The sequence below is a fragment of the Vulpes vulpes genome, chromosome 9 (genome assembly GCF_048418805.1).
Source record: "Vulpes vulpes isolate BD-2025 chromosome 9, VulVul3, whole genome shotgun sequence".
Taxonomy (NCBI): Eukaryota; Metazoa; Chordata; class Mammalia; order Carnivora; family Canidae; genus Vulpes; species Vulpes vulpes.
The window spans coordinates 12,538,207-12,610,295 of NC_132788.1; the positions used below are offsets into that span (position 1 = coordinate 12,538,207).

Below are 72,089 nucleotides of genomic sequence, written 5' to 3' on the forward strand. Positions count from 1 at the left end.
GAAAGTAGTGTAGAGAAAGGAAATAGGGTATTTTGTAACAAATAGGGAAGAGCATTATTCCTTCTGAAAAGTTAAATTCCTATAATTTTTTAAAGATTTTATTTATTCACGACACACACACACACACACACACACAGAGAGAGAGAGAGAGAGAGAGAGAGAGAAAGAGAGAGAGAGGCAAAGACACAGGCAGAGGGAGAAGGAGGTTCCATGCAGGGAGCCCGATGTGGGACTTGATCCCAGGTCTCCAGGATCAAGCTCTAGGCCAAAGGCAGGCACTAAACCATTGAGCCACCCAGGGATCCCCCCTGTAATTTTTTTTTTTTTTACAGTGGTAAACTCCCTACAATTCTTACTTTTTTTTTTTTTCAATTCTTACTTTTATATTGCAATATTGCTAGTCTTTACTTATATATATTTTTTCTTCTTTGTTTGCTTATTTTTGCTTTGCTAAATAACAGAACACCACGATCTGGGAGTCTCACTGTTTTTGAATTAAAATGTTTATTTATGAGAACTTAAAAAAAAACCAAATGGGTCAGTTTCAGTAAATTCTCCAGGGGCTGCAGCAATAGTTAATTGGTTCCGTCCTGGGGCAATGATAGCCAGCATTTCCCAAGACTAGGACTTGGAACTTCTCCAGAGGTGGTAGATAGGCCTAACACCAACAGAAGGTTCCAAGTCACATGAATCTGGGGAATTATGAATTGAGTGAATTTACATATGTTTATTTACCTCAGGATTAATTAGAAGCTTTAATATACTAGTGAATGATGTGATTCACCAAGAAGAGGGTATTTTGTTCAGGGATTTTCAAACACAAAGAGCTGTGGACTTTTTTATTTCCTCCTTAGGATTGGCAGTAATATAGCCCTCTGACTTTTCCAGTTATATCTTAAAACAGTCCATGTTTCAAATGTCATCCCATCGGAGAGATTTTGCCAACCACCCTATCTAAGTGAACATCAGGCTTACATCAATTTCTACCCTCTCACCTTGTTTTTGTTCTCCTTCTCTGTGTGTTTCTCACTCCCTCTTAGAACGTAAGGTCCCTGCTACCATAGAGCCTTGCTTCTCTTCAGTGCTTGCCACACACAGTACATACTCAAAATATGTGTTCACTGAATTGATCCTGTGTTGCCATCTTCAGTGAGTGACTTTGGTTCCCACGGCCACAAGATGGCTGCTCGACTTTCAGGTGTCATAACAATGTTCTAGATAGAATGACGAGCAAATGATGAGTCATGTGCCTCCTGGTGCTGTCCTTCCTATCTGGAAGACCAGAGTGGTTTCTGAGTGGTTTCACCCTCTAGGCTTCTGCGTGTATCTCATTGCTTTGACTATGAGCTTCCGAGGATTCTACAAAGATGAGTATTTTAAACAGGCAAATAGCCATTGTGAACAAAATAAGATTTCTGTATTTAAGGAAGGAATAAGGCTATGTTGGGTATTATGTATGCCATTAGCATTCATCCCCCCCCCCCCCCCAGGAGGCTGTGATTGTCACATCTCAGCTTCACTTGTGTTACTTCTTTGGCTCCCATAGACATTTGAGTTTGCAGTCTTGAACTAGACATTTCTTTTTTTAATGTAAAGATTTAATTAATTAATTAATTAATTAATTAATGAGAGACACAGAGAAAGGCAGAGACATTAGGCAGAGAGAGAAACAGGCTCCCTGCAGAGAGCCTGATGTAGGACTCAATCCCAGAACCATGTGATCACAACCTGAGCCAAAGACAGATACTCAACCACTGAGCCACCCAGGCATCCCTTTTTTATTTATTTATTTATTTATTTATTTATTTATTTATTTCACAGATTTTATTTATTTATTCATGAGAAACAGAGAGAGAGAGGTGGAGACATATGCAGAAAGAGAAGCAGGCCCCTGCGGGGAGCCCAGTGAAGGACTTGAGCCCAGCACCTCCTAGGATCATGACCTGAGCCAAAGGCTGACATTCAACCACTGAGCCACCCAGGTGCTCTTAGGCATCCCATTTTATAAATAATAAAGATTTTTTTAATTTATTTCAGAGAGAGAGAGTTTATGCAAGTGGGGGGAGGGGCATAGGGTGAGAGAGGGAATCCCAAGCAGACTCTATGCTGAGCATGGAGCCTGACCCAGGACTTGATCCCTGGACCCTGAGATCATGACCTGAGCAGATATCAAGAGTCGAACCTTTAACCAACCAAATGCTCCTGAATTAGACATTTCTTAAAGTCACTTTTAATCTTTAAATTTTATGATTTACTGATCTATGCATCTCCAGCAAAAGCCTTTGATTTATCTGTATATAGAAAGTTCTTGCATATTTGGTTTAAATAATTAACTTAATAATTATTTAAGGGAAAAAGCTTCCTTTTTTCCCTCATAAATAAAAGCAAACCAAACCCAAAAAACAAAAAAAAAAAATAAAAAAAAAACCCACTTCCAGGTAATAGTCAGCTTTGTTCTGAAGTCATTCATCGTTGTGTTCACTGAAGTAAAACAAATGGTCTGTAACAAGTGACCGTCACTCCCCTGGGAAGGTCTGTCATGCAACCATCACGAGTCCTAATCACAGTCTTAGGAACAATGATGACGCTGTCACTAGAAGGTCAGGAGAGGAAGCTGAGAGGCTCTCAAGTCTCAACCAGTGCAAGCCTGACAGAGGACACAGAAGTTAAAAAAAGAAAAAGGAAAGAAAAAAATCAGATCCATGTAAAAGGAAATGAAGACACACAAAGAAAACTTTGTGAAATGTGTTGAAACTTGGAACATTTGGTTTTATAAAATATCGTGTCACCTTCTAACAATTTTCCATTTTGCCATTTGATAAGTGACAAGTTTCACATTGCACAGGTGGCCGATTCCACTACAAATAGCTTCTTGAGCCTTATCAGTATCATTTATCAGAGGCAGCAGAAAATGTGGCCTTGCACTAGAGACATTCATTCCAGTCCTATCTACACTGCTGAAGGCTAGTGGATCTCAGGATGGGCCAAGATGATAGGCTGATATTTACTGAGTGCGTATTAAATGGTAGGTAGTGTAGTAGACATGTTGACATTCGTTACACTATTTATTTCTTCTAAGAGCCCTGCTAGCCTATTACAAAAGAGAAAATTGAAGCATACAGTACAAACTTAGGCAAATAACCTGAACTTGCTGATTTTCCATTTTCTCTAATCTTATTAGCATTGGACTGGTTGATACCCTTTTTCATTTGTTAAGTGACTATGTCTAATAAGGTCCTTAAAATGGAGTTCCTCATTTGCAAACCAGAGATAATGAATCTGCTTTATTGTTTCAAGAAATAAGGGAGGGTGGGAAGGAGGGAGAGAGGGTACAAGGTAAGAAAGAAAAAAGAAAGAAAGAAAACCAGGAGTATATATAAGCTCAGACTTAGACTATCTTTGGGTTTCTTTTTCTTTCTTTCTTTCTTTCTTTTTTTCCTTTCAAGATTTATTTGTTTTGTAGAGGGAGGGAGTGGAGTGGAGGAGTAGAGGGAGAGAGTCCTAAGCAGACTCTCTGCTAAGCATGGAGCACAACACGGGGCTGGTTCTCACCAGCTGAGATCATGACCAGAGCTGAAATCAAAAGTTCTACCTCAACCAACTGAGCCATGCAGGCGCCCCTACCTTCAGATTTCTGAAGAGCAGCACTGGAAATAATAAAACAATGACAACAACAACAACAAAACTATAAGTAAATAAATAAATAATACAATCACTTAAAAATCCTGAAGGAGAATTTTTTTTCCCTTGAGTTCTATACCTAGACAAACTATTAAGAAGGCATGAGGATAGAATATTTTTAGACATGGAAGGTCTCCAAAAATCCACCCAATCCCATGTGACCCCTGCTCTATCATCTGTCTGTCCTCCAAATATAGCAATGTGTACCCTTCTTCCCTTCATAATTATTGCAGCTGTGTTTCACATGCAACATTCCTTTGTACAATATAATTAAAAATGAATTACAAGAAAAAATGAAATAGATCCCAGATTATTATTAGATTCAACAGAAATAAAATTATATTCTCATAAATATGTTGTGGAAAACTAACATAAGGAAAAGAAGAATTATAAAAGCTGTACATGTTTATCATTAAAAGGGAGTGTTTAGATGATGAAATTGAATGTTTCTTACATTCAAAAATTTAATTGTTCCACATATGTAACTTGACAAGCGTTCTTAGTAACACAGCTATTCTTTATTTTATTTTATTTTTATTCTATTTTATTTTATTTTTTTAGTGATTCTCTATTTTAAACAGATACATAGTTTAACACACCAAGCTTTTATCAATATCTAAGTTTTTAATGTCATAAATGTGCTTACTTTTTGCTGGTTAATTGATCCATTCTATGCTGGATTGGTCACAATTGTACCCCAAGGTATACTGTATATCTGAAATATTTCCATCTTTTGTTTCAATAACATTTGTAGGAGTAAAACTAACCTCTCAAAATATGTGACAGAAGGGTTCCAAATTAATTTCAGCCTAACCGGGATATTCAATTGTATCTTTTATTTAAAATGGAAGAAATGATAATATATTTTGAACATTTATCTTTAATTTTTTACCAATAATCTAGTTCTAACAATCTAGCCTGTAAAGTTTTTTTTTTTTCTTTTTAAGATTTTATTTATTTATTCATAGAGACACAGCTAGAGAGAGAGAGAGGCAGAGACACAGGCAGAGGGAGAAGCAGGCTCCATGCAGGAAGCCCGATGCGGGACTCGATCCTGGGTCTACAGGATCATACCCCGGGCTGCAGGCGGTGCTAAACCGCTGCGCCACCGGGGCTGCCCTAGCTTGTAAAGTTTTAATTAAGTTTAAATTATCTTTCAGTAGAAGAAAGGGATTTCAGATTCATACATATCCTATTGCATGAACTTCATATATATATGTGAGTGTGTGTGTGTGTATATATATATATATATATATATAATAAAAATAGTTCATCATACTTATGAGGTATTCAGTGATGACTTTCCCCAATGCAGTATGAAGATTATCACCTACTTCACTGATAATTGTGTTAAATTACAAATTATGTCATAATGGTCTGCAAAACTTCTTGAAGCTGATCTGCCACTATAAAGTATGTTGCATTCCTTCTTTACATGAGAGTATTAAAGAATTAAAAATATCAATGATATCAAACAAATAAGCAAACCTGACTAATCTATATTTTTTTAGAATTTGGAATATCAACTATTTATTTTATTTTGCAGTAAAACCAAGAGTTCATTCAGTCTACACAAAACTTTCCTCCTTTAAACCAAAGAACCCCGGCATGTGTAGAATCTGCTCAGTCAGTTTTCATCTTATCCCATAATTAGTGCAAAGAAACTAAAATTTAATACATTAGTCTTTACATAATTCATACCGTATAACCTACTTGACTTTCAACTTTTTTTTTTTTTTCAGGACAGCAACTTAGGAGCAGTCATAGAGCACAATTTCCAGATTGGACAGAGACAGAGAACTCAAGGAAGAAGCTGCAAAGAAAACACACACACACACACACACACACACACAATACAGCTGAATTGCTGGCTCCTTGACATGCTTGACCATGTGACAAAGAGCATTCAAGAGTCTTTTTAATACACTTGGAGAACTTGAAAGCATTGATGATAAAGACAGAAAATCATGAAAGCAAATAAAAAAAATACATTTAGTAGCTGAGAAAAACAAAGTCAATCATGCTTAAGATGATCATAATAAAAGTATGATAAATTGCATTGAAGAATGTAGAGAAAGGGACACAAGATGTGAGGGGATGTAAAGATGCTTCCTATTTTCTAGTAGGAAGTTAATAGATGATGCCTACAAATTATAAATCAAGAGGCAGCAGGAAAAGTTTCTTACTTAGAACTGTGGACGTGGGGATCTGAATAAACTGCTAAAAGTCACTTGTCAGTAGTCACTTGTGGTTTGGTGGAGAATGGAGTTGTAACAGGGGACTTCTGATTTCAGGAAGAAGTTTGTAAGACATTTCGACTTGTAAAACTCTGCATGTGTATAAAATAATTTAGTAAAAGATGCTACTCTGATTTAGTATTATGATTCTTCATTTTATCAAAATTTTGATCTAAATATCTGCTTCACACAGTTTTTTTCTCTAAATATATGTATATGTTAATCTCCATAAGCTGTTAAAACTTAGTTATCATAACTAAATTCAATATAATTTTGAGCCATTCGTAAAACTTTTAAATTTTTACCTGAAAAATCAACTGATTCTCATTCTGTGGGTCTTTGTATTTAAAGTTCAAGAATTTTGACATTTTAAAGGTTCAATAGGGGTTATTGCTTTTTGTGCTTATGACTTTAAGTGGCTCAGAAGACTTTAAATTTTCTTTTTAGAAAGTCACCTCACCTCTGAGCAGAGAAACCCCTGCCCCTTAGAGGGAAAGCTTTTGTACAAATTTCAACCAAGAAGAAATGAGGTTAGAGTGGAAAGTATTTGGCAATGATAAATTTTAGCCCTTGCCAGAATCAGTTATTGTGCTTTAAGTTTGTAAAATTTCATGTTGTTATGCTTAACATAAAATATAATGATGTTCTTTGGATACATACATTAAATTTTATACTAAAGCAGGTAAAAGCACAGATAAACTTGCCTTCATCAGCTTGCTCACAAATTCTGACTATATCTTTGTTGAGATTTCGTTTCCTATTTTTTTTTTTTTACTACAAAGATCATAAAAGCACAAGGCAAACAGCTTAAACCTGAAATGAATTCCATTCTGTTTAGTGACCTGAAACATTTCCCTGGGAAATTTTTACTTTGGCCACATGATCCTTGCTTGCTCTTTAGTCTTCCATAACCTGAAAACTTTCAAGGATTCCCATCCTTCTAAATGAAAAATTATTCTGAAATTCCCACTGGAAATTCTACTTGGGGGTGCCTAGGGAAAAAAAAAATACACACACACACACACATACATGAGAAATTGCCTTGAGTTATTCTGGAGCAAATGACACTTTGTATTTAAAATGGAGAAGAGATTGCTTTCTTGCACAATACCTATGCTCCATGTAAATCATACCCTCTGACTGAAGATTCACTGCAGGGTTCACATTGACCTGGAAACAATTCAATCTACAGGGATCAAGGCCAAGGGGAAAGAGAGATATCGCATAAAAGCCAATTCATTATACTAGCCATCCGTTCTCCAAATGAGTGTACAGTTGCAATCAGGTTAATATAAACATCAGGGTCACAGAGGCCACATGAAATTGCAAGGGACTGAGTGACCTGCTTTGTTTGGGTCACATCATGGCAGATAGATTTTCATCTTAAGCTGCTTTGGCCATATATTGTGTCAATGTGGGCTTCTTTTCAACAGGCTACCTCCCCACAGAGCCTCTGAATCCTCTATTTCTAGAGAGTTCTTGAAGGCGCTGGGTTTAGGTCCACCCATGCCATTCCCACACTCGTGTTGTGAGCAGCCCTTGGGAGTACATAAAAGTGATTTTAAGGATCCATCAGATCCAGTTTGATTTCCAGTCTCTGAATGACTCCAGCCCACATAGTTTGATTTCATTCAACCATACCCTGTACCCCCCACCCCCACTGGAGGCTTAATTACCAGAACAACTTCTGCCTAAAAGATGGAGTTTCTGAACCACCTTGAAGTGTGTGAAGGTAACTCTGCACCACCCTCCCTTTTCCTTGGGAGTCACTTCAGTGTAAGTGAATTTCAGCCCAGACTCAAGATGATCCTCAGCTGTCCTTGATCTCAGAGTCTACATTTCTGTGACTTATCCAATACATCAGGCATGCTAGGTCCAGGAACTTGTCTGGATTTTAACCCTTGGAGACATTAAAAGAAACCTCAAATACAAAATATTTCAAACTGCAGTCATGATCTTTTCCCCTCTCCAAATAAATCTTTCTGTTCACTTATGTAATTGGTGACATTGACTTTCGCCTCAATCAACTGAACCAGAAACTATGGTCCTTCCCTTGAGTCCTATTTCTTCTGTTCCTTATTCTTCACATCCACTTAATCACCAAGTCTTGATAATTCTTACCCTATTAATTTCTTCTATTAATTTATACTCCTATATACTTCTATTTATTTATATCTCCCTCCTATACTGTGGTAAAATCTTCTTTCCTGCTATGTTCATCTTGCCTCCAACCTTTTCTGACTCTTCATTCTGTCAATATAAATCACAAGATTGATTACAATCTTGCCATGGCTCCCTACTGCCTCAGGATAAAATTCCTTTTCCTCAAGAAGGCCTGAAAGGCTCTTCTGATCTGACCTGTCTTTGTCTCACCTCATGACTTCTGTTCTACACACATGTTCCATTCATGTTAATGCCTTGTAGATGATTGTGTCTTTTAAGAAAACTCCTTGTATTTTCTAAGCAAACCAACCAGTCTCAGACCTCTGTGCTTTGCAGGTGTTCATCCTTGAGCCCCTTCCCAATCTGGCTGGTGGGTATCTAGTCTTCCTTCAAAGGCTATTAGGCTTCACCTTCTTGTGGGTCTTCCCAACACACAGAGTGAGGCTCAAGACAATCTAATCTTACTGTCCCGCTAGGTCATTTTCTTATGTCTTATTTAGTCTCAGGTCACTGTATTCAGGCTTTTCCTGTTGCTAATTTTCTGAAAGTACTTTTGCTAAAACCCCAAATGACTTTCAATCTGCTAAATCCAATGGGCCTTTTTTGCAGTTTAGCTTACTTAGCACAACTGCTGTGTTGGATTTTATGGATTATGTTCTTGTTTTGGAGCTCTTCCTATACTACTGAATTCATTTCTCCTTCCTTTCCTTCCTTCCTTCCTTCCTTCCTTCCTTCCTTCCTTCCTTCCTTCCTTCCTTCCTTCCCTCCTTCCTTCCTTCCTTCCTTCCCTTCTCCTTTGAATAATCCCCTGTCTAATCTTCCTCTGTCTATTCTCTTACTTATTGACATTCTTGGGCTATATTCTTATCCCACCAGCTTACTTACCACCTCAATCTTATCACATTTATGAATCTTACACATCTAACAGCCCACTAAATTTCTCCATCCAAAAGTCAGACAAGAACCTGCCATCCTACACACTGAGCTATCTTTCCTTCTAATATCTGCTTTACACCCCTACTCCTTTAGGAAATCAAAGTCTGTCCAATCATTCAAAATAGTTTTCCTTGATTTCTCATTTTTCCTAAGTCACTAAGCAATCACAAGGTCCTGTACAATTGTCCCCCCCAAATATGTGTTGACTCTATTGTACCTTCTCTGCCCTGTGGTACTTCTTGTTAGACTACTGTGCACACTTGCAGCCGACTATGTGTCTTCCTTTGGACCTGTAAAATCCCTCCTCTCCAGAACTTCCAGAAACATCTATCCTCAGCATATCACTTCCACATCACTCCCTTAACTACATTTCCTCAACAGTTCCCTCTCACCTACAAGAGGGTAAAGTCCACACTCACTAACATCTCAATATAATTTAGCCCCATCTTCCTTTTCTATGTCATCTCTTCCACCATCCATCCCATATTTAATCAGCATCCATGGAGTGCCACTTTTAATTAGCATGCCCAATATGGAGCTTTATGTCTATGCTTTAGTTGACATTAACACCTCTCTCTGAAGACTCAGGAAGTCTTATTTCTAATCTTATTGCATTCACCTACAGATTGGATCATTTTGCTCTCTTCCTTGCTTTTTCCCATGAACGACTCATTACTTCTACTTGTGTTCTAGGCCTTCCCCTTCTTTTCTCCTCAGCAATCTGGCCTCTGAAATTATCCCCTGCTTTTATGCACTGACACAATCTCCAGCTCCACTGCATATTTCCCTTCAGCCTCCACACGTGACTTCCTCTTCCAATGTTTTTGAAAGTCTTTCTCTGATTCTACCTGCATCTCTTTTCTTTCTTTCTTTCTTTTTAAAGATTTTATTTATTTATTCATGAGAGACACAGACAGAGAGACAGAGAGACAGAGACCTAGGCAGAGGGAGAAGCAGGCTCAGTGCAGGAAGCCTGAGGTGGGACTCGACCCTGGGACTCCAGGATCACACCTTAAGCCAAAGGCAGAAGCTCAACCACTGAGCCACCCAGGCATCCCTCTTTTCTTTCTTTTATCATTACACATATTGGAAGAGTGTGCCTTCAATTCTCTTACCTTCTGCTTACTCCTCAGCCCACCGTAATGTCATTTCAAATCATAACCCATAGTTGAAACTGTTTTCTCAACATCCCCAATTATCTACCGACTTTAAACTCAAAGAGTGAATTTTTGTCCTTATCCTAGTCAGTCCCCCCAAATTAATTGAGATAATGCATGCTTCTCTTCTCTGATATTCTTTTTACTGTGATTAAACTACAGACATCATTGTACTTCTCCTTCTGTATCTACCAGCCTGCCTTCTCCTCCTCCTTCATTTATTTGACTTCTGCTTGTCCCAGACACAAGAACCCCACTAAGTGACTATCCCTTTTCCTACTCTCCTTTTTTTCTTACACTGGACCTTCAGCCATCACTTCACTCCAAATGAAACCCAAATGTGTTTCTCAACCTCTACTTATTTTTTTTCTTTTGGATTTCAAATCTTTATTTCTAATTACCTATTGAGTATCTCTCAGAATCAGAACAAGGACAGAATCAGGACAAAAGGATCTAATTAAGTCTTACCTTGTTCTCTTTTTGTTTTCCTGTGTCCTCCATATCAACTCTTTTAGGCCTTATATTCATCTTTCCCCACCTTCCACATTCAGAGGAAATCCTAGTGTTGTCAGTCCTATGTCCACACTGCCTCTTACACCCTTTTTCTCCTTTTCATCCCTGTTCCCGTGATACTGGTTCACTGCCTCTTTTTTAAGCTTTTACAATTTTATTTATTTATCTGTTTGAGATAGAGACAGAGTCAGAGAAAGAAGGTGCACACGTGTGCACATGCACATGAGCACAAGTGGTGGGAGGGGCAGAGAGAGAGAGGGAAAAGCAGAAACCCCCTAAGCAGGGAGTTGGATGTGGGGCTTGAACTCAGGACTCTGAGATCATGACCTGAGCTGAAGGAGCCACTTTACTGTCTGAGCCCCTGAACATTATATTCTTTTAAGCTTTTTAAAATAGATGCCTCATTGGTATCCTTTCTCTCTAACCTATTCCATCTGTTGCCATCATTACCGTTTCCAAAAGCCACAGTCTGTTCACATTTTCTTGCTTACAGATCTGTTTTCTTTTCCTATTGTTAATAAGATCAGATTAAAACATAAAAATTTTAAAGAGATCACTTTGTCATCATCTGGATCAATCTCTTTTACGAGCCTTGATTTTTTCTAATTATATCTCAAAATTATTAGAACACTAATTGTTTCAGAACTTGATCTTTACATATCGATGCTATTTCTCTGTCTAGGAATAGTAATTAGGCAGTTGCTGTATGCCAGATTCTATGATGTGTACGGAGGATACATAATAATTAAGAAAAAATCTTCCCTTAGTATTTATAGAGATCAGTTTAGAGCAGAAAAGATAAAATAAATACATAACCAAGTAAGTAAGTAAAAAAAAAAAGCATACTACATGCTATTCTAGAGGAAGTGTGAGATTTTAAATGTACATAGTAAGGTGCCTTACCTCATGGTTGTGGTGGTAGTGATGATGGCATGTTGGGAAAGTTGGTTACAGAGGCAGGCGCTATTTAAACTGAGTCAATTAAAAAATAAATAAACTGCGTCAATTAAAAATGGGGGAAAATGGGTGAGTGGGCTGATTCTGGGCAAGAAAAAATGGCCACACATAATATAACAACTAATGATGTTCAGTATAGTGATTGCACAAGATACGAAGGGGAGAATGCTCACTCTGCTGAAGTTTGTTAGGTAAGAAAACACTAGATAATGAAGTACCTTGGACCTTATACATCAAACAATTGGAAGTCCGTTTTAAGCACAGGTGTGTGTGCTTAAATATGATAGAATCATATTTGTATTGAGGAGAAACATTCTGGCCACAGCGTGAATGATAAAATAGAAAGAAAAGACCAGAGGAAGTGGGAGTGCTCAGGAACTGTTGCAGAAATATTTGGGGACATGGGATGCCTGGGTGGCTCAGCAGTTAAACGTTTGCCTTTGGCTCAGGATGTGGTCCCAGAGTCACGGGATCGAGTCCCACATCGCACTTCCTTGCAGGGAGCCTGCTTCTCTCTCTGCCTGTGTCTCCACCTCTCTCTGTCTCTCTCTCTCTCTCTCCCCCTGTGAGTGTGTGTCTCATGAATAAATAAATAAAATCTTAAAAAAAAAGAAATATTTGGGAGCAGCCACTTTGGCCTTACTAGATTCTTGGTTACATGAACAGAGAAAGGTGGATTGGTTATGAGGAATAAAAATCAGGATTTAGTGATTGCTTTATTGTTAGTGATATAAGATTAAGTAGAATAAATGATGGTCAGAGGTAGGGGATACATAAGTCTGGAACTCAGAACTGATCAGCTCTTGAGACATAGATTTGTAATTCATTAGTATATAGGATTAGTGAAAGCTATGGAAATCAATGACATTGACTTTTAAGAATGGTTGAAAGAAGAGGGCAATGGTGGTTCTAGGAAGGTCAGAAAAGCTGTTTCAATAAAAGAAGGAGTCCAACATAGTCAAATGCAGCCAAGAGGAGAAATAGGATCGTTTGGGGTTGGGGAAGGGAGCATTCAGTGTCAAGGATATCATTAGTGAACTTGGTACAAGCACTTTCTGTAGAGAATTGAGATAGAGGCTACTTTGCTTTGTCCATTAACATGCCTTCATGTTCATCTCTTGACTGGGAGGGTAGGCAACAGTCTTGGCTGTGCACTTGGTGGTGGTTGTGGGAAGGGGCAAAGACTACAGGCCACCAAACAATACTTCTCTTTTTGACCATAAGTACAAGTCAATTTTGACGTTTCCATTTTTTTGAACTCCCAAGTAGCCTATGAAAGATAGTGGCAGCAAAGCCTCTTCTAAAGCGTGATTATCTTAGGCTCTCTGCCATAGCTGATTGTCCCACACTCTTCTAAGGATATAACTACCTGCTATCTCCTTTGTTGAAATTCCATTCATTCTCAAGAAACATATCAAATTTCACTTTCCCCTAAAGACATCCTTGCCTCACAAGAGAATTATTGTTCTTCGTCTGTGTTCTTAGAGGATTCCGTATACAAATTCATTAAGTGTTTAAAACATTCTCCTTCATAATACAGTTATATACGGAGGCCTGCTTTCTTTCCCCTCTTGGGACACTGTCTTATTTATCTTTGCACCCCAGATTTCACTTAGTAAATTGAGGTATTTAATCCTTGTTTATTAAGTCAAATTGAAATGTTTACATACCATGGCTTGTCTAATCACAATAAATTATTTTAAAGGTCCAGACTTAGGAGAACTACATTTTTGTGGAGGAAAAAAAAATAAACACGAGACAGTTGAAATTACTTTTTTTTGATCCTATCTCGTACTATGATGGCTACTACCTTCAAGTGTAATTCTAAATAGAGGTAGAGCGCTACTCTGTGTCTGAGAAAGGTTTACCTAATATTTTCCTGCCTGCAGAAGGAAGAAAGTCAGAAAACAGTATCTTGTGACTATAGCATAGGAATGGTATCCCTGAAAAGTATGCAGTAAACTTGAATCTGCCTCTAAACAGGATTTGCTTTGGACAAACAGCTTACATTATATGACAGATAAAAGACTTGCTTCTGGAAGTGATGGTCTAATTTACCATCTTCACCTTCAAGAACGTTTTGGAGCTGAATCCTGTTCCTATAAAGAAATTCTAAGCTAGTGCTTAAATGAAATTTGTGTTTCCTGCCAATCTTCTGCCTTTAAAAAATATATAATTTTATTTACATGGTCTCAGACCTAGAAAAGTAATGTTTAGTACTTTAAGCTGATTATTGCGAATGAAATGTGGGATTTGTGTCATGGTTTCTCGGTAGTAGGGCAACGTTTGAAATCAAGTGTCAAATGGATTCTCAATGTGCATGAATATCGACTAAAAATTTATGTGACTTCACAATGTTGTCAATAGCCGTAAAGAAATTGTGAATTGCTAGATATTTTTCCTTTCGATCCACAATATTGCCTTTCTGTGGAGCAAACTGATACTTGGCAGACTTGATGAAAATAAGTAATATTGAAAAGTGCTTCAAATTCTTGAAATGCGCCCACACTTTAATTGCTATTTGACCCCATTCCTCTTCTCACCAGACAGAGCATAGAGCAAATGATATGATGGATGTCAAATGCAGATTCATAATTCACCACAGTTAGGAACACTTATAATCGTGCATTTTCAAACTCAGTGAAAATGCCCAAGCAGATCAACATCTCATTCAATAGAGTCAGTGCTGATATAATGGACTGTTTTCTTCAGTATATTCAGTGAAGCAGAGTAAGGGCTAGACTCCAATTATTTCTTATGGTGATGGAGGTGGGGTTTGTTCATAAATGCAAATGGGGACATGAATCAAATGTGTGTCCTCTCCTATTGACAGAGAGAGAGAGAGAGAGAGAATGAGAGAGACTGTGTATTTGAAGGACAAAGGGAGATGATTCTAGAGAAGAAGCTATATTTACATATTAGAAATGATGAAAGTTTCTTCAAATGTTACAACAGGAAGAGAGTGTCATTGAAAAACCAAATACTTGCTTGTGTTAAGGTCCTGATAACATATTTTACCTGAGTTCTCTGTCACTAATGTTTTAATTAGAATATGAAGCAAAAATTCAATAAAGGGGAATCATTTCTTCAAACTAACAATGAAACTTTGCTTATATCTGTTTACAGTGGAAACTGGCCATAGATATGTTAGGCATTTTTAAAGACAGTTCATTGAAAGTTTTCCATGAATAAATGATTCCTCCCCTCACCCCTGTCTAAATTCACTGCCAAAATATTTGGGACTGGACACCTGGGGCACTTGTTTCCTTCTTGGGGCCAGGCATCCTTCTCATTTCACATACTGTTGACCCAATCAATTCCATCTGTTATAGTCAGAATCCACATACAGTCAAATTCAAAGAGAACAAATTTGGCATTGGTGTCCAGGGCTTCACTTCCTGCTTCATTGACCCCCACTGGGCAGGTCCCTGCTAAAGCTCCAACTTTCAAGGAGCTGAGAGATCCTGGAGGCTCATCTTGAATTTTATCTTACTGGTACTTTTCCAAAGTCAGTGCATTTTATTCAGGCTCTGCCTGGGGCATGAATGACTCTGCTTCCCATTGTAGGATTTCTAAGCATGGACTCCCATTCCATGGGCATTGGAGGCAAAGAAGGAGGGCCACCACGAATCAATCTCTCTCTCCTAAGCTTTTCTTGGAAAGACCGTCCCTTCCATTCTATTTGTTCCCATTATTCAAACATCTCTGTGTTCTATGTGGCAAAACAACCCTTTAGATCCATTGTGGTTACCTAATCCCAGGGTCTTTTCTCCTGTTTCTTTTCTTTCTTTCTTTCTTTCTTTCTTTCTTTCTTTCTTTCTTTCTTTCTCTTTCTTTCTTTTTTTTTTTTTAAATGTGTGCACACAATTTTTATGGTCTTCACCTCTGTTACTATTGGGCACACAATTCTGCTGAAGCCACAGTTATTTTGCAAGTCAGCGACGACTTCTCCAGCACCGGGTTGGAGTTCCATGGGCAACTTTGCTCTAAATTCCCTCTTAAATGGAAAAAAAGAAAAACATGGACGGAAGGCAGAGGAGCATAAATCTTGCGAGTTGCTTTTCCGAGACCGGCCAGAACCAGCCCTTAAAGGAAGACACTGTGCGCTGCTGGCGGCTGTAGTCTTCTCATTTCGATTTCAACAAGTAGCCCCAGCCAGAGAAGCCTTAGAAGGTAAAAGGGGATCAACCAGGATGTTAATCCAGTTGTGACTTGGGTTTGGGGTGCATTTTCTTCAAAAGCCCCCCCCCCCTCCCCCAGGCTATGGGGCCCTGGGCTATGTGTTGTTGGGTGATTGAGTGCTTTTGTCCTGACGGGAGCTTTTCATTTTGTACCTTTTCACCATTGTTTTTGGCCGCAGATCAAGCCTCACATCTCCTGGTCGTGGAATTCCTTTCCGCAGGCCCCACTGCAGGCTCAGGCCTCCGCGTAACCCGAGCCGCCCCCACCTCCCAGCAGACAGCACATTAAAGGGAGGTCTGCGGGCCAGCTGCAGAGACAGGTGTTGCGCTCCCTCACTTTACACCCGCCCCCATTTATTTGTCCTAAGAATTCCTCTCCGGGGGCTGTGGAGCCCCGCCGATGGGGTCGGGCTGACTTTCTGGTTGCGGGGTGCGGGATGCCCGCGCTGCACCTGCTCGGTGGCTTAGCTCGCTGAGCCGGGCTTGCAGAGGCAGCGCGATCCGTCCCCCCGGTAAGGAGCCAGGGGGCCGCGGGGCGCTCCCGGTCCACCCCACGACGTGTTTACCGACTCGGATTCCAGCCCTGCTCTTTGCCGAGGGCTGACTCATGCTGCTTTCTGAGAAACTGGAGAAGTGGAGAAAATGCGGTGATTATTGTCCTTTTCTCGCCCGTGTTGCAGGGCCGTGAAAACCAGGCCCGGTGGAGTCCTATCAAATTTAAGGCCTGTAAGGGCAAATCCAGATCAATTTTTAGGGCGGGATTATCTAAATGAGAAGGGTCGGATATCGCAGGCCTTGCTGCAGGCTCTGCTGTTGCTTCGACCGTACCTTTGGAGGGGGTCGGGATTTTCCCCCCGAGAGTGAGCTTATAGGCTGAGGGAGGTGCCAACCTGTGGCCTGTCTGGCCTGGATCACCATGATCCACCATGAGGTCTCCTGTCGTGGCAACTGAGGAAGCTGGAGGTGTTTATTTCTCCTCCTAATCTGAAGTTTAGCTGTGAAAATCCCTCTTTGAGGGGCATCAGTTGTTTTTTTTTTTCCACAAGCCACACCCATGTTCAAACCCTCCTGGGTCTGCTCACCTGGGCTTGGGTAATCTGGTTCTTTCTTCTCTCCTTTGCAGGATTTGAGGTGATGAGGAATGTTTTCCATAATTAGACCAAAGGCTGTTGAACACAAATCAGTATTGGCCATCGTTAACGGAAGACAGCTACGTTTGTCACTTAGGTAACGTGTAATAAGTAGATCCTACCCATGGGTGAAACCATAAGATAATGAGAGGACTGTGACTTAAGATACTTTCTTCCTGGCACTCAGAATTGTCTCTTTCAAGATGTTTGGATGGGACACGGGCCACATGGGAGAGAGTATCCTGTTACTGTCTTCCCAGACTCCTGGAAGCTGGTCTTTAAAGAAAATGGTGCGTTCTTCATTTAAACCCTGGCAGCATGCTTGGACCCTGCCTTGCTTTCTTCTTGCAGGAAATCAGATAACCCAGGATGGTAGCAAGACTTCGGAAGTGGCCTTCCACCACCCTGTCACTTGTGGCCTTTTGAAAACACTGTGTTTCTCCCATGCTTGGAAAACCCATGCGGCCGCAGAAGGCCCAGCATTCCAACCATACACACTGCCAGACACACTCAGTGCACATGGAGTTCTTGTAGGCCTTGATGGCTACACTGTGACATTTCTTCTGTCCCTGCTGCTTCCTGCTGCCCTCCTTTCTCCCTTTTCACTGTGTTAATTCCTCTTTTCCTTGTAGCCCTACATCAAACCCCCCAACCTTTCCTAAGCAGTGCTAGACACTTCCTTCTCACTTGGTCTCTTTCCCACACATCATTTTGTCATCATGTGCCATGTGATTTTTTTGCTCTGATCTTTGTTTGCTTTGGATCATTTGTTTTATGCGTCTCACTAGATCATGCATTCTTTGAGGATCAGGATGGTGTCCTATTTATTCACCTTTGTGAAGGTAAGTCATTCTTCACACCCCCCACCCCCGCCTATCTTCCATGCTGCCACCTGGCAGTCCCAGATGCACGTAGGCGCTCAGTTAGTCTTGGTTACGTTGACGAGTGAAGACATGAGTGGATAAAGCCATACTTATGATTGATCTTAAAAGTTTTGGGAGGACCAAGGCAGTCTCTAAATCTGTGAAGGGGACAGTGAATGCGGGGCATGGAGAAGAGGAGGCTCCTAACTCCAGCTGCCCGTCTTCTGGGATTTTGCACTAACTGACTAAAATGGACTAGTGTCACCCTTTACCCATCGTCTTCCTTTCCATCTATTTACTGCTACTGTGTTCAGGAAAGGCTCCCGATAAGTGCGACAATGTAGGATGTTCATAGCATGTCATCTTACCTCCCCTAAAAATTGCTGACTATGGTCCATTTTATCCAGTAGTTCACATTTACAAGTAAAAGATTTACCTTTGCTTCTAAATAAAATGTGGATTAATATATTGGTGCACCAGAGACACATATCAAGGAGCATGGTGCTTTTCTTCTTGGGCAGAAAGTAGTTATTTTTGATCCCATGGTTTTCTTGTGCTGGTCTGTTTTATCTTTCTTCTTCCTCTGCTCATCTCACAGAGCTATAGGCAAACTATTCCAGCAACTTTCAGGAATATTCAGAACAGTCATATAGAAAGGGGTGCTGTGAAATCCTAGTTTTACAGGGGAAGAAAGAGAAGCTCAGAGGTCAGTAACTTACCCGAAGGGCACAAAGCAGGCCAAGTGACAAAGCTGGATTTCAAGTCCATTCAGCCTGGGTCCAGAGTCCCTGTTGTCAACTGCCGTGATAAGCTATCTCTTATTCAGAAGTGGACTCCACACTCTATGGAGGACAAATTATTTATAAGGAGGGAAACCGAGCAGATAATTTACTGGATCCCTTGGTAATGCTCCATAAAAGGATAAAAAGGAGAGAAAATTAATAATTTCACTTGTAGTTCCAGACCCTGGTAAACTTGTTCATGTTTATATGCTCTGTAGCTCAAACTGAATAACTGAGTACTTTCTGAAGTAAGTAACCAGTTCTATAACTTGGAAAAAAATCTCTGACTCCACTTAACTCATGCAGAGGGCCATGGCATGAGGCCTAAATGCCCAGGAGTTTAAGTCAAGATACACTTACATAGTAAAACTATTCTTTTGTTGTTTTACTCTTTTCCTTCCTGCTTGGAGAACTTTTAAAGTTTAAAGCTATCTACAAATTGTCATTTTGTCCCTAGAAAGCCGAGGTCATAGAGATACACGTCAGCTGTCAGAAGAGCCGCAAAGGAAGGTGATATTCTTTTATAATGGTTTCTGAGAAGAGAGGCCATCAGAGTGAAATCCAGTAATCCTGCATTTCTGATTTCATGTCTACTGAGAATGCTCAAACTTGAGTGCAGACCTTGGTAGAGTACTGATTGCTGAAAGGTAGCTCTGTCTCCTGGGGGATCTGGAATGAGATCTAGTAGAAAGTTTCATTCAAGTTGAATGGAAACATAAAAGAGAGTGTTCTATGGGACTCAGAGGTCTGGCAATGATGGATTTACTCCATGTGTGAAAGACTGGAATAAGTGTTCTTCCCACGGTTGATTTATTAATTGGTTTATTAAGAAAGTCCTCCAAGTTAATATTTCACTACCTGCTTGAATAGAGTTATAAATTCCTAAGTAGCGAGTCCACAAATCAAATACAAATGGACACTCTAGTGCCCATCAAATGATGTTTTAACATGTATCTATATGTTCAGCTATAATCTAATAATTCCCTAAGAGAGAGTATTGTGCCTACTTTGAGTAGAATGCTGCATTTCAATTTTATTTTTAAATTTAGATATTTCTAAAGATGACCTGAATTAATTTATGGGGAAATTATTACACTCCTTCTTGGAATATGCCTAAGTCTATGGCATGAAATGCACCCATTTCTGAAAGGATTCCTTTAGTAATACTCTCTCATTTTATGAGATTCCATTGCACCATAGCATGACTGAATAAATTACCCTCTGGACACAGCCTAATTTCCCATAGTCCTAATTCTGAAAGATTTTTCAGATTTTTTTCAGTAGGAGAAATCTTGTAAGATTATCAAATTCATGATTTTACTGATGAACAAATTGTACCTGAACTATCTTAAAAGTGCTTCTTTTCATTAAAAAAAAAAAAAAAACTATAGCAAATGAAAGGCATCTATTATATAACTCCCTGGAGTGGATCCCTCTCCTGTTAACTCAAATTTTCAGGAAGCTTGAATTCCTCCAATTCCATTTTAATGCCCTTTTTTTTTCTCTCTCTCTCTCATTCTGTTTCAGTGGCAATGAAGAACAGCTGGCCACCATCCTCTGTGATAATAACCTTCATATAGTGGAAACTTGAATGGTTTTGGACATGGTACTCACAAAAACATCTCCTTGCACATGATGTAGCTTATTTGGTATTTCCCCCTGTAAATAGCTAGATTCCTTATAGCCAACCCTTCCAGCGACCATCAAATTTTGGCTCTGTTCAGCATAATGCAAGCATTTTCTGCCCTGTCTATTCAGGAATGTCTTCCGAGGAGGTTTCACAATCAAATTTATTGTGTTTAATTTATGACATACAATGTAAGAAGAATGGAATGCTTTTCTGCTAGGATTTGCATCGATAATGAAAGGTTACCATAGTACCGGTCTGCTTTTACCAAATTTGCCAAATTCTGAAGGGAATGCCAATTAGAAGGCGGTCATGGTTCTCGCTGCGACAGATTGAGACCAATACCTGGTGGCGAGGACCCGTGGCTGTTGGCTGGACCCTACTTCTAATTGGGAAAGAAGGCAAACTGCTAGATCCAATAGTGTTTATGAAGTGATATCAATCATTCCAAGGAATATAGCCCCACCCCAAGAAAGCTGAGGAAGTGATTCAGTCTTTCTGAGGTCATCTTTTCTGTTAGTATCAGGGTAGCCAAAAGTCTGAAACCGGCTCACATTTTGCTCTCTTTAGGAAAAAACAACATTGATTTTAGAGGCTTTTGTTATGGAGGCCAGGGGGATTTTCCCACTGCCGCAAAGAGGAAGCTGGGCTTGGATGGGGAAGCCAGACATTTCTTGGCCTGAGTTTCTCACTTGAATGGGATTCCAGTTTGCCCCCTCCTCACCTCGCCAACCCCCAAGCAGCTCGAGGCCCCACCTCCTCCCTTGGACCATATGGGGAAGCTGGCTCAGTGGCTGTTATTCTACGGACTCCAAGTTCACGCAGCTGTTCATTCCCTGCTTAATGCACCGGTAATTACAGCAATGTGCTCTTCTCTTTTTCCAATCATGTAACTTTTTTTCTAATGGAAAATGATTTGTTTTTAACAACTTCCATGCATTTTGTTCTTTAATAAGAAAGGGTGTCTTGTGGTACTGAGGGGTTGAATTCTCTATAAAAAGCAAAAGTCTCTATATCAGTTTCCAGCTCCATAGGAGGGCTCCGTGGGACTAGCCAAAATTGGGGGGGGGGGGACTTAAGTGGGTGTAACTAACTTGATATGAATAGGTCAGTTGGGAAACAAAGCAAGCTCATCGCCTTCTGCACATGGAGGTGGTGAAAGAACATTTTTAAAAAATGCGAAACTGGGAAAAATCAAAAGTACAAATTGAGCTCTTCTTTCATGATCCAAATTCATGCTCTCACAGGATTTTTAAGACAAATATCTGAAGAGCTTTTCACTTATCTTAGCTCTATCTTTTGGAGCATGTAAAATTTCTGCTTTGATGGTTGGGTTTGGGTGGAGGACTCAAAAGATAGCAAAGGATGCATCTTTTCCCTTCAGCTATGCCAAGCTCTGGGGCACAGATCAAACACGTGTGTGTTCACATTATCATTTCATTTGTGGATAAAATATACCACCCTTGGAATCTCCACCCTTGCAGCTCCCTAAATGGCAATGGGAATCATTGCAAGAGGATCATTTTTAAAGCAAAACTTTTCCAACTCATTAGAATACTTCACATTGGAGCTTTTATTAATATATATATATATATATATATATATATATATATATAGCAACAGTTGTAGTGAAGAAAACCAAATCAAATCCCTGTGTGTAAATGAAAATCCTAGTTCTATACAACACATAAAGCTAATTTGATCAGAAGGATGATAGCAAAATGAATGTTCCCTTTATATGAAAATTCAAAATTCAAAGAAGTTGGAAGCATGATAGACTATGCTTGCAAGTCGAATATCCCTCATTTGACATTTTAAGGATTCAGAGAATTTAAGATTTAGCTGAAGTTATAAAATAGTTACTCAGAGCCCCAAATCCTTCGGTGCTAAAATGTATCTATATCTTCGAGGGGCATTAATTTTATTACTTTCCTATTCCCTTTATGCTAATAACAGTGAGTAACAACCTGATTGATTGTCAGAAACAACCTCTCTTCGGCTCTGCCCCTCTTATCTAGCTCCCCTTCCAGAAATCTTTTGGTTTTTCTTAGAAATTCCTTCAGAAATTTTATGACTCCAATGTGAGGAAATTTAAAATATTCATACTAGAACTTGGAAGTAAATGACTTCTAAATTTATAATAACATTGGCAAAACAATTGCTTTCCTTCGGAACCACTAGAGTCACAGCAGCAGTCAAGAAGTACTTTTGTTCTTCTGAAGTCTTTAGTTAGAAGCTCCACGTGTGGCCAACTACAGCGAGGGGGTCTGTGCTTCCTCCTCGTGGACCTGGCTCATGAATCTACATTTGATTTCACCCTCTAGGAAATCATTGTTTCCAGCTTTGTAAAAAGTAAAAATTCTATTTATTATATTTCAGCAAGTTTGGAGAATTAGGATCATCGGAATTAGTAGCAAGACTCTAATCCAGGTGTCCATTTTACCTCATATTCTATTTCTTCAGATGATTATATCAGCACCTTTGAGAAGATTTTATTTTTAAAGCTTTAAGTTATTTTGATAACCATTAGACCATCAAAACTATAAATATGATCTGATGAATGTCAATATAAGTAGTGTGATAAATAATTGTCCTCATCCTACTTACTCAGTCAGAAAATATTTTTTTTAACTTTTTCCAGCTTTATTGAGGAATAACTGACAAATTTGTATACATTGAAAGTGTACAATGTGAAGATTTGGTATACATTCTAAAGGATTACCATAATCAGGTTTATTAACACATCCATCACCTTATAGTTACCTTTCATTATATGTGTGGTAAGAATTCTTAAATAATACCTTTTCTTTTGGCAATTTTAAAGTATGCAATATGGTATTTTTAACTGTAGTCACCATGCTGTATGTTGGATTCACAGGACTTACTGGTTTTATAACTGAAACTTTGTATCCTTTGACCAACATCTCCCCATTTCCTCTATCCCTAGTTCCCGGCAACCACCCTTTTATTCTCTGCTTCTATAAGTTCAATATTGAGTTCATTTTTTTTTTTTTTTTAGATTCCACATATGAATGATACCATGCAGTATTTGTCTTTCTCTGTCTGGCTTATTTCACCTAACATAATGTCCTCCTGCTTCTTCCTTCGGATTTATAGTCTTCCGAGAAGATCCGAACAATCAACAAATTAACCAAGTATACATAAAATATCAGGTGGTGATGAGTTCTATTGAGAGAAACCCAAAAGGAACTCTAGAACATGTTCCCCAGGAACAACCCAGCTTATGATGACAAATAACCTACAAATAAATGAATGTCTGCAAAGAAGGGATTGGAAAAGCAAGTCGTGGCATATTCAATCAGGGAATATTATGCAACAATGAAAATGAATGTGATAACTCAATGTAACATCGTAGGTGGATCTTAGCAATGTCAATATCAATGACAATAAGTTCATAGATATTAAAAACATCTGATGTATTTTTCACGAAGTCAAACACATACAACCAAACCATATACTTTTAAGGTGAAACACATAGATGTGTTTAATAATATAAAATAACTTTTTTAAAGCTGTTAATATAACATTTGGGATTGTAATTATTTTGGATGAAGGGAGAGCTTTCATGATGGATGTTGGACTCATTCATTTAATTGTGTTATTTTGAAGGAAAAAATGAAGGAAGAAAGGAAAGAAGGAAGGAAAGAAAGAAGGGAGGGAGGGAGGCCTTCTCATGAATTAATATTGAGTATATGTCATGAACCCAGGATTATGATTAATCTGATTTTATGCTCCTGAGGTAAGGGTTGGAGAGAGTTATGGGGTAGTTGTTTGTAGTTTGTTTACTTGTTTTTTTTTATAGAGTTGTTAAGGAAGTTCTCTGTAAGGAAATGACATTTGAGCAGAGACATTAATGGAGAGAAGCCCAAAGAACAAGGGTAGTGCTGTAGCAGGGGGAAGGGGGAGTAAGAGAGAGGACCAGCAGCAGGAGGTGAGTCAAGGAGGTAGCAGAAGCAGGTCATCTTGGGCATTATAGGCCATGAAAAGCACTTTTACATTTACTCCAAAGGAAACTGGAAGCCGTTGAAAGGTTCTGAGTAGGAGTAACAGTATATATTGCATATTTTGAAAGGAGCAATATATAATGCAGTAGTTGTAGTAGTTGTCCTGCTATAGTGTGGGAATGGGTATACCAGCATTTTTCTGGCATAGTTGACATTTTGAGCTAGATAATTCTTTGCTGTAGAGGGTTTGCATGGTAGGATATCTAGCAGCATTCATGGCTTCTTATAGAGCTATAGCAACCCCAACCCACTTGTAACAACCAGAAACATCTGTAGACATTGTCAAGTGTCTCCTTGGGGCAAATTCATTTCTGGTTGTGAATCAATGGAGGGCACCAAAGTTGGAAAAATATAGAAGCAGAGAGAGGAAGTAGGAAAATCTAGCTATATCCACTGGAGACCAGAGCTGTGACTAGGATAGCAGTGCTTGTTGTCTGTCCCCCTTTTCTTTTTCTATATTTTTTTTACTTTTTTATAATTCTCATTTTTTTACACTTTTATAATTCTCATAAATTTTATTCAGCTTCAATGAGGTATAAATTACAAATAAAACTGTAAGATATTTTAGGTGTATGTCATACTGATTTGATACATGTAGACATTGTGTAGAGTCCTCCCATCTAGTTAACACCGCCATCACCTCACATATTTACCTTGTGTTTGTGCGTGTGTGTGTGTGTGAGAGAGAGAGAGAGAAAAAATATTGAAGTTCTACTTTCTTTGTAAATGTCAGTAATACAATACAGTGTTATCAGTGATAGTCACCGTGTTATGCATTAGATCCTTATAGCATCTTATAGCATGGCCTCCTCTTTTCTAAACACACATTTTCACAGCTTGAGTTTATACCCACATGCCTGGAATTTCTACAATTTGAGAATACTTGGAAACTCCCAAAGATGTGATGTCAAAAATTCATTCACATGCAAAACAAATATTTTCCAGGTGCTCTAGAAACGGTATATTTGAGCATGAAATCATCCATATGGAGGTTCTTTAAGAACTAGATCTTAAGCTATCCATTTCCTCTTCCATTGGTTTTGTCAAGCCTGGTGACTCATTTTCTGACTCACAACCAGATGAGTTCTGAAGACCTGAAATAAGGACCTCCTCTCTGCCTTAGCTTTGGTCAATCTGAAAGTAATCTTACTGACAACACTTTTAACACAGACCCCCATATAAAGTAAATATCAGAGGCATACTGCTCATCCTTAAAGGTGTACTTCTGAGGGCAAGTTTCTTTCAGAAGGCACAGGAAGCCATGACAGAGATCATCAGAGAATCAGCTTTGCACCCAAACATAGTAGGGCAGAGAGTCAGATGCGAATTGTGTTTTGTGCAGGATGCTGAGCAAAAAGACCAGGTCCTTGACATCAGTATCACAGGACTTAAGGAATATTGTAGAGCATGCAACAGCAGAGCCAGAGAGCAGAGTTGACAACAGGAGCCTTGAGTGCTTTCCCCTGAGGACTGTGTTCTGTTCTCACAAAGGCCAGGCATCTGAAAGGTAGAAATGTAAACACAAGGACACTGAGTGGCCTTTGGTCTGAGAGTGAGCCGCACAAGCTTCTAAGTAAACAGTTTTAGGATTTCAGAGTGTTATTGGGAAATGGTTTTATAGGAAAGACAAATCATCCAAATGCAGAAAATGCAACTCTATGGAAGCAAATCTAACTTCCTTCTCTTACAGGGATACTGTAATTAAATCTTTCAGGCCAGAGGGTTAGAAGCCCCTGCTGCTGAGGGTCTTAGCTCATGCTCATCACTGGTGGTTTACAAGATGACATTCTATGCCAAGTCTGACATGCTAAGGTAACCCTGCCTTGAAGAGGAGATCACAGTGCACATGGGGGGAAAAAGCCTGGATGAGATTGTCTTCATCTGCAGGGCTTAATTCTTCATCCCTCATATTCACAGCCAAAATCAAAAGCCCACACCATGCTTGATTTTTCCAAAATAATGACTCTAATATAACACCAAAAAGAGCTGTGTCAACACACCTTTGAGAAGTAGGTGGAAGGGCATATGTCATCACAGCATAACAACAAGGAGTAATTATGCAAATATTAAATGTTATTGCCACTAGCTAGAGTAGCTCTATGCAATGAACTGACTCAAGCACAGCTCATAGTGTGATCAAAATGCAGTTTTACCTTTATTTATCTATTGATTTATTCAGCTGCCCACTCATATTTCAAAAGTATAATTACTGACAGTAATGTCATCTATCCTCAATGAAAACCCCAAGAAGTCCTTGAATCTTCTACTCATTCTTGGTCCTTTGGTAACTTTATATCATGCAGTCTTAATTTAGAAAAATGGAACATCCTACACAAAAGATTAATCAAAACTGTAGCTCGTTATCCACAGCAAATATAAAATCTTCCTTCCCAGCTTGGATCTGCTTCAGACTGGAAACAAAGGGAAAATGCCAGTGTAGGCAGGGCATGGAATACATCTGATGCATCTCCTTTTTTTATAATGCATCCTTCTTCTTCCAACAGCCAGTGTCTATTCCCCAGGTCACAGCAGTGGGGAAGACAGAGGTGGTCTTGAGCTGGGCTTTCCTTAGCATGCTTCAAGTTTTCTGGGTTTAACAGATGATTAAGGTTGAATTTTTTTTTTTTTTTTTAACTTCAAGAGTCTTCTGTACGGGTGTGTAGAACAGCCCACTCCTAAAATCCCCTCGACCTGGGTGGATGCTTTTCTCATTATGATGGTAGACTGTAAAGCTTTGTGATTCGTAGGAACATGGCATTCATTTCTATCTTCCCCCATAGGTATCCTCAGCCATCTAGTTGACCTTGTTAGAAGGACTTGAGGGCTCCACCTTAGTTCTCTTTTCCGTGTCACATAGGTAAGTGAGACACATGTGCACTGTTACCCCAAAACTCTGGAGTATAAGCAGGTCCACCTCAGGGCAACTACACCTGTTCTCCTGCCTCAGGCTGCTGTATCCTCCTCACTCATGAGTCAAGCAGAGCCCACATTTCACACACGTTTCAGAGCTATCTGCGTCATCATGTGGTCATCCCTCAGTAGGCTTGAAACAAACAGGGTATCCCCAGCCTATTTCCTAAGGTAGTTTTGAAGTATGCTCTTTTTCTATCCCCTCCATAAAAACTTTTTTTATTCTCGAAGTTAACATAGAGATGCAAGGATCATGCCACAGCTTCTGACCTATTTCCTTTATAAAATCTGTTTATGGTAAACTTTTTTACACATACTTTGTTATCTGATGTTAATTTTCTAAGGATCTCATTCAAGTTCTGCCAGGAAAAGCCCCCATTTTAACTTTCTGTTGAATTTGTGAAAGAAATTGTACATACATACAATTGTAAAGAAAAGAAAGTTGATTTTCTGTGTTCTTCCATCCTTGGCCTTCCCATATGCTCATTGACCCATCCACCTCTCATTTTTATTAGTTCTTTTCACCAGAAAGGATAGAACTCATGATGCCTAACACAAGACAGTGCAATCACCAGTACCACCACCACCTCAAGCAGTAGACTTTCTAAGCCTTTTATCTCCACTAAAATTTTTTATCACAAGACACTTACTCAAAAGACCCACCACTGCACAAGCCAGAAGACAGCTCTTGAGTGTCCCTCTTGTGCCAAGCACTGTGTAGAGTTCTAACTGCAGAAGGTGACAAAAGCAGTTCCCTGTACCAGAAGAGTTCAAGGTTTTATTCTAGTTATTTTTATTAGAATACAAAGCAATGCATGGTTTTGCCAATATGTTTGATCTAATGAAAACTTATTTTTTTGTAAGAGCTGGGTATTTTATATATATATATATATATATATATATATATATATATATGCAAAATGATGTTGGTCAGAACAACTAAGCTTAAGGATTGAGTGGAAATATATGGAGTGGAACAGGGAAGAACATGCTCCTTTAAGTCACAGATAAGCCAATGTCCCCAAAAGGATCCTTGTTTACTACAAACCATGAGAATTTTTAACTCCTTGGTATTTGTATTTTCTTTCCTGACATAACATCAAGGACATGAACATTTCTACACAATGAAAGAAATTTGGTACAGTTCATCAGGAAGAGCTGTATCTACTACCAAGTGAATTTGAATTTTATATCTATCTATTATCTATCTATCATCTATCTATCTATCTATCTATCTATCTATCTATAAATATATCAATATCATGGATTATATTATTATTATATTATATCAATATAATGGAATATACTAAAAATCACTCTTTTAAGGAATTGTTATTTACCTTTTAATCCCTTATATCATCTTAATTCCAGCACTAGTAACTCAGAAAATTTAGCAACCACTGGCCCATTCATTATTAGAGAAAACATTATAAACTCATTTGGATTGACGTATTAATTGTTGATTTTAAGGTTAATGGTTGACATTAGTTTCCCTTAACCTCCCGGGATAACATTTGCATTTTATGCAAAACCCCTAAAATGTCCTTAAACCTGAAGGACTTGGTTAGATAAACAGTTGAGCAATGATAGCAAAGCCAGCTATGGAGATTTTTTGATAGAATAACTATGAGTATTAGCTAATCCCCACCCCTCACTCAAGAAACACATCTAAATCTTATGTTGGTACTTTGGGACATTGACACAAAGCATCAGCACAAAAATGAAAACCAAGGTTCTTTGAAAGATAGCTTCTTGAGTGTGCCAAGGAGGAGGGAAGGCTAGAGGCAGAAGCAGACTCCCCACTGAGCAGGGAGCCTGATGCAGGACTTGATCCCAGGACCCTGGGATCATGATCTAAACTGAAGGCAGATGCTTAACCAACTGAGCCACTCAGGAACCCCTAAGTTGTTTTTTTGTTGTTGTTGCTTTTATTTTTATTTATTTTTAGATTTATTTATTTATTCTGGCGGGAAGAGGCAGAGGGAGAGAGAATCTCCAGGAGACTCCACACCAAGCAGGGAGTCTGATGTGGGGCTCAATTCCACAACCCTGAGATCATGACCTGAGCTCAAATCAAGACTTGGATGCTCAATCTATTGAGCCACCCCAACACCCCCAGGATATTGAATTTTTAGGATATAATATTTTTAGCTTTGAGTCCATTTTCCACTTTGAGAAATTATCTCATTATGTATTGCTGAACTAGGGACAAGATGTCCAAAACTAAAAAAAAAAAAAAAAAAAATGGATCAAGAATGTCCAAGAATTGATAAAACTCCATCTGGTCTTGTCCCTATGATGTGGCTCCTCCCTAGAGAAAGTCCCAAGATGAACTCTCTCCTCCTCGTACTGCTTTCCCACTACAAGCTGGTAAAATGTAGGATGCCAAAAAAGGATCTGTCCTTCCTTGCCCTGCTGAACCACATCGGAACCTGCAGCAGGAGGAAAATTGTTCCTTATATATCCTAATCAAGATATTCTCCCATGATTTGAACTAAGGGGAAAAAGTTAACAAAAGCCCTACAATAAAAACAATGACTTTATATATAAAGCTCTGAATTGCCCAATCTGTTTGTTCACCATTGTCAATCCTCAGAAACCAGCCAGTGGTGGAAGCCAGCAATTCAGAATCAGGGGCTGATTGGAAAAGGATTGCTCCCATTGCCCAATAATACAGGGTCATAAAACAAACAACAGCATGTCTTGATTTAAAATTCTGATATTTGGGGATCCCTGGGTGGTGCAGCGGTTTGGCGCATGCCTTTGGCCCAGGGCGCGATCCTGGAGACCCTGGATTGAATCCCACATCGGGCTCCCGGTGCATGGAGCCTGCTTCTCCCTCTGCCTGTGTCTCTGCCTCTCTCTCTCTCTCTCTCTGCGTGACTATCGTAAAAAAATAAATAAATAAATAAATAAAATTCTGATATTTGAGTCAACATAGATTTTCAAAAATACTGCAATAAAGTGTTACTTACCTTGATTAGTGAATTTTTTGAAGACTCCTTATTTTTCATCTGAACTGAGTACATAATTCACCTCATCTTAATTCTGGATCCTAGTTTGTTGCTATCTGAACATATCTAGATCCATAGATCTAGATCCATAGAGGACAAAAATCAAAGCTTGCCCACAGAACCAACAGTGTCCATCACTGGATATCTCATGGTGGATCTATAGAAGATGATGCCTTTTTTGGTAACTAGCAATACATATCTTATAATGAATGAGAACTTCGGATCCTTCTTTGTCAGACTCACTGGTCAGAAAATGGTCAGAAGGAACTGAAAGCAGGTGGCAAAATTGACTGTAAAGACTTGAAAGGCAATTTAGATTTTACCCAGTTTATATGTATATTTAATTTAAAATATGATATATATAATACAAAATATAACATTATATATATATATGTATTAACAAATTTGTGGCAGAGTAATTTTCAGAGATGAGTCAAAAGTGAAGTTTCTCTATTTCTGACCCTAATATAGGAATTTCTTTCTTTTCTTAGCTGCTGGTGCCAAATTATCTGATAAATATCTTATGTTGAGCACAGGCCAGAATTCTGAAGTTTTCCAGGCAGTTATTTTCTAAATGAAAAAAAAAAAAAAAAGGAAACTAAAGATCTAAATAATTAATAGAGCATTGGATTGGCTGAAACACCCTCTCCAAATATTTGATATAGAAAAATGCTCAGAATGGAGATGTGTCAATCAAGAATTCAGAATCCATGGATGTTACCAAAGAACATTTTGGAACAGGCATGGCTGTTTTCTGGAATGACAATACAGAATAGTGAAGATGATACCACAAAAACTGCTTATATTGTCATGCTCATTTTTTGCAAATCTACCATCCATTTAGTAATTTAAACTTTTACTATGACCATCTCCTTTTTCAATATACTTATTTTTAGTAGTTATAATTGTCTCTTTAAATTTTTTTTAAAGATTTTGGTTTTGAATATAGTTGATATTTTTAACTGTGATAAAAAAAAACACATAACATAAAATTTAGCCTCTCAACCATTTCAAAGTGTAGAGGTGAATAGCGATAAGTGTATTCATGTTGCTGTGTAACCAGTGTCAAGAACTTTTTTCATTTTATACAAATGAAACTCTATACCCATTAAACAACAACTCTTTATTTTCCTCTCCCTCTAGCCCTTTCTAACCTCTGATCTAATTATTAGTTTCTTTGAATTTGAATATGCCAGATACTTCATATAAGTGAAATCATACAGTATTTACATTTTTGTGGCTGGATTATTTCACTTATTATTACGACCTCAACGATTATCCATGTTGTCAGCATGTGTCATAATTTCCTTCCTCTTTAAGGCTAAATAATATTTCATTGTAGCTGTGCACCACATTTTGTTTATCCATTCATCCATTGATGGACACTATGTTGCTACAACCTCCAGGCTATTGTGAATAGTGCTGCTATGAACATAGGTATGTAAGTATGCAAGTAACACTTCCAGATTCTGTGCTCAATTCTTATGGATATATATCCAGAAGTGATATTTATGTCTTCTTTGGTGAAATATCTATTCAAATCTTTTGTCCATTTAAAAATCAAGTTCCAATGAGTTTTAGTATTTATCTTAAATGTACTTCTCAGGTTCTGGTTTCTGAATTTTGATAAAAATAGTATATTGTCTTTAGGCATGGAAGTCTTACTGATAGAAGAACAAATCAAATGGAAGATGGCCAGAACCCAGAACTCAGTCCGGAATAGGGAAGATAGTCCAGAGAGTATCAAAACTGAAAAGGAATCAAAAATTGAAAAGTCTTCAGTTATTATAGGAAAGGGTAGCAGCAAAGAATCAGAAGGTAGAGTTATAGAAATGTAAGAAGAAAATAAACCCATGGATTATATTAATTAATTTTTATAGTGTTATTCTTTGATATTTTTAAAGTTATATATGATACTAGATGGCAAGAGGTTGGTGGTCAGCCTGCCTTTCCTGGACACAAGGTTTCCTGATAGAGTAGCCATAGTGGATGCTCAATAAACATTTGTTAGGTGGAAAAAGGAAGAGAGGTAGGAATAAAAGGATGAGAAAGAATGACGGAGATAGGAAGGAATGGGGGAATAAGGCAAGAAGGAACACACAAAACTGAAGAGTGATTTCTCTGTTGAGTTTGACAATTAACACAGTTGAATTACCTTGTTAGGTAAAGTAGATCTGAAGATTTTCGCAAACAATGTAGAAGAATGATCTTTCTTCTTGTAATCTATAAGTAGTAGGGATGGATGGACATTTGAGGAGAAGCTTAGGGATTTGTCCTTAGAAAACTTACAACACTTTCAAGCAGTTTCCATTCACATTTCTAAAAGAAGAAGATTGGGGGGATCCCTGGGTGCTCAGTGGTTTAGCGCCTGCCTTTGGCCCATGTCCCGGGATCAACTCCCTCGTCAGGCTCCTGGCATGGAGCCTGCTTCTCCCTCCTCCTGTGTCTCTGCCATTCTCTCTCTCTCTCTCTCTCTCTCTCTCTGATAAATAAATAAATAAATCTTAAAAAAGAAGAAGAAGAAGAAGAAGATTGGTTGGAATCATTTATCCATGTGGCCATACATTTATAAAGTTGAAGGTATTCAGAGACTCCCTAATCCAATGTCTTAATTGAAAATGCAGCTGTATTGAGAGATTCTCTGCTGGCATTTCCAACATAACTCTTTTAAATCCAAACTGTAAAATATCTCTCTATTAGAATGATCAGAACTAACATTTACTTAATGCTGATCATATGTGCAGACACCTGTTCTAATTTGTTTTCCTCTTTCTCTCTCTCTCTCATGCACACACACAAATAAAGACATTTAATACTCACAAGAACCCAAAACACAGCCCAATTGTACAGGGGAAGAAACTAAAGAATGAAAAGATGCAGTAACCTGCTCGGTAGACCCAGAATTCCAAGTTCAGGCCAAATCGCTCCAGACATCGTGTCTACCCTGCTCCATTGCACTTGCTGCTTATATTTTACCTATTTATGTTCATGTTTGTTTCTGCCTCTAAAATGGTGGTTTTTAAATGGGAGATTCTTAGCAAGTCTGGAGACATTTTTTTTTTTTTTTTGGTGGCCATGACTTGAGGATGCTACTGTCAACTAGTGTGGAGAATTCACAGATTCTGCCAAACATCCAAAAATGAATGAGGGAGTTCCTCATAACAAGGAACTATTCAGCCACAAGCATAAATAATGCCAAGGTTGGGAGACACTAGAATATGACACACTAAAGGGCAAGAAGAATGGTGCCTTTCTATATTTGTGTCATATCTGGAACAGACTTGGGTGAAAATAAATGTCTATGGTTGGAAGAAATAACTTACCAAATTTGTTAAAGGGAAGGAGTTAATTATAATTATTATTAATAATCAATAAGACACCAGTCAGCTCTAATCAATTAATTGATACCTCCATCCTGAAAATATATATGTTTAGGGATATATATATATTTATATATATATACACATATATATATATATGGATTAGCAAATATATGCACTGCCTTTTTCTGTCCCTTAACTGCATAATTCTATAGTGTGAAATTTACCCTTGCTAGAAAACAAATCCAGATATATAAGGGGTAGATTACAACACAACTGTGTTTGGATATTTTTGGGAAAAAAAGGTAAGTAACATACTAAACATGGTAGAGTTTTACAAATATGATGAATAGATGGAAATGCAATATTTGTGCCCTTTAAGATCCATTGCAAGGGAAATACACATTTATAAAATTCTACAATGAGGGAATTTTATAACTAACAATTGGGGCCAATAGCACATCATATCATAAGAAGGAGATAAAATCTTACACTCATAACTATTGGGTATGTGCTCTTGTAAAATCCTTTGTGCTTGTGAAACAAAAGACACAAGCTCTGATTCCTTAGAGTACCCCAGTCTGAAGGTCAGGTTTCTTGGTGTTGAACCAATCAACACAGAATCCTCACTAACTCAGAGAGAATAGCATCTTCTCTCTCCTTTGCTTTCACTGTCTACTAGTAAGATGCCCTGCTTGCTCTCTCCATGGGAATGCTAAAATAAAAGTGCTACACAAAGAGTGATCGCTTCAAACAGATATCATCTCTTTCATGGACTTTCAGAAAACAGGCCGCCAAGATACACTTGTGAACTAGCTCCCTGAGGGACAGAAGTAGATGTTCTGACAATGCTAGTAAGGTACCACTTGATTTAACAGGAGTCGGGGACTCTCGGAAGCCTTTAGCACCCTGCCAGGATGCTTCTTGCTACTGAGGAGTCTCTCTGGTTCAGAACCTCTTTCTTTGTTAAATTTAACAACAGTCTTACCTCACAGACTCCCTTCACCTGTTCCATCTTCATAGGATTTTTGAATAGGATTTTTCCTGTTTTCCTGGAATCGGGATCTAGGGCTCAAAGTTGGGGGCAAAGTGAGTCACAGAGAGTCAGAGTCTGCAAAAACGGGAAACACCCAACCTATTACAATCAGATCCTCACCCAGCCTCAGTGAGCATAAGCCAACCACTAGCAGGGAGAAGGTTTCTCTGAAATAACAAAAAAAAGTAATGAAACATATTATCAGGAACTGAAGGGTTTGGGATTCTCATATACTAAGCTAAGATAATAAGACGATATGTTATCTTTTGTCTTAGAAATTCTGAAAATGCCCCAAAGTAGTCTCCTCTGATCATTGTGGACTAAACAGCCCTTGAAAGGACCTCAAGAGGCTATCATAGAATTCACCTGGATACCTTTGCAATTAACCCTAAATAAAACTATGGAAGCATCTCCATAATGACCTGTAGTTCTGGGGAAGAGTTTCACCTTTATCTGTCCCTGAAAACACAGGTTTGAATCCCAAGCCCACTTAGTTAGCTTTTCTTTCAAATGCCCCACTGTGACATTTTCATAGGAGCATACCATTCTGAGAGTTCCCTTTATTACACTCCATTGTATTCAGGTCTAACAATATGATTTCTTTTTATTTTCTGAAATCTGTGGTTTTTTCTTGAAACAGTATTTTTATAAGAACTGTTAGTATTTCTAGTTAGAGAGGAGGACAACAAAAACCAAAGGACCACATTGCAGGTATGTAAGGAAACAATATGTTTTACATGTGTCTGATATAATTATTTTTATGATAATGCTTTTAACTGGTGATGGCGGTTTCATATCAACGATTTACAAGATCTGTTGCCTTTAAGTATAATCTGTCTCATAACCAGAATAAATCCCAAATAATTGTGCAGCTCACCATCATTACTGCCGCAGTTGTACTGCCCCTAGCTCACTGTCCCAGCTTCCCTACTCCACCATCACGTAGTAAGGCCACTTCAATAGTCTTAATACACTACTTTCACACTTTCTCTAGTCAATTCATTCCCCATGTGGCAGCCATGTTGTTCTGATCACTCATGGTTCTTGTGTGAAACCCTTCAAAGACCTTGACCTTTTTCTAAGAAAAAAATCCAAATTTAAAAATACAACTTGCAATGTGTTTCAAGACTTGCCCCTTCCCCAGCCTCATATTTCACCCTCCACATACCTACATACTTGGCTCAGCCCTACTGGTCATCTTTTGATTCTTTCGGTTCTCCAAAAGACTGCTGCATATACTCTGTTTTCTGTGTAGACTACTCTTCTCTCTGGTTTTTGGCTTATTCACATTTACCTTTCATATTGTAACTTACATGCAACTTCTTCCAAAAGTTCTCCCTTGACCAATCCACCTCAACTATCGGTACTATATTATTCTCTTTCCAAAATGCCCTGAATTTCCCTTTAATAGCCCTTCTAATTACAAATTGAAAAAATTAAAAGCCATTTAAAAATTGTAAGATTCAAATTCTCCTGCTAGAGTTATTATCCTGAGTGCATTTGGTGCACTATAAATGCATAATACATCTTTTTTAAGTATGTGGGAAAAATGATCAAATAAATAAATTTGTGATATAACTTGTTCCTTTAATACTGAAATGGAATAAGCACATTCTAGTGCCAGCAGTATAGTAAAAAGTATAATCTTTTAAATGATTTTCAATTGCCAGGCATTCTAGTCTTTCACCTTTAAATAGACATGTATAAACATGAATTACAAGCTATCAAAGCACTCATAAAATGATAATTCCAATCAGTTAGGTGACTTGTCTGCACAACCCTGACTCACTTATATTTGAGACCTTGGTGACCCTTTAGATGAAAAGGAATAGAATATAGTGGAGGAAGTATCTGATGCTCCAGTGGGGTCATACAGGATCTGAATGAGACTGGTTGGTATCTGATGCTGGAGAAAAGTGGAGGCTGAGTAGATCTGACTGGACACATAGACACAAGAGGTGGATTTAGCCAGACACTAGATGGAAGCCTAAGAATTAATCATAAATATTGTGACACAGAATGCCAATGTTGAGTAAACAAAGGCAAAAGCCTAGACAGCATTCAGCAGGTCTGCTGGAACAGCATTTACTAGGATAAAGTAAAAGGAACAGGACCATTAGCAGGAGGGTGGGTCCTGTGTTGCAAACTTGCAGTTAGCAGATCTAGCATTAGACTCTAAAAGAAGAACATTAAACTTTGGCCCATGAAGTTTGTAAGCACTAGCTTCCCTCTGATATGATCAGAGGTTGGAAGCAACATCAGCGTCATGTGGCAGATTTTTGGTTCCTGCCTAATTCCACAGGCTCAGCCTGTGTGGTTGCAGCAATCCCAGTTCCTACTGTGGTGTAATCAGTGGACTAGACACAAGCCTTGTGGATATAATTCACGTGAACTAGTGGATGTTTAACCTAATCCACCACCTCAAAAACTCTTCCTAAATTGAGTGTCTTTAACAATTGACCATGGGTATAACCATGATCACTTTGTGAGTGGCTAATCTGCAAAGAGTCAGTCTTGGACAAGTTACTCAACTCTTGTTCATCAGTAGCCATGCATTTCCTCTTCTTTTTGGACACACAATCAGATGTTCTCATGAGGTCATTTGTGGCCATGTTACTGAGTTTTGGCCTAGAATATTGACAGAAGTGTCATACATCATTGCTAGGACTGATTTCTACAAACTCTTGGCTGTTCTTCCACCTTTCCTCATTGTCTGTTAACTGTATGGGATCTAGTGGAAAATACTAAAGGCCTAAAAGGTAAAGGAGCCATATAATTGAAGGATCCTGGTCTTGGAAAGACTGTACAAAACTAAGTCTAATACCCGTTGCTAATACCCGTTGGACTTGATATGAGCAAGAAAAAAACAGGGATTTATTAAACCATTGGTATTTAGGGAGGGGTATATTGCAGCAGCTAATGTTATATAACCTGATGAATAAATATATAAAATAAGAACTACATCATCAGAAAGGAGTAGAGAGCTAAGTTAGAACATGAAACACATGAAAGATCGAAGCCCACTTTTTGCAGATGAACAGATTCTATGGGACAAAAACACTGTTAGTGTTGTTCAAACATCTGTATCTCACACTTCCTTCTTATCCCTCCAAGGCAGAGAAGAAATCTTATTGAGTTTTGCAGCCTCAGCACTTCACAGGAGAAGTTTCAGCAATTTAAGTTGAGAGTACTCACTCAGGAGCATTTGCAAGTATCAGTGTCGACTGGTTTTGGAATGGGTAAGATACTAAGTGAGGTAACTGGGAGAGAAAAGAGAAAAGAGAAAGATGTTTCTATGTGAAAAATTAAAATAGAATGATATAATTGACATTAACTAGATGGTTCCTCTGTAATGGGGTTAGAAGTCAGGGAAGGCGTCAAACAGAAGGCGATTTTTAATTTGACACCTGAGTAAACAAAAGGAGCCAAAAGTCCTGAGAAGAATATTTTTAGTGGAGGCAGCAATATTGCAAAGGTTCTAAGGCAGAGACAAACTTGGCAAGTTTTTGTTTACTCAAAAACCATCTAGTTAACATCAATTATATCATTCTATTTTAATTTTTCACATAGAATTTACCACTTTGTGTGTGTATGTGTGTGTTTATTGTTTCCTGTCACCTAAAATGTAAGCTCCATTAGTGTTAGGAGCTTTCCTATCTTTTCCTTTCAGTATTCCTGGTGTCTAGAATATTGCCTGGTGATAATAAATATTTGTTGAATAAATATGTGAAACTATGTCAGGGAACTTTGCTCCTGCTCAGCTGACAGTGGAGATCTAACATCAGGCTGAAGAATCTGGACTTTATCCTGTAGGTGATGGGGGTTCAAAAGAGTTGTAATCCAGAGAGTGACATGATAAGAGCTGCATTTTAAAAATGTACTCTGGGAGCCGAATGGAAGATAGATTGCAGAAAGCAGAGCTGGAGGCATGGTAATCAGTTAAAAGATGATAATAATAGCCCAGACAAAAGATTAAACAATGAGAATATCAGTGAGAAAGGAAGTGGAACATAATGCGAGTGGCTGAGGAAAGAAAAACAATAGCCTCCTCAGGACTCACCGGGTGTGGTGAACAGCATATAGGAAAGAAGGGAAAATGAAGCCCAGGCTTTTACTTGGATAATTATGGATGTAGGTGTGCTGGATGGGGAACAAGTCTGAGAGAACAAAATAATGGATTCAACTCAAACAGTCTGAGTAAAAGTGCTAGCAGGACATGTAGTTTGAGGTGGGAAAAGGCAGTTAAAGATGTGAAGTTGAAACTGAGAAAATAGATAAGAACTGAAGGTAAAAATTTGTGAGTCATCTGCCTGGAGGTGGTAATGAAGTACTGGGCAGGGATGAGGTCAGCCAGGAAGAATAAAAATCTTGACTTGAGAGCAGCATGTCAGAATCGCTCGAGGTGCTTCTTCAAGTTAGACACAATCTCCTTCCTCCAATTTAGCTTTAGAAATGTAATTTTACTGCGGCATATTGGGGTCCTCAGTGTGCTGGGCTTGAAAGTGCTTGAGAATCACTGGTTTGGGAATGATACATGATGACCAGCCAAAGAACCCTAGAAATGAAAATGATTTTAAGAGTTGGCGCACAAACAGGGACTTAGGAAAGAGATCAAGACATATCACTGCAAGATGTAGGAGAATAAATAGAAGCAAAATGAAAAAAGACAAAGAAATGTCCCTGAAACTGTGGGTCTTGAAGAGTTCATGAAGCAAGAGTGGTCAACAGCACAGATACCAGTAAGTCAAGCAACATCAACACTTGGGAGTCACTATTGAAATTGACAATTGGCTCATTTATGATCTTGGTGAGACTAATTAGATTTTATGGTGAATTTATCAGAGAATAGAAAGTAAAGAACTAGGAAAAAAATGAATTATGCTTTGTAACTCTTACAAGAAGCTTGGGCTGTGAAACATGTGGATGGCAAGGCAGAGAAGATCCAAGCATGATAAAAAGTAGTTTGAATGACTTATCAGAAAGAGAAAATAAGAAAACAGTCCCATCTGCAATTGCATCAAAAGTAATAGAATACCTGGGAATTTTAACCAAGGAAGTGAAGTATCTGTACACTGAAAACTCTAAGACACTGACACAAATAAATAGAGAGATATTCTGTGCTAATGAATTGGAAGAATTGAAATTGTTGAAATTGTCCACACTACCCGAGGCAATCTACCGATTCAATGCAATCTTTATCAAATTTGCAATGGCATATTTTCACAGAAATAGAACAGTCTTAAAACTTGCACGGAACAATGAAAGACCTCAAATAGCCAAAGCAATCATGAAAAAGAAAAAGCTGGAGGTATCACACTCTGATTTCAAACTATATTACAAAACTATGGTACTCAAAACACTATAGTATTGGCATAAAAACAGATGCATAAACCATGTCATCATGGGTTTATTTCTGGGATCTCTATTCTATTCCATTGATCTATGTGTCTAATTTTGTGCCAGTAATGCACTGTTTTGATTAGATCTTTGTAGTATATCTTGATATCTGAGATTGTGATACCTTAAGATTTGTCCTTCTTGTTCAAGATTATATATACATATACATATGTACATATAATATATATATATATAAAATGAAATATTACTCAGCCATAAGAAGAATGAAATCTTGCCATTTGCAACAACATGGGTGGATCTCGATGGTATAATGCTAAGTGAAGTAAGTCAGAGAAAGACAAATACCATATGATTTCACTTATATATGGAATTTACGAAACAAAACAAACAAAAAAAGAGGGAAACCAAAAAACAGACTCTTAACTGTAAAGTACAAACAGGTGGTTGCCCAGAGGGGAGGTAGTGGGGGGACGGGTGAAATAGATGAAGCAGATCAGGGGTATACTTACCGTGATGAGCACCGAGTAATACATGGAATTGTGGAATCAGTATATTGTACACCTGAAACTAATATAATACCATATGTTAACTATATATTAACTAACAAAATAAATAATAGAAGCACTAAAATGGAAAAAAGATAATTCAGGTTGAGGTATGCTGAAATCATGATTCAAAAGTACTTTGCAGGTGGATATCCAAGGAAATATGTAGAAGGAACTCAATAAAAAGATCTGGGATAGTTATGTATATTTTGGAGATTCCTTGGTAAATCATCCTCTAATAAATCATATTTTTAGGTAAGAGGCATCTAGAGTGAACAGACAAGCAGATATTGGATCTCAAATAAGGAAAATTTATTTGAAAAGCAGTCAAAGGAGGAGGCATCTATAGAGAAGACTGGAGTGCTATAATCAGGGAAGTAGGAAGGAAATTAGGAGAGAGAAGAATTTAAAAAATTCAGATCCAGTGTAACTGACAGAATTGGTGATCAATGAGTATTAAGTTCAGCTGACTCAGTAACAAAAAGAGTGACAGAAAAGGACCATAAAGACCAAGAAATGAAGTCAGATATGAATTCAGGAATGTCTGTTTAGCACCTTGGTGATCATTGGTATCTTTTTGGTCAATTTTTTAAGCTTGTGGTCCAAATGGAAAATGATTTCAATTGGTTAAACATCAAAAGGATTGTGGGGAAATTTTAATATAAAACACATTGAATAATCTTTATAGACATTTTCTAAAACCTTGTGCTTTTCTTACTCCTGAACTCTTCTAATAAACTCATTGGTAAAATATCCAGGGTTTATTTGATAATTCATGATAATAAGAATTTTATACCATTTACATTTCTCCCATGACTATTTCATAAGTAGATTAGTGGAATGTGAAATAAGCTCCCAATGCAAGTCTACTGTGATGGATCCAGGTAGGTGTGCCTTATCAGACGCTGAGCATGGACGGCCATTTCGAAGTCATTCTTGAATTTACTTCTTCAAATAACAATTTAATAAAAATATTAAATAAGATAATATTTTTTGAGGACTTACTTTTTGCTAGGCACCGTAGCCGTATTTGAGATAGGTCCTTTCATTTAAGTCTCACATCACTTAGCCAGTGAGCACTAATACCATTCTTGTATTAGAAATGATGAAAGGTAGGTACAGAAAGGTAGTCTGCCCACCATGTGGTATGTGGCAAATGTAATAAATGCATGAATAACAACTGTGTTCAGTGGGTGGCCCCATGTTTGGAAGTGGGTAAGGAGCAAGCCTAAGTGAAACAGTCAAGCACCACCTCTAAGATCCTCTTACTTTTATCTCTTTTTTCAGTCCTGTCCAATATATAACACTTTAGAACTTTCTTCATGAAAAATAGGAATTGGCAATAGACAATAGCATTTACAACTTTCCTAAGAGTTCTAAATGAAGTTAGAATCAGTAAATTCTAATAGTAAATTTTGCTTGCCTTCTATTTCTTTTCTCTTCTGACCAGAAAACCTCAACTTTCCTTTGGAGAGCCATTCTTCCCATTTCTTTGTGTCAGCTGTTAGCTGGGGTACAAATATTGACTAGGGTAGAATATGTCCCTCAGATTTATCTGATCCAATCTCCAAATCTCCCTTAGTCACATTAAGTATTTAATATTTCCCAAGTTGTTCTAATCATAGTGAATTTATATTTTTGTGCTATAGCAACTGGGAATAGATGCTCTTACTCTGTTAGAACAGACACAACCTAAACCAAACCTTATCCCAATTAGCATTATTTTTAGCCTTAAGTTTTTTAATTACCTAAGCCAATAATTTTTTTCAGTTTGAGTTTATTTTCTTGCAATTAATGAAATGATGAATAAATATTTTATATCTCCTATATATATATATATATATACATACATATATATATATATATATATATATATATATATATATATATATAATATAACACTACAGTGAAGTTCTTGAAATTCCAACAGCATGTATTTGGGAAATTTAGCAGGAACTTTTTTATTAGGTCTTTTTCGAGGGAGAAATTAGTTGAAAGAATAAACTTCTCTGGAGTTCAGGTTTAGGTATATATTAAATTACTGTGTGTGTCATATCAGACTTTGGTTATATTCTGACCAAATTACTTACCAGTATGTCAGTGCATGGGATTGATGATGCCATGTCAGGGGTTTGCTTTACCATGCTCAAGGGTATATTTCATAGTTTTGTCCATTTTGAAAAGAAACATATTATTTGTCAGACAGCAACTAAATAAAAGAATTAAGAATCTCTATTTATTGTGCCAAAGAACTATAAAAGTAATCATTGCTAGAGGAATAGACAGGTGATATTTCAAGATTTGACCTTTGGCAATCATGCTTAATTACAACTTAATGGCCCATAGTCCATTGGTGGAATTGTTCCAGAAACCAGACATAATCTTGAACTTTTCTTGTGAAGGACCAGATAATAAATATGTGAAGCTTTGTGGGCCTTAAAGCCTCTATTGTCACTATACAACTGTACCTTGGTGGCATGAATGCAGCCATAGACAATATAGAAATACCAATATGTAAGTGATAAGCAAAGAAAATATGTAAATATAGACGGTACGAAAATGAGTGTGCATGGCTGTGTTCCATAAAAACCTTATTTATAGACACTGGAAACTTAATTTCATGTATTTCTCACATTTCATGAAATGCTATTTTTCTTTTTTTAACCACTTAAAAACAGAAAATATTAGCTCACACACAAAAACAGTTTGGCCTACAGACTATATCTTATTTATTTGTTTGTTTTTAATTTCAGTACAAGACAATGAGAAAGAAGTACAAATTGATGGACTTTATAAATTAGAAGGAATATTGAGTATTGTTGTTAGACAAATAATAACAGAATCAGCTTACATGACAGATACCAAGAATTCTCAGTGGTTTTTCAATGTTTTAGAACTGTGGCACAGAAGAGAATTAACTTAAATATTGAAAGATGTACTGAAAAATGGACAAAAATAGAGAAAATGTCAAGAGTATGTGAATTATTATTTTGAGTTAAACATTTGAGAAAGGCACTGTGAATGTTTTTCTTATGTGAGTTCAAAAATAAAATATTCTTTTGATAGAGGTTTGGTCAAGTGGCAAGAGAATAATTTATTGGTGACAGCTACTTCTGTTCTGATATTAAGAAAATATGGATTAGTGGCACGTTTTGAAAAGTATAATCTGCCTTAAACAGGATCACTGGGAATACTCTTAACAGCAGAATTTCCCAAATGGTCTTTCTTCTCCCAGTTTTCAGGGATAGAGAAAGGGCTGTATTATAAACTTTAACTTCTAAAGCAAAATCCAGTGTTAAACAAGGAAAGAATTCAAATTTCAAAAGCTGTGCTGGTTAAAAAAAGGAACGCAAGGAAACAAACCGCTTTTAAAACTGACAAACAAGCATCTTCTCTTGTTAAATTTACCTTTCGATTTAAAAACAGAAAATGCCAGGCAAAGCCCAACTGAATATCCAATCAAAGAAGTTATTGTCTCAGAAGCTGGGAAGCTCACATTCTTGAAATTCTTCTCTAGATACACAAGACCCTTGAGACATCATTTTGCTGCCTCCTAACTATCCTGTATTTGAAATCAAACCCAGAGATATCTTTCAAGCACACCCCTAGAATATTTATATATAACCAGATAATATTCCCAGATTTATGTGCTGTACAATCATACAGATATGATTGGGAATAGGTTTTTATTCACACTAATATTTGAAATGAGCAGAAATGAACCTCCAGATTTTCTTTATTTTTTAAATTTTTATGTATTGATTCATGGAGACACAGACAGGGAGAGAGACATAGGCAGAGGGAGAAGCAGGCTCCCTGTGCAGGACCAATCCCAGGACCCCGGGATCATGCCCAATGCTCAACCACTGAGCCACCCAGGTGTCCCAAATCTCCAGATTTTCTAAGGCCAGAAATTGCCTACAGTCTCCAAAAAGAAGAAATCAAGAACAATATGATTTATTGTTTACTTTAGGAGAGGATTGAAAAATTCTGTAGATACTGAAAGGCCAAGCACATTAAAAAGGGTCATATCTTAAAAAAATGTTCAAGTGAAAAAGTGAAAAACAATTGGTTTATAGAATGGCATTCACATATAAGGTATCTGTGGAATATATTCAAAGGCAATTTCATTATGTAGCTAATAGATGTATAGCTCAGGGGTATATAATTTCCTGGAGGTCCTCAGCTCATTGATAAGCACAGATTATAAAGATGTCAAATTATGTAAAAAATAGACGATGGTAATGATCAGCCAAATAATGGTATTACAAAAGGGCAAATAGAAATTTGGAGGACAGAATCAATGTGGGTTTGTAGTTAAATAAGACATTGCGAAGCAATGTATGCAGGCAGTCCGGCTGGCGGGGGGGGGGGGGGGGGGTGTACAGTGTATTGGAGGGGAATGAAAAGCCTTTCCAGGCAAGCACAAAGCTGGGAAGCAAGACCTGACAGGGGGTCTGAGATGTTATGCTGAAAGGGCAGTCTTCTGAAGCACAAGCACACCTCCACTACATTTTGCATCCCCAGGGCCATTTTTTTCTCTGCCCGGGCTGTGTCTTGAGCTATGAGATGATGAAGCTACTATGGAATTCTACAGAATCTTAAGTCACCAGTCAGAATCTTGATTTAGAAATTAGAATGTCCAGATGTGTTTAATATGCACAACTCCAGACTTGATTTAAAATTAACTTTTCCCACCTCCCCCAGTGGGGAACTGCTGCAGACTGGAAGTCAAGAGAGTATGTGTGTAGCCGGATGGGCTTTCTCTCCCTCCATCATCAAGGTTGGGTAGGAACCACGTAGGGGATAAGAGGAGGCGGGTCTCACCTGACTCTTGTGGTTGCAAGATGGTTCTGTGCTCTCTGGGTCTGGCAGGTGTTTCAAGTTGCCTCTTCCCTTGGAAGCATCTACCTGGGTTATTTGAAGGCTCGCATAGGAAACCGGTGACTCTCCTGCACAGACGCAAGCCACCACTTCCACCACTTTCACCCGGTCACTGTCTATTCTCATAGACTTCCTCAGTTTGGTCTCGTCACTCCAGTCGTTCATGGTGCAGGGACACTCATTTCTAGGGAGTCCCCAGTAACTCAGAGGTTTCAAGGAAATAAATCTCATCGTGAGCCTCTGTCTCCCTGGCCCAGTTTTCTACAGCCCAAAAAGGGGCCTCAGGAAGTCTTAGGTCTATGTGATGCCTCCACACTTAAGTAAATTACGTATTTGGAATGTGTCCTGATATCTGACATATTTTTTTTTAAGATTTATTTTAGAGAGAGTGAGAGACAATGGTGGGGAGAGGGGCAGAGGAAGAAGGAGCCCAAGCCAACTCCCTGCTGAGCCCAGAGCCTGAAGCAAGACTTAGTCTCAGGACCCTGAGATCCTGACCTGAGCAGAAAACCAAGAGGCAGAGGTTTAACTCAGGAGCCCCTCTGACATATTTAAAAGCACATCTTATTTTAAATGACATTGGTTTTAGATTCCAGTGCTGCATCTACACCTTTGAAAGTGGGAAAAGCAATTCTTGCAAGTTGCCTGCGTTCATCATAGTGATTTTTTTTTAAGGATTTTATTTATTTATTCATGAGAGACATACACACAGAGAGAGAGAGGGGGGGGGGGGCAGAGGGAGAAGCAGGCTCCATGCAGGGAGCCCTATGTGGGACTCGATCCTGGGTCTCCAGGATCACACCTGGGCTGAAGGCAGGTGCTAAACCACTGAGCCACCCGGGCTGCCCCATCATAGTGATCTGAATAGGTCTATGCTTGTGTGTTGAGATCACACACACACACACACACAAATCCTGAAGGAACACTGTTAGGGACTTTGCCTATTGATTGATTCAACCCTAATAGGGAAAAAGTTCTCAAGGGTTTTTTTGTGCTATGGATTCTGTAGTATGGTGAAGCGTATAGAACCCTCTCAAAAAAAAAAAAAAAGTTTTTAAATACCCAAAATAAAATAAAAGGAATCCAGAGGAATTGGTAATTTTGTAAAATTGATTAATTTTACTGAAATTCAGTTATCAAATGATTAAAAAGTGATACAATAAGGTATACATTTCTTTTTTTACATAATATGAACTAGTGGCAGGTGCAAGAGTATTATAGTTTTCAAATAGTGGTGGGTATAAACCATGTTTCTTAAGATTTCTACAGCTGAAATGTGGTATTTGTTATTTCTGCTGGTGACACAGTCAGAGGTATTTTGAATATGGCTCTAACCCGTCTCATCAATTCCTAGTTAAGGAAGGCGCTAAATTTCAGTTAAAGAATAGGGAAAATGAAGGTTTCTGAAGGCCACCCCGATCAAAAGCAATCCGTTTGCATATTGTCACTGCCCGTTTCAGTGAAACTCGGCCAGTTGCTCTATGGAGGTGGTTTAGTCCATGGAGTTCAATGAAAGATTTACCCTTTTCTTGAATCACTTCTCCTATTCATTCCACCCACCCCTGCTTCTTCTCCGGGGGATGGTCACAGGCTGTTTACACTGCTCAGCTGGGCCTGGCTTCCTCCACCAGCGAGGCATGGTCCCTAGCCACTGAAAAATATTGCCATTTCACAGGAATTTACTTTTTCTTAGAATTTTCCTGCATATTGGGGCATCATCCACACTGTTGAAGCAGCAGGAAGGGACTGTCAGGATCAACAGTTTTCCTTTTGCTTAATAAGATGATGATGGCATCACAAATAAAACGCCTCCCTTCCCTCTGGAAGTGCTGGCTTCCTGATGGGATTTCTACTTTGCCTCTTCAGCAGTGTGAAATGACCCAGGGAAAGACTTAATAAGTAGATGTCAGCCCCAGAGTAAGCAGGAAAAAAATGATAAATGGACCACTGGACAACCCTATCACGACACAGTTTGGCCATGCACTTTGCATTCGATTCTATGGTTTTTCCGTGTTAAATACGGTCAGGGATTCCCACGTAGTTTCAGCCTGAAGCTATTACTCCTCGTAATTGAGACTGAGGAAAGGTCGTGGTATTTTTACAGCTTAGCTGTGACATGCAATATATCACTTTGCTTCTGTCAAAGAAAATATTATACACTTCACTGGCAAAAGGTTTAATCCTGAGTTTTTCCAGTCCACGCCGTGTGCAACGTATCTGCTTGGGTTTACCAATAAATTTCACATTTAAAAATGTTCTAGAAAATTGCCTGGCGCTAGAATAAGATCATTCAGGTATAAAGCAAATGTTTCAGGATCATTAGGAAATTAATTATATAAAGTGATTGACACGTCGCTACGGGAGCAGGAGTGTTACCTACACGTCTGCTTGTTTGAACACAACTCCGCAGATCCTTTGTGAAAAACTGCTTGATTTTTACTAAAATAGGAAAAGTCACTTAGAATGAAAACCAACTGTTTAGGAAATTGCGCTTTTGGGGGATTTCACCTCTATGGTGGTTATTTTCTTTCCCTTAGCTATGCGTAAAGTATTGATAGTTGCTGAACTTTTAGGTAAGAGCTGGTACTTCAGTGCTGGGGAAATTTTTTTTTTTTTAATTAGCAAAATGTTTTAGTTTTTTTTTTTTTTGGAACAATGAAGAAAATCTGGAGTAAAGCTAGGTTTTTATGATTAAAAAATGACAGATATTAAAACCCAGGAAATCTGTTCAAAGAGGTATTAAAAGGAAAATTCACTTCGTAAAATTCTATATAAGTTAATCTAACCATATAGAAAAACAGAAAATAATGACCTTAACCTGTAACCTAAGAATCTTTTCCAAATCTTTCCAAATGACAAGAAAAATGACAAGAGAAATAAGGATCGAAGTAAAAATGAATATATTTTACAAAAGGGAAATATCGGATCTAATAAATCCTAGAATTATTTATTTATGAAAATTTAAGGTATTTGTCCAAACTTGGACAAATACCTTAAATTTTCATTTGGACAAATACCTTAAATTTTCATTAAAAAAAATCAGTTAGAAGTTAAGAAAATAACGTATATAGCCAGACATAGAATGTGAAACAGGAGCATCTAGGACCTGTTACAACAGTGACCTTGGCTAGGCTGCTGGCTGTGTTCTAGAATCAATTCTAGACAAACTATAGAAGCACATGGAAGGTATGCATAAGGGAAAGCAACAGAAATTGAGAAAAAAAAAAATGTTGAGAGTGAAGATCACCAAGAAGCAGTGCTTATGTGGGGAGGGTCTTGATACTTTTGTGTCAGGGCACAGGGCAGAGAGAATAGGTTGGAGGAAAGCTTCTCAGTTCTGCTTTGACTTTTGGATGCATTACCTTATCAGGAGGTTATCTGTCCCATTGCTCAGAGAGATGTTGGGTTAGTGTAGGCCCCCGGTGCCGTGAATTAGTAGGATTGTAGGGGGAGGAGGAGCAGTTGAGCGTCTGCCTTGAACTTAGGTCATGATCCTGGAGTCCTGGGATCGAGTCCCACATCGGGCGCCCTGCTCAGTGGGGTGTCTGCTTCTCCCTCTGCTCCTGCCCCTCACTCTGTTCTCTTTCTATTTCTCTCAAATAAATAAATTAATGTTTGGCTTACCGCTGCCCCTGGACATTCCCTCTGCAGTTCTCTTCCTCTGAACCCCTAGGCCAGATTTATAAACTAAATAAGAGGCCTTTTCCCAAACTTTCTTTCTTCTTATTTAAAATAGTCTAAAGCTGGACGTACCTGGATGGCTTAGTCGGTTAAGCATGGGCCTTCCACTCAGATCATGAACCTGGGTTCCTGAGATAGAGCCCCAGGTCAGGCTCCCTATTCTGTTTCTCCCTCTCCTTCTGCCCTTCCCCTGCACTCATGCTCACTTGCTTTCTTTCTCTCTCTCTCTCTTAAATAAATAAATAAATAAATAAATAAATAAATAAATAAAAATAATTTAAAAGTGAATCTTGGATTAGAAAACTTACATACTAGGTAACGTAATTCTGTGGGGCTTGGGTTTCTCTGCCCTGGGACACATCCCCTCCCCTCTCTATACATACAGTAGAAAGATAAGGGCCTACCTTGAGGGCTTATTCCAGTACAGATTATCAGAAGTAATAGCTGATACTCCCAGTGATTCAAATACCAAAATTCCTTGAAACCTCCAGTGAGTGAGCTGATAAATAAATTGTGGTGGATCCGAACAATAGAGTATTATTAGGCACTAAAAAGAAATGAGCTATCAAACTGTGAAAAGACACGGAGGAAACTTAAATGCCTATTACTAAGGAAGCCGATCTGAAAAGCTACATACTATAGAATTCCGTGTATATGACACTCTTTAAAAGGTAAAGCTATGGAGTAGTAAAAAAAAAAAAAAAAAAAAAAAAAAAAAAATCGATGCTGGTTGGTGTTTGGGTGGAGAAGGGATGAATAAGCAGAGCCCAGAGGATTTTTAAGGCAGCAAAAATATTCTGTACGATACTGTAATGGTGGATACATATTATTATTATTATACATTTGTCAAAACTCATAGAACATATACCAGCAAGAGTGAACCCTAACATAAACTATGGATCCTGGTGATAATGATAAGGTTGACCAGTTGTAAAAAAACGTACCTCTCTGGTTTGAGGTGTTGATAGAGGAAGGTTATACTTGCTTAACAAAAGGCAATAGGTGGGATTTCTCTGTACTTTTGATCCAATGTTGCTATGAACCTAAAACTGATCTAAAAATACAGCTTATTCATTAAAAAACTAAAATATGATATGTTTTAAAAGAATCACAAAGTTTTTAGTATATAAAATAGTCCTTCCTATTTGGTTCATGTCTTTGATTTCAACCTGTCAAAGGGTCCACCAAAAAAAAAAAAAAAAGGATAGGAATGGTTCCTCCACCCTATTCTGCTGGTACCCCCTCCTCCAGCAACATTTTATAGTGAAAGTTTGCAAACATACAGAAACTCTGAAAGGATTTCAGAATGAACACCCATACACCCACCAACTAAATCCTACAATTGGCATTTTACTATACTCGTTTTTATTACACATATATTTATTTGGGCTTTCTTATTTTTAAAATGAATTTCAAACTAAGTTGCGGACTTACATGTAACTGTACACATGTCATTAGTATGTCTATTGTTAACTAGGATTTGATGCTTATTGATGGCTCTTTTTTTCTTCTTTTCAGGAATATTTATATACAATAAAATGTACAAATAATAAATGATGATTTGATGACCTGAGCAAACCAACCTCCTATTAATAAACAGAGCATGACTCTCATTCCAGAGAGTTCATAATGTTCCTTGCCAGTAAATTCTCTCCTCCATGTCCACCATTAATTAGTTTTGTCTATATGGAACTTTATATAAATGGAGTCTTAGAATATGTACTTTATTGTGTCAGACTTCTTTCACTCAGCATACAGTTTTTGAGATTCATCCATGTTAACATTATACATCAGAAGTTTTTTCTTTTTATTGCTGAGCAGCAACATGCTGTTGAGATATAACACAGTTTATGTATCAATTCTTCTATGGCTGGATGTATAAGTTGTATCCTTTTATGAGTTATGAATAAAGCTGCAATGAACAATTTTGTGCAAGTTTTTTGGGGGGACATATTTTTTTGAATCACTGGGTAATAGGCTTGGTATTTGCCCACTTTCTTAAGAAAGTAGGAGAGATTTCTCTAAAATTGTAGCATTTTATACTCCCCCCACAGTGTATGAAAACTCCAGTTGCTGCACATCCTTCCCAGCATTCAACGGTATCTATCTTTTGATTTAGCTATTTTAGTGAGTGTATAATGGTGCGGAATTGTCCTGATGTTCAATGATATCCAGTGCTTATTTATGTATTTATTGTCCATTTACATATTATCCTTGTGAGCCATATGTTTACATCTTCTCATTTCCTTATGGGTAGTTTGTCTTCTTATGATTGTCTTATAAAAGTTTTTAAATTTTGTTTTTGTGTTTTGTGTTTTAAAGTATTCAGGTTACCAGTCCTATGTCAGTTGCCAATATTTCCCCACTGTCTATAGCTTGTCTATGAGTTTACTTAAGGGCATCTTTGGATGAATCACTGTTGTTCCTTTTTTTGAAGTATAATTTATCAATTTTTTAAAAAAATGGATTTTACTTTCTGTTTTTTTAAGCCTTTAATTATCTTCAAGCCACAAAAATACCTTATGCTTTCTCTCTCATTTTTTAAAAAGATTTACTTCTTTATTTTAAAGAGATGGAACGTGAGCGAGAAGGGCAGAGGAAGAGCGAGAATCTCAAGCAGATTCCTTGCTGATCACAGAGGCCAGTGAGTTGCTTGATCCCATAACCCTGAGATCATAACCTGAGCTGAAACCAAGAGTCTGACTCTCAACTGACTGGGCCACCCAGACATCGCTTACATTTTGTCTTGAAAGTTTCATGGTTTCAGAATTTATGTTTAGGTATAGGATCCATCTCAAATTAATGTTTGTAGTGAGTTAGAGGTTAAGGTTTATTTTTTTTATTTGAATATCTAGATGTTCTGATATCATTTGTTGAAAACCTTTTCCTTTCCTTTCCCTCTTGAATTGTCTTGTCACCTTTGTTGAATATCAAATGATCATAATGTATGAGTCTATTTCTGTCCTCTGTATTTATTTCACTGATTTAATTGTTGAGCATTTGCCAGTACCACACTGTCTTTATTAGTGTATTCTTACAGTAAGTCTTGAAATGATACAGAATAAAAGACTTTTAAGCGAATCATTAGTCAAAAATATATATGGAAAATAATATGATGAAGGAGTCATGTTCATGTAATATAAATATTTCTTCCAATTTAAAACCCATTAAGTTTGCAAAAGGGGTTAACAAATCAAAGAAAAACACATAACATCCACTTAACTAATACACAAGAATGTGACCAAAATGATTGAGGTAGTACTTCACTATTCCAAAATCACAATATTTTTAATGACTATATTCAATGTTGATAGAATATATATATACACAGATCATTTGGGAAAAAACTCAATGCCATTTATCTGGATACAATATTGTGGTGTGTATATAAAACTTGCAAAAAAAAAAGAACAAAAAAATCTTGCCTTTTGATAAAAATATTATGTCTTTTGGACAACCCTGCAGTAAGGTGGAGAGTAATTCACAAACCCCAGAACTTAGGAGATTTTCCTAATTTTGGAAAAGAAGGAGCAATCTACCCATTCAAAATAGAGAAATAGAGGGTACCTGGGTGGCTCAGTGGTTGAGTATCTGCCTTTGGTTCAGGTCATGATCCCGGGATCCTTGGATCAAGTGCATTCAGGCTCCCCGGAGGAGCCTCCTTCTCCCTCTGCCTATGTCTCTACCTCTCTCTGTGTCTCTCTCATGAAGAAATACATAAAATATTTAAAATAAATAAGTAAATAAAATAGAGGAATGCTTACTTCAGAAGCTGTACATCAAATAATGCCAAATATCATTCTAACATTTAAAAAAATCAGGCTTTTGAGAAATATTCATAGGTATAGGGAAAGGCTCAATATGGGAAATGCAATCCTAACTTCTTAAAAAAACGTGTACATGTGGGGCAAAAAAGAACTGGAAAGAAATATTTTAAGAATTTAACTGTTTTTTTTTAATGGTTATTTAACATCCAGTACTTTGAGACAATGATTCAGGATGAATTTGATTATTTAGTTTATGATTTTCTGTCCTTGTATATCCTAACAATGGATACTTACTTTATAATTAAGCAATATAAAAATTCTTTAAAAATTTTGTTGGTTTAAGAAGTATAACTAAATGCTGGGAGAACACACATCCTCATAATATTTCTGAAAAATAGAACAGGTCATTACTGATGAAGGAATTGGGTGCATTGGAAATGGATCCAGCCCTAAGAAAGCTATGTGAGGAAGATCCCAGTTAGGCACAGGGGTCTTGCCTCTTTGGGCTCTTCTACTCTTCAACACTGCATCTTTGGGCAATTCCCAAATAACCAGTCCATTCACCCACCCAGGATGGCCATATCAAATAACAGATGGTTAACAGTTCTTTAAAACTCCCTGCTATTCTGTTTGACCCCACAGAATAGCAGAAGTTGATGTTATCCTGTACCTACAAATTTGTTTCATCTTAATGTAATAATTTGACAGAATTTAGGACTTTGTGGCATGCAATCAGAATGCACACGTTTATTTAATCTCTATAGAAGCTGTTATGTAAGATCGTTGGGGGTTCATGGACGAAGTTGGCACTGGTGGAACCAGCAACAAGTAGAGCTGCTTCCAGAATGACCAGGTTGAGCCACTCCAGCAGCCCCTGGAGCTGATTTCAGTATGCCATGCCTGTTCTAGAAGCATCAGCCCACCAGCTAAGGCTGAAAGTTTAGCAGCCTCGTGTTGCCAAGCATAATGTAGTATATGCCTTTGGAGAGTGTAAGAAACAACATTTAATTTAGTGTAAATTGTTTCAGCAGTAAGCGTTCATTTAGAATGCCCTATAACCAAAACAAACATTTCTTTTTCACCCTTGATCTGTTTGCACCCATTGACAGTGCTCTGGTCGATGACCCATATTTCGTCAAATTAGTGACCTGGGTGTATAATTGGGGGAATGGAAAATGCATAAATATAACAGAGACTTCCTTGGAATTGGGCTGGTTTATATCAGAGAGATGTTTTTGTGTTTTGAAAATCCAACCCGTATGCCTGTTTCATGAGCATAAGCATGTGTGTTATAACTGTAAAAATAAGTACGTGTCTTGGGGAAAAGCGCCTTGAGCAGTTTATGTGGGAAAGGTAAACAAAATCCAATTTGGCTAACCTCTTCTCACTCCATGGAAGGTACTTAAACCACAGTAAAACGAGACAGGAAAAACTGATTTGATTTTTTTTTTTTTCTAATTCGAAAGAAGAAAACCAATTTGATCTTGGTTTTAGTGATCAGATGAAAATGAGAACATCATGAGCAACACACAGTATATAAAACTAGTGAGGTCTCATTTACAATCTGACAAACAACCTCGGGCAAAAACATTACTTCTTTGTATTGTCTAATGCAGAACAGAGTATATTGGGCAACGTGTCCTTGAGTGACTGTGTTTGTCAAATCAGCTCATGCAACGTATCATGTATTGAACCCTATATTAACCCCCCGTGGCTCAAACAGTCAGGCCCCATTCACCATGTGGAGAACCTGGAGTTATCGCCTTCCTTGGAATGTTCACATGCTCACTTGGTGCTGAGATCTTGGCAAAATTAAAAGGAATGACCTTCAATACTGACATTCTTTTATATTTTCATCTTATTTTCACGCTGGGGTGGACTTGATCATTCCTCTTTCATCCCCTGCTAGAGCAAAGCTCTCCTGATTTTGCAGACAGAGTCTCTCTCCCACTTGGTCATACCATCTGTCTCCACATTACAGTTTACTCTGCATGAGTACCAGGTAGCAGACGCGGTTTTGCCCAATAGCAAGTACAGTGGAAAGTCTTTCACAGGCACCCCACAATCTGTGAACATATGATCAGTCTAGGATAACACGTTGTACTAAAAATATACCAGAGAAATGTGCATGTGGTAATAAACAAGAAACCTGAATCGGGGGAGAAATGTGCCATGTGCCATGAGCTTCTGAAATATATGTCTCTCTGTGTACCAGAATGATGACGGTCTGTCAATGGGAGATGATGGGACCAACTAATGTTTGTTTCTTTATTGCAAGTGTTAATGTACATTTAACAGTGTGGGCATAGTGTGTTTGGCCTAAAACCCAAACTGTGAGTTAAATGAGTGGAAATCTAAAAGTATTTGTCAAGAGGTGGTTGGTTTGATAACTAGAAATCTGTAATTTCCACGCGAACTTCTTAAACTATGCATTGACATTGGCAGGATCATCTCAGTAGGTCTGAGAGCGCAAATGCAAAAGAAAGGATTGTGTCTCCTATATTTTACGCTGCATCATCAACCCTTATTTATACCATCTTTTCCTGTAGAACTTGACCATGTCCTTTAAACATTAGAGTACATATTATAGAGACTTTTTGCAGAATGATTGTTTATGCAGAAAATATTTGTGCATATTTTTAATATGTCATTTCGGGAACTGATTTTGCAAACTTGGCACTTGTAACTTGCTTTACTTCATGTGATATTCAATGTCCACTTTTAGTCAATCAGCTAGGGTGACCATTATCTTATGCCATATCTCCTCCCTACCTCCTATTTCCAGTTCTGTTTGCTGAGGGAGGCTAGGATGGGAAGGTTGCTAGAAGTTTGCTGCCTTCTTCATTTGGTCAAACGACTGTGTTTGGGTTTGAACTGTATTATATCGACCTGGAGCCAAATTTTCTGGATCTGCAATTGGTGTAGCCATTTTGATTCTTGCATCAGTCATAAAAATTTTGAACTTCAGATGGTATCTGGTTCTCCAGGGACAAGAGAGCAGTGGGATGTAGTAGAGATGTAGTATACAGGTGTCAGAGGCTGGTGTTCACAAATCAGCCTTCTCTGCCATTGCTGTGTGGCTTCAAACCACCAATTTAAACCCTGTGTTTCACCTACAAAATTTGTGAAGTCATGTTCATCCCATTGGGTTATTGTGCCTGAAAATGCTTGGTCCACAAATTATCTTACTTAAATCTTTATGATCAGTTGGCAAATAAGTCACATACCCGTAATTGTCCTCCAATACACTCTTTTAAGTATAGATCTAAGACAGCATGGCGGCTTCATGGTTCATATAACATGGTAGCCAACAGTGTGGCAGACACCAGACTAAATCTGGCCCCACTAGCTGGGTAATGAGAACAAGGCAGTGAATTTGAGCCTACCATGGAGATGAGAACTATATCTACCTTGGGCCTCTGAACTGTTGTGAGGATTGAACATCTATTAGAATAATATCTGATATGTAATATGTAATCCGTAATCAGTATTGTTATCACCATGTATCAATGCAGACTTAGAAATCCTACTTCCATAGGACTGGTCACTCTTTGTTTTTTTGGGTCTCCCTCCAATATTACCCAGGCAAAATGAAACAACAACCACAAATCTTGGCTCTAGCTCCTTCTTTTTATTTTATTTTATTTTATTTTATTTTTTTTTAAAGATTTTATTTATTTATTCATGAGAGACACAGAGAGAGAGAGAGCGGTAGAGACACAGGCAGAGAGAGAAGCAGGCTCCATCCAGAGAGCCTGATGTGGGACTCGATTCCGGGTCTCAGGTTCGCACCCTGGGCCGAAGGTGGAGCTAAACCACTGAGCCACCCGGGCTGCCCTCCTTCTTTTTATTTTAAAAATATTTTACTTATTTATTCATAAGAGACACAGAGAGAGAGGCAGAGACTTAAGCAGAGGGAGAAGCTGGCTCCCTCTGGGGAGCCCGATGCAGGACTCAATCCCAGGACTCTGGGATCACACCCTGAGCCAAAGCAGATGCTCAACCACTGAGACACTCAGACAGCCCTCTCTAGCTCTTTCTGATGCAGATTTTATCTTTCTTTTGTCTTCTCTACATGGTATTCAGACACCCATTCTATCACATTTCATTGTAAAGTGTCAGTTGTCAGATTTATCTTATTCACTGGACAGTTAGCTATGCAATGACCAAAAAACCCCCAAAACTATGTAGTCTTTTAGAGCTCATAGTATTGGGCCCTGGTTTTGTTGGCAAATAAATATGGAAGAAAAACATTTATTCTTCATATTTTCTCCTACAAAATTATATTCTTAATCTGTGATCAGTGGATGTGCCTGTGCACAGGAAATTTGTGAATCATCTCACACTGTATGAAAAATTAATTATGATTGTGAATTTTGCCAGAAAAGGGCTCCATAGTTTCATCAACTTTCCAGGGAAGCTTGTGGCCCTAAATAGCTTGGGAACTATTAATATAGAATCTCCTTATATTTTTTCTATGAACATTATTTAAAAAAATCATTAGTCTTTTAAAATGATAATGGCCCCAGATTACACGTGCCTAATATCTAAGATTGGCCTCCTTCTATCTTTGATTCTTCAATTCTGTCCAATATCTGCTGCCAAAAGAAATGCAAACACTTTCTGTGTACATTACATATGCAATATATGCCCATGAGCCCACAGTATAGTTAATCAGATTCCTTTAACAACTTATTTGGTTCTCATGTCAGCATATAATCAGTCTTTTCAATTGAAAGATAATTAATCATTATTATATCTACAAAATTCAAATTACCTGTAACCTGTTATTTGTCTGACTGATGAAGCATAAATGTCATCTAAGGTCTTCCCTCTTCCCCACCTCACCTCTCAGGAGTGGGTAAAGCAGGTCAAGTAGCAAAAAAGTTTGACTGCTTCCTAGAATATGCAGTATTTTCATTATTTTCTATGTAAATGCATTTGACCTTTTATTGGCTATTTAAATCTATAAAATAATGAAAAACTTTTGGATCTTTTTTTTAAGAAAATGCTCAAATACAAGATTCCTATTAATTACATTGTATTAATTAGACTAAAGGCTGAGAAACAGACCCAAAAGACAATAGTTCAGCAAAATACAGGTTAACTTTTGTCTCCTAAAAGCACAGAACATGAGAAACTTTCCCTTTCCAGAAGTCATGCCCTTGACAGTAGGAAAGCTCTGACATCCTCAACATGTAGCTTCTAAGGGTGCTTTTTCATTCTCGTTGTCAGCCAGCAGCTAGAAAAGTGAAAAACAACTTCAGAGCAAGTATTTTCTAAGCAAGTGAGAGAAGTTGCACATTTTACTTCCGCTCATACTCCACTGATGAAAACTTAGTGACACGTCTATACCTAGCTACCAAAAAACAGGAAGACACAGTATGCCTGAGTAGCTCTGCACCCAGATACACTATATTATCTTAAAAGAGCAGAAAAGATTTTGGGTGAGATGTAACAACCTCTGTTGGCTATGCAGAATTGGGATTTAGACACACACATCAAAATTGGGCAAAACCAACTACTTTTGGGACTTGATAAATGGATTCTTTGTTTCTCTTCCTTCTGGAGGCATTCAGTAATCTCGAGTACTGTAAATTCAAAATAGCCTCATTGTCTGAGAAGAATGTGAAAGCCACTTAAAGAAATTAACAGAATATGGGTTTGGGTTTCAGCAGAATAGACAAAAGAGAATGATCAGGACCCAGAGATAAGTCAGCCCCATTTGGACAATTAGGTGATCATGGAAGATACAGGCACAAGATAGTAGAGAGGGTAAGAGAGGGCTCTGATAGAGAACAGTAGGAATTACAGGCATGAAGCCCAGAGCTGAGGTTCACATCGTGATAGCTCCTACGAAATCTGGGAAGGGCAGGCAGGGAACTGGAGCTGACAACCAGGGCAACAGGCTGAAACCTACCTCTGGAAAATAATGCTTGGCTGTCAGAACCCTGACACATGACTGCCCAGAGTCAATTTACTGCAATCAGGATGAAAAGAAAGACTTAGATCACCTACAAACGAGATGAACGCAGCATGGCCCTGCTAACTATGTAGGTTAATGTTAGTTTTTATTCTTAGGGGCTTAATAAAGTCCCACAGGCTAAGGTGAGTTAAACCTGCAAGTGTCATTGAAATAAGCCCAGCTGCAGATTTAAGGAACCATAAGGGGCCAAGGAGGTAACCCATCTCAGCTTCTTAAATAAAACTCCAATCTCTGGGTTATTTTGAAGACTGGATTGTTGCTTTTCAGACAGGTAGGCAAAGGGTATAAATGAAGAAAAGAATCAATTAAAAACATTTCTGAGCAACAAATGGTACTAAAGCAACTGGACATTCAAGTGAAAAAAAAAAAGTGATTCTAGACACAGACCTTATACCCTTTACAAAAATTAACTCGAAGTGGATCATAGACTCAAATTTTAAAAGTAAAACTATAAACCTCCTAGAAAATAACATGGGAGAACACAGATAACCTTGGGCATGGTGATTATCTTGTAGATACAACAAAGACGCAGGTCCATGAAAGAAATAATCGATAAACCAGACTTCATTGAGATGAAAAACTCTGCACTGTGAAAGATAATCTCAAGACAATGAGAAGACAAGCCACAGACTTGGAGAAAATATTTGCAAAAGGCATATCTGATAAAGGACTATTGTTCAAAATATACAAAGAACTCTTAACACTCAACAAGAAAATTTAAAACCTGATTAAAAATTGGACCGAAGACCTTAGCAGACACTTCACTTCACCAAACAAGATATACAGATGGTAAGTAAGCATATGAAAAGATGTTCTACGTCAAATGTCATCAGGGCAATAAAAATTAAAACAACAATGAGATACCACTACCGACCCATTGGAATGATCAAAATTCAAAACACTGACAATACCAAATGCTATTGAGGGTGTGGAAAATGAGACTCATTCATTGCTGATGGGAACGCAAAATGGAAAAACCACTTTGGAAGATAGTTTGTCAGTTTCTTACGAAGCTAAGCATACTTCTACCAAGTGATTCAGCAGTTATGCCCGTTGGTGTTTACCCAAATGAACTGAAAGCCCATGTCCACACAAAAACCTGCATATGAATGTTTATAGCAGCTTTTTCATAACTGACAAATCTTGGAAACAGCCACGCTGTCCTTCCATTGATAAGCAGGTAAATAAAACAGTGGTACATGCGCATAATGGGATGTTATTCAGTGCTAAGAAAAAGGAGAAAAAAATGAGTGGGAAATATCAGAAAGGGAGATGGAACATGAGAGACTCCTAACTCTGGGAAACGAACTAGGGGTGGGGGAAGGGGAGGTGGGTGGGGGGGGTGACTGGGTGATGGGCACTGAGGGGGGCACTTGATGGGATGAGCACCGGATGTTATTCTTTATGTTGGCAAATTGAACACCAATAAAACATATAAAAAAAAAAAGAAAAAGAAAAATGAGCCATCAAGCCACGAAAATACATGGAGGAAGCTTACAGGCCTTTTACTAAGTGAAAGAGGCCAACCCGAAAAGGTTACATTCTCTGTGATTCCATTTACATGTCTTTCTAGAAGAGGTAAAACTTTAGAGACAGTAAACTGATAAGTCATTGCTCAGGGTTGGAGGAAGGAAGAGATGAAGAGAGAGAGCACAGAGGACTTTTAAGGATGTAAAAATACCCCGTATGATACCATAATGGTAGACAAACATCATTATATATTTATCCAAACCCATATAATGTACAAAACCAATAATGAACAGTAATAAGAAGTATGGCCATTGGGTGATTATATTATATCACTGTAGGTGCACTGGTTGTACCATATTTTACGCTTTGGTGAGCAAGTGGATGGAAGAGGTTATGCAAGTGTGGGGACAGGGGACATGGGGAATCTCTGTTCCTTCTCAGTTTTGGTGTGGAACAAATATGACAGTACGTGTGGAGGGTAGAGCGATGGGTACAAAGTTTCAGTTTGGGAAGATAAAAAAGTTCTGGACACAGATGGCGGTAATGGTTGCACGACGATGTGCATACATTTAATGCCGCAGAACCGCACCTTAAAGAAACAGAATGGCAAATTTTGTGGTACATCTATTTTATCAAAGTGAAAACAATTTTTAAAACTTCAACAAAAACGTAAGCAATCACGGTGCGTGTCTTACATATTTGTGTCTGTCAATTGTCCCAGTCAGTGAGCGAAAAGAATGCAGCTTTGGGAAACTTGTTGATGATGAACATAAATATTTTGCCAGTGTACTCGTGTCTGAGACCAATTCTTGGCTCTTGAAATTTTCATTGTTGAAATTAAAACAGGTAAAATGATGACAGCAACCATATAATATAGAGGGAAAAAAAACCCAGCCCTGTGAGATTGGGATGCTCAGGAGAGTGGCAGGGACCCCTGTTCAGGGCATGTGCTTCAGGAGAGGATCTGCTCTGTACAGGCTGTGAGCAAAGGTATGAACTGGCCACCCTTGATCCACCTGCTGCCTCCTACCTTTTGGTCAGAAAAATGATGTATAGCCATCTCCCTACACTCTGGCTACCAGAGCAAGCGCGGAGATGCTTGTTTGTGTAATTATAAATGCTAGAGACTACAGACGAAGAGACACAGGCAAAAGGAAGCACATTGGGTGGCCCTTCCCCCTTCCCCTGTCTGTTCATACCTTTGCTAGGCAGCCTTTACAATGGCTCCTGATGACTGCCCCCCCCCACCCCGGTTCTCACATCCTTGTGTAATTTCTCTCCCCTTGAGCAGGAGCTGGACCTATGACTTGCTCCAAATATATAAAATATGGGAGCACCTGGGTGGCTCAGTGGTTGAGCATCTGCCTTTGGCTCAGGTCATGATTGGAGTCTTGGGATCGAGTCCCACATCAGGCTCCCCACAGGGAGAGCCTGCTTCTCCCTCTGCCTATCTCTCTCTGTCTCTCTCTATGTTTCATGAATCAATCAATCAATCAATCAATAGATAAATCAAGCAAGCAAGCAAAAGTGCAGGGATGGAACTTCAAGGTTAAGCCACAGAAAGAACGTGACTTCGGTCCTAAGGTCCCTTTCTCACTCTCTTGCTACCTCGTGATGGAGGAAGCAGCTGCCCAGCCATGAGCTGCGCTATGGAGAGGGCCACGTGTGTGGCAGGGAGCCAGTGTCTACCACCAGCCAAATGCCAGTAAGGAAGTGAGGCTGCCAGTAGCAGAAGATTGAGCTTGGAAACGGATGCTCCCGGCAGCCCCTGCTGATGCCTACACAAGCACCAAACTAAACCACACCTGTGTCCCTCGCCCCCAGAAATTGTGGGAAAAGAAGCATTCGCTTTGTAAAGCCTCTAGGATTTGGGGAGTTTTCCTTCACAGCAGTGGATTACTCCTGCACCCCCAGACAGTGTATATCAGTAATTCTCAAGCAGGGGAGGGTGAGAAACACTCTGCTTACCAAAAAGGTGCTAAAGCAAAGATGGCTGGGGTCCCACCCACATCCACCACCCTCTCCTCTAGGGTAGGATTGTTGCTGGAAGCAGCCGCCAAGCCAGAGACTACATTTTCCAGCCCCACCTCCACCCTTCCACACATATGTGGGGCCATGTGACTCGTTGTCACCCTGGGACATGCGTGGGAATGGTAGGTGTGGCCCTTCTAGGCCTCGAGGTGGACACAGATGTGTGTGTGGACCGTCTGGCTGCATGTGCCCAGCTGAATTCCCAAAGGAGTCTGAAGAGCAGCGCTGGCTTACTCAGAGGACAGAAACATTTGTTCTCAATTATTATAAACCCAACATCTGTTCTGGACACGAAATGAACTTTTAATGGGTTAAGCCACTAAAATGTTGGGGCCTGCAGTTTTTGTTACAGCAGCTAGCGTTACTCTAAATAATACAAGGATACAGGAGCATAGTTTAAAACCCTGAGACGAGACACACTCCACATGGAGACTGTCCACATGTCTGGCAAGGTCTAAAATCCAAAATCAAAAGCATGTATATTGCAGAGCAATAGCCAGGGTATCCCAGGGAGGTGTGGCCTCTTAGGGTAAGGCAAAGAGAGAGAGGGGATAAAATGGTATGACTTTGAGTTGGGGACCTCCCTGTGTCCAGCTCTGCCATGCCATCAGGAGGGAGGAAAAGAAGGAAAAGCCTTGTAAGTTCTCATTTTTCTCCCCCTATTTCCTCACTACAAAACTCTCATGATGCAGGGGAATGTGGGTGGTTTAGTATTTTGAACTGACTCACAGAAGATCCAAAGGGGGAGCAAGGAAGTGGTGGGGGAAGAGAAAGGGAAGGGAAAGGTCAGACAGTTTGGGTAAATATTGCTCTATTTTAGCAAGATCGAACATTTCATGAACTGTTTCTGGAAAGCCCCAAAATGGAAGGCTGTTTACTTGGGGTTCAAAAAGGAGCTCCAGAGGTTTTGATTTATTGAGCATTTTCCACAAAGTTTCAGTCCTTGCACACACACACACACACACACACACATATTTTTCTGCAATTCAAGACCCCTCAAAAGTTTAAGAACGAATTTCTCTAAAGTTACTTTGGTCATGTTATTTGGGGCATTTTGATTTAGTCCTGCTCTTGCCGATTTTTTTCACCTCCTTAAAAGTCTTCCTTAAGAGTTATTACCCAGGGGAAATTTTATAAAAGCCAGATGAAGGATGTATTTTTAAAAGTGTGTTTGAACAATGTGTTTGAACAATGCTGGTTCTGTCTGTCTCTTACGTTGCTTTTTGGGATTATAAACTTGATTAAAACAGAAACCGTGTCTTTCTTTCTTGGAAATCTTCTTCTGTCAGAATGCCCCAAACCAGCTCCCAGGCAGGAGAGAGAAATTTTTTTAAAAATGTGATTGGTTCCTGGTGATGAAGTGTCTAATCAAGTTCACTCAGAAGTCAATAGCAATACTAGAAATAAAAATTGAATTTTCTATGCCACTGCCTAGTTAATAAACGTTGACAGACATGTGTAATTATTTTAGATGCAGGAAGACAAAACGATGGATGAGAGGAAACAACTGATAAGATGTTATTGACTTAAATAAGGAAGCCAATTTTATGTGATGGATGTATTGCACATTGGAACAAGAGGCAAATATGATAATTCTTTTATCCCTACGTACGGTGGCCTATTTAAAAAGAGGGTCAAGTATGGTGATTTAAGACATGTCTTTTGTGCTTATTGCATGCCAATGAGACTGTTCTTAACCTAGATTTTACTCCACTGCCCTGGACAGCTTCTCCTAGGCCCAAATTTGCCTGAAGAATCCCAGGACAAATAAGACTATTGTTATGATTTCACTACCAGATTAAGTAAAGCCTTTTTTCTTATGGAGTGATTAAACAAAACATTTGCTGGTGATTATCAAATAAAAAATATGAAAATTAACCGACATTATTACTTTGAGATTCTTGCCGAAGATAAGAAGAAGGGAAATGCACACCTGGATGGGAATCTTAGTTAAAAACCTATGAAAACAAATTAGTTACTAATCACTTTCTGTTAATGGAATTTTAGTAAATAGCTATTTTACAATAAGCAGTTCTGCTCCTCACTTGTTTTGGTAGGACCGATTTCATCAAGTTGATGATCTTGGAGAAAGAAAGACTTGGAGGGGTCACAAAGTGCTGGATTTGGAGTTGGGATCGATCTATAGCTAGTGCGCAATTCCAGATGTCAGCGACATGAATTTGTGAGCATGATGCCAGTGGTTCTCTAGGAATCTACTTGTGACACTTGAGGAGTGGAGGGGAGAGGGAATGGAGATACCAGGTTGATGTTTCTTTTATCTGCCTCATGTCAGTGACTAAGACCGACCACTGAAAGAATCACAGTGAAGAGGAAGATCCTGGTTGCACCATAGGCTTTCCAAAGCCCTGGGTGCCAGCAGCTCAGCTCTGCAGTGTAGGCACAAAGCTCAGCATGGTCGGAGAGGAACACATCCCCACACCTCTGACAAACCCCTGGGATCCAGATGGTGCAGAAAGACTAGAGATGAGACATTGACATTTTGCATATTGCAGTTCGAGGATGCCCCAGAAGACGGCATCCCCAGAGGGGAGCGGTGCGCCCAGTGAGGTCACCTCCAGCCAATCCTGGCGAGGCACATCCCTCATGTGGTTGGCAGGCAGTGAATGTCCAAAAAAGGCTAGCTCAAAAGAGCAGGATTGGGCTTACTCCTAAGCATATGTGAAGTACCCAGGGAGTGGGAGGAGCCGGTCTGGCAAGGTGACATCTCAAGCAATGACAGTCACAGATCATACCTTACATGGCTCTGGTCTGTACTGCCTGAGGCCAAGGAGTGGAGCTCAGGGATACCTTCACTTGTCTGTCATATCAGCCATTGTCTAAGGGCCTCTTGGCACTTGGTGGGCAGTCAGACAGCTTGGCTAGACCAAGGATAGCCCTCTGAAGAAAGTTGCAGTTGGGAGTCCTTAGAAGCAAGGCTCTTGGAAACTGGGGGAGCAGTGGTGGGCCGGAGTGGTGCATAAAGAAATAATAAGAGGGACTTGAGAGGATCCAGATCCAGTGTTTGTTATGCCATCTTCCCAAGAAACAGCTAGGGCCAACATTGGAGAAATTAATATGGAGCCTGAGGTCTGTAGTCTTGCAGGCAAGGATAGTAAAGCTGTGAGGGCAGCTTAGTGCAAACATGACCTCATATATATGTGCAGATGGTGAAGCCTTACAGGTTACAGTTCTAAGAACTCCAGAGCTAGAAGGGACCTCCTGCATCACCCAGTGTGAAGTCTCCTTCCCCATTTTGTAGCAAAGATACTGAAGGATCAAGAAAGAGAACTGATTTTTGCCAAAGGCCAAATATCTGTCTAGTGGCAAAGCCAAGATTAAAATTCACATTTTCGGATCTCAGCCCAATTTTTGTTTCAATTATACAAGACACCTTATTATATATAAGGTACATTATAATACAAAAAAATGTTGTAATTTGAAGATTTGCAACTCCTGCCCTGAAAATGCATCTTTCTTCATGTAAAATGACGGAGCTTTGGCACCATAAACTTATGAATATTATATTCTTATTCATATCATTGTAGCATTTAAAATTATCCTCAATATGAACCATTGTACTATTCATCTATGTTTACTAGTATTTATTACCTCATTCTGTAGCACCAGAAATTTGAGCTTTACACCGTCCTCTTGTCTTAGAAGAATGCCAAATCCCTTTACCTCCCCAGGGCCAGCTATCTTAGTATAAGTTCTGTTTTTCCTTCTAGAAAATTGGACAGTCCATCTCTGAAGGTCTAACCCATTGCTTTCTTGAGCTCTGATTGAGATCTTTACATAGCTCATCACACTGCCTTCAAAAGCAGAAGGTGATATGAGGATGCCTTCTGTAACCTTATATGAATGGAGGAGAGAAAAAGACAAATACAAAAACAAAAATGATGCCCATAAAATCATGATCTTGGAAGATCCTATAGTGAAGTTATGCCTTTGGGTAATAATGCCAATGGGGGCAGTGAGAGCATAGCTGTCCTGTGCAGGCAGAGCGATGACAGAGCCCAGAGCACTCTGGGCCATGGCCAGGGAGGAAAGCCAGAGGAATAGCAAAAATAATCCTGCTATGTGACCCTGACTGCCTGGTGTGGAGCCACATTCCTCTCAAGGTGAGCCTGGTTTTTCCTTGTTCCAGTTATCACGTGGGCAGAGAGGGTGTTCTCTATGATTTCCAGACTATTCTTAGACCTGATTCAAAGGGAATATACAAGGACACAAAAAGTAGATTTGGATGTAAGATACTTTTTTGAATTTCCAAACTGTCAATGGCTCTAGGACATTATTGTTTAGATAAGCCATGCCTCAGTTTACCCATTTTACAGTGAAGGCTACAAGAACATAGAAAAACACTCTGTTATAGTATGATTATGTATACCGTAATTATGTATGTACTATAATATTGCATGCAACATACATGTCTACTGATGGAGATTGGGAACAATTTGAGGATTGGAAATTAGAAGTCCTAGATCTCCTTGGAGATGGTGCCAATCCTCTAAATTTCCCTCTGGCTTCTTTGCCCTTTCTTTTATTTTCTTCTCCTCAAGTCACACCTTTTTTTGTATGGAGTTCTGCATTTATTTTCTTGTTTTAGTAATCTTTTCCCCTACTTTTTTTTTATAGGTAGAACACATCTAAGGTCTTCTCTGTAGTATATTTTTGAGAATGAATCTTGTTCCTAATAATCATCTTGAATCATCAACAAACATTTAGATCCTCAGTAATTCTCTTAGGACAGGTTGTTTTCTAATACAGCTTAGGATATTCCTCATCGAAATGATAAAAATTAGATAAAGTTTTGGGGTTTAAAGTAATCACACTCAGTTATCTAGAAAATCCAATTTTGTAGCACATTTTGATTCTATCCCATGACAGATAGATGAGACAATACTATAATCGAATCACAGGATTTAAAAAAAAAATTACAATTAGAAGAGAATAGAGATACATATTCCAGAAGTAAATCAAGAGATGACTGAGAGAGTACATAGAGGGAGGCAGCTTCTAGTTCAGAGAAGCAGCCAGACTTGGGTGTCTATATTTTAGAGATGCTGGGTAGGTGGCCATTCTCAGTAGCATTCTGGTGAGAATACCTTGGACAGCGAACGTCAATGGAGGGCACTTCATTATGGACAAGAGAGCCAACTGGAGGGATTTCAGAGAAATCCTGAAAAAGTTGGGATGCTTTATGAAAACCTCCAAAGAATTTTAAAGGTCCCAATTATCTGGTGTTTTAGGCTGGTCTGATAAATAAATTGTACTTTTCGTCATTTACAAATCACCTCTCCTAAACAAACAATTATAAAACAAATCCTTACATATTTTCCCTTTTGATATGGCTCTCAGAACTAATTTGATTCCTGATGTGTTATTTTTGGTAGCTATATGTAGTTAGAGTCTCTCTTCAAGTTAATATTAATTATATCATTCAATATTTATAACAACGTAATATGAAGATTCTGATTAACTGTGCATATTAAAAATAACTCAGTAAATATTTAGCAGATACCATTTGCCTATGTCAAGGGCATCTTCCATTTTCTCTTAATCACAGTTTAGTTTGAGGATGCACTTTTCCTTCATTTGATTTAGAACCTAACTTTAAAAGTTGGTCTCGGTTGGTATAACAGTGTTATTTTGTCTGTTGCAAGCACTCATCAATCATAAAATAAAATTAATGGCTTACATTATCTTATTTTCAAATAACACAGAATAGGACACATGGAAGTGTTTCATACAAATTAAGGGCAATAAAAATCTCATAAAAGTATTTTTTAAAGATTTTATTTATTTATTCATGAGAGACACGAGAGAGAGAGAGAGAGAGAGAGAGAGAGGCAGAGAGAGAAGCAGGCTTCATGCAGGGAGCCTGATCCTGGGACTCCAGGATCAATAAAAGTATCTTTTAACAATTATGCATACTCATGTACCTTGATATGAAGACATATTTTTTATTGTGAGTCACAGTCAGAAAGTTTGAAAACCTTTGGTGTGAACTGATCATCATGATGCTATTTCCTTTATGGCTTGTTTGTGGATGAGCAACAGAATTTTGAACAATAAGCTTTGAGAGGAAGCTTTCTAAGTGTCATCCAGAAAAGTTTGTTCTTGGATTGCAAGAATCTCAAGATAAGAGAGAATCTCATTTCTTCCTCTGTATGTTTTCACGCATGCATGGAAATGCTAAGCTGGACCTGCTGCAGAATCTTGCAATCATGAGATGAGCTGGCCCGTGGAAGAGCCAACCTGTTAGGCACAACAAGGCTGAAAGCTTGAATGGATCTGGCTTCTTAATGATGTCACTGAGTTACCAACTTACTGTGGTGTTGCCTCTGAATTTCTTGATGTGATAGAATAGTTTGTGACTAAGCTTCTTGGTTTCAATTTTTTGAAGCTAAATAAATTCTAAGTGATGTGACTACCATCTTATATTTTGGTGCAAACACTGAGACTATGACTAGTTTATTCAATAAATTGTGAAATAAGTGATGATTACATGTGAGGTTCCAAATGTTGGGAAGCTGTGAAAAAATAAATAATATATGCCCTCGATGGTTTACATTCCAGTGATATAAACAAGTAATAAATAGTGAAATAATAAATATATTTAGATTATAATTAATCTTTTAATAGATATAAATAGAATGGCATGATTGAGTGATTTGTTTGGTTAACAAGTTCTTCTTTAATCAGGATGCTCACTTTTCTGAGGAGGACAGGCATTGCAGCTGGGACTTGAAAAAAAAGTTAACCATGGGAGAATGAGGCATAGATCATTCCAGAAAGAGGGATAATAAAAATTATAGACTGTACTGCTAGGCAAGTATACTCACACACTTTTTCTGTTAGAACATTCAATTTGGTAAGTCTGGAACCATGGGAAACCTTTTATATTGATTCCTTGGTAAGAATTCTAATATCTCCTTAAATGCACATCTCCAGACACTAGAATTTACTAGATTATCCTTTACTAGACTGGCTACCTTTTACTTTACTGGATTACTCCTTAATAGTATCATTCTCCAATTGTCCAGTTCTTCAAGCAGCCAACTCAGAAAGTGGACATTGGAAAGTTCAATGCAGGGTAAAGAAATTAATGAATGGAAACTCCTAGGTATCTCATCCATCCGATCATGACTGATAGCTTATAGAAAATTAAAAAAAAAAAAAAAGAAAAGAAAACTCAAAGTCCCATAAGGAGCCCGGGTGGCTCAGTTGGTTGAGCGTCCCACTCTTGCTTTCCACTCAGGTCATGATCTTGTGGGTCATGGGAGTGAACCCCTAGTTGTTTTCCACACTCAGTGGGAAGTCTACTTGAAGATTCTCTCCCTCTGGCCCTCTCCCTACTTGCATGCTCTTTCTCTCTCTCTAAAATAAGCAAATAAATCTTAAAGAAGAAGAGGAAGAAAGAAGAAGAAGAAGAAGAAGAAGAAGAAGAAGAAGAAGAAGAAGAAGAAGAAGGAGAAGAAGAAGAAGAAGAAGAAGAAGAAGAAGAAGAAGAAGGAGAAGAAGAAGGAGAAGGAAAAGGAGAAGAAAATTCAGTCCCTGAGAAGGTTTATTCAGGTCGCCAGGGTCCACTACTAGGAAAGCGTATCATCAAGCCACAGGTAAGAACCAAAGAGATGGCTATGCTGCTTCCCCTTAATGATTCCCACTTAAGATCTGCTACTGATTAAAAAAAAAATTGTTTGGTAAAACCCATACAAATGTTAACAATAGCTATTGATGGCTTAGAAGATGTTGTTGGTGATTTATATGAATTTCATTTCATCTCCATTCTTTATTTTATATAATTATAATCTATCATATATATTAAACTTTAAAATATATCAGTTCTATGTTGGAATAGAGTTTTGTGTATCAAGTGACTCACTAATCCCTGATATCTACTTCTGAACATATCTTCCTTCTCTCCCATGTCTGAATAATTGATTGCCCTTACGAGTCCCCATTGTATATGTAATGTGCAATTCGGGGATGACAATGAGCAAGTTTATTGTGGCCTTATATTGCCTTGTGTCCCTCACTAAATTATAAAGTCTTTCAATGCATGATCCATGTTTTATTGTATTTTTACTCTGGTGGATACCATGGGGCCAGGATATGCTGAGGTTTCAATAAATCAAAATGAAAAAGGATGAGAATCAAATTCTCTGTAGAATCAAATTGTCTTGTTTTTACTCTGTTGACTGAACCTCACAATATGCTCTGTTCTTTTTCAGCTCCACTATTGCAGCAACTTCCTACCTGTTTTCCCTGACTCTCCCTCCTCCAGCCTCACCACCTCTCATCAGCCCTAAGTGTCATTGTACAAGGTAGCTGAGCTTTAGAATTGGAAGTTGGAATTTTAGCTCTGACATTGATTAACCATGTGATCATTAGCAAATCCCTTGACCTCTCTGAGTCATAAGATTGTTGGAAGAGGAGATTTTAAAAACCTAGATACTTATCAGAGAATGACAAAGAAATACTGGCAATGTGATCAGATTATTTCATTTCTTACTTTAAACACTTTCAAACACTCACCTAGTTTTTTTTCTACCATTTACTGTTTGTGTCAAAATTCATGATGAAACTTCCCAAACCCTCAGTGTCTGAAGTCTTTTCTGAGTGAAACTCTTCCACATGGGAAGCTCTCCGTGTTTCTGAAGATCTGCCTGAAACCGAAGATATAAATCTATCTGCTTTTCAGATTTAATTGGCAGCCCCTCCTGGGCAGTAGACCAAAGCTCTATTTTCTAGTCTGGTCTTTGTCGGTAATGAAAGTGATATTTTGGTTTCTCTTTAAAATTTTTCACCTTTTTCAGATGTGAGGTGAGGAAAAGCAGTAGTATGTATTGAGAACTTTTTGAAAACCCCAACGAGAGCTGCCATTTCCTGAGTGTTTACTATTTTCCTGTATTGGTGATAATGTGTTGTATTGTATTTTAAGATTTTATTTACTTATTAGAGAGAGAGAGAGAATGAGTGGTAGGGAGGGGCAGAGGGAGAGAAAGAAAGAGAAGCAGACTTCCCACTGAGCAGGGAACCCAATGCGGGGCTTAGTCCCAGGACGCAGAGATCATGACCTGAGCCAAAGGCAGATACTTAACAGCCTGAGCCACCCAGGCGCCTGGTGATAACGTGTTTTAGATAAATCATCTTCCCATAAATAATAATTATTTCAAGCACTGTTTAAAAAAAAAAATCCATGTCTCAGTTCAGAACTCTGAATCAAATATCCTGGAAGAGGCCCTACTAGTCTGTTATTTAACAAAAATACAGTTCTAGGGGGAGCTGTTTCCAGAGAAAGTTGGGGAACCATTGAATTATCATTCTTAATATGTGCACCAAAATAGATCATAGAAAATTTCTTATAAGGAAAAAAAGAATGGAAACCGTGTCAGGAACTGTGATTGAATCCTGCTTGAAGCTCACAAGTTAAGCTTCACAGTTTCATGGGTGTTAGCAGCAAACACAAGACAACTCGCCCAGAGACAAAGGGTGGTTTATTACTCACAGCAACAGCAGTACTAAAAGGGTCAGAATTTTCTTCTGCTGGTTCCTTAAGCTCCAATTTGCATAGAGCAATACAATGAGAACCATGTGATGCTTGTACAGGTAGTAGGTTATGTTACAGAAAATCCCCGAGCTTGCTCCAGGAGACATTACCTCTGCCTTCCCGGGCTGTTGGCTATACGGACACGTGTCCTTGAAGATAGTCTGGAACAACACCAATCTGCGTCTCTGCTCTTAAGATGTGTGGAAACACAGGACATCCACAGAGAAACGTCTCCCAACAAGCTGGATGATGATATTTCAGGAGGAATAACTAAATAAAGCT

General features: G+C 38.5%; 1 long non-coding RNA gene across 1 annotated transcript; it reads left to right on the top strand.

Moving 5' to 3' along the window:
* The first annotated feature begins 16,958 nt into the window (after positions 1-16,958).
* Positions 16,959-24,819, top strand: LOC140594049 (uncharacterized). Its single transcript, XR_011994579.1, has 3 exons — positions 16,959-20,206; positions 20,798-21,078; positions 23,247-24,819. It is a non-coding gene; the product is annotated as an uncharacterized lncRNA (long non-coding RNA).
* The last annotated feature ends 47,270 nt before the right edge of the window (positions 24,820-72,089 follow it).